This window comes from Nelumbo nucifera, chromosome 1 (assembly GCF_055504915.1).
Source record: "Nelumbo nucifera cultivar China Antique chromosome 1, China Antique-T2T, whole genome shotgun sequence".
NCBI lineage: Eukaryota > Viridiplantae > Streptophyta > Magnoliopsida > Proteales > Nelumbonaceae > Nelumbo > Nelumbo nucifera.
Genome location: NC_142649.1, coordinates 187,347,021 through 187,411,701, shown reverse-complemented (window position 1 = coordinate 187,411,701; position 64,681 = coordinate 187,347,021). Strand labels below are relative to the sequence as shown.

General features: G+C 39.2%; 5 protein-coding genes across 8 annotated transcripts in view; 3 read left to right on the top strand and 2 right to left on the bottom strand.

The window, feature by feature from the left end:
• Positions 1–891: 891 nt before the first annotated feature.
• On the bottom strand, positions 892–2,876 carry LOC104596139 (CASP-like protein 4A4). The gene is made up of 4 exons (XM_010257174.2): positions 2,788–2,876; positions 2,375–2,755; positions 1,663–1,798; positions 892–1,280 (listed from the first exon to the last, which is right to left on the bottom strand). Exons 2-4 carry the CDS (start codon positions 2,674–2,676, stop codon positions 1,095–1,097), a joined length of 624 nt encoding a protein of 207 aa, XP_010255476.1. The 5' UTR covers positions 2,677–2,755; positions 2,788–2,876; the 3' UTR covers positions 892–1,094.
• A 1,658-nt stretch (positions 2,877–4,534) lies between these two features.
• LOC148804257 (uncharacterized) lies at positions 4,535–5,170 on the top strand. Its single transcript, XM_088900341.1, has one exon. It carries the CDS (start codon positions 4,535–4,537, stop codon positions 5,168–5,170), a length of 636 nt encoding a protein of 211 aa, XP_088756467.1.
• Positions 5,171–7,779: 2,609 nt separating this feature from the next.
• LOC104596138 (uncharacterized) lies at positions 7,780–33,666 on the bottom strand. 3 transcript variants are annotated; one of them, XM_010257171.2, is made up of 9 exons: positions 33,531–33,666; positions 33,002–33,190; positions 32,690–32,744; positions 32,196–32,253; positions 31,499–31,593; positions 31,296–31,399; positions 28,462–28,590; positions 26,480–28,028; positions 7,780–8,550 (listed from the first exon to the last, which is right to left on the bottom strand). In XM_010257171.2, the coding sequence occupies exons 2-8, from the start codon at positions 33,124–33,126 to the stop codon at positions 26,486–26,488; spliced, it is 2,109 nt and encodes a 702-aa protein (XP_010255473.1). In that variant the 5' UTR covers positions 33,127–33,190; positions 33,531–33,666; the 3' UTR covers positions 7,780–8,550; positions 26,480–26,485. The 3 variants fall into 3 exon arrangements, with proteins under 3 accessions (XP_010255473.1, XP_010255474.1, XP_088751757.1); XM_010257172.3 differs by having other exon boundaries at positions 33,002–33,161; positions 33,531–33,658; XM_088895631.1 differs by lacking the exon at positions 33,531–33,666 and adding an exon at positions 33,265–33,279 and having other exon boundaries at positions 33,002–33,161.
• A 23,261-nt stretch (positions 33,667–56,927) lies between these two features.
• Positions 56,928–57,839, top strand: LOC104596137 (protein P21). The gene has a single exon (XM_010257169.3). The coding sequence runs from the start codon at positions 56,975–56,977 to the stop codon at positions 57,656–57,658; it is 684 nt and encodes a 227-aa protein (XP_010255471.1). The 5' UTR covers positions 56,928–56,974; the 3' UTR covers positions 57,659–57,839.
• Positions 57,840–64,187: 6,348 nt separating this feature from the next.
• The window catches only part of LOC104596136 (Calcium-dependent lipid-binding (CaLB domain) family protein), a 3,424-nt gene continuing 2,930 nt past the window's right edge, over positions 64,188–64,681 (top strand). Inside the window, exon 1 of one of the 2 annotated variants that reach the window (XM_019197574.2) lies at positions 64,188–64,406. In XM_019197574.2, coding sequence (XP_019053119.1) covers positions 64,340–64,406 — 67 coding nt within the window. In that variant the 5' untranslated portion in view covers positions 64,188–64,339. The remainder of the gene's footprint in view (positions 64,407–64,681) is intronic. The other variant, XM_010257168.3, reaches the window with a different exon arrangement.

Here is a 64,681-nt window from a genome sequence, read left to right as displayed (position 1 = left end):
CCCTAGTTAGAAGTACAAGTGTATGACCCACCTAGAGATGCACAAAGCAACAAAAGTGTTGGTAGATTAGTTGGGAAGAGAAAATGGTTTGGCTTGGCTTGGCTTGGCTGAGTTCGGTCAGGGCAAAACCCATTCAGCAGCCTTTACAACTTTGCATCTCCCTACTTCTGTGCTTTATTTCATGGAGAGAGATATTCCCTTCCCAAAGCAAGGTTGAAAAGGACAGTTGGAATGGTGTTGGCACGAGCTTGCCCTGATGTAGAGATAGCAATTTTCCCCATTTCCCCAATCACCATGGCGATCTATCCCGAATGGGGCAGGGATGGGGATGATTTCCCCCGTAGGGATGGGGAAATTTTCATCCCCGTTAGCAGAGACGGGGAGAGTACTCCCCGCTCGCCCCATGGGGTCCCCACTAATATATATGTATATATGTATGCATATGTTATATATGTTTTAATGTTTATATGTACACATATATCTATATATTAATATTTTTAAAAATATGGTTGAATATGTTTGCATCTTTCTAATAGAATTATAAATTTTAATTATTTTTTTTTTATTTTTTAAATAAAATAAAAAACAAAAACAAAATGATTAACATTATAAAAAATCACGGGGAATGAAGATCCCTGCAAGGATGGAGTGGGATGGGAATAACCTTATCCCATTTAGCGGGGATGGGAATTTTCACAGGGACGGGATGGGGAGAGGGCTCCCTGGGCCGTCCCCGCCCTGCCCCGTTGCCATTCCTACCCTGACGGAAGCCGAGTTTTGGGCCCACGGGTATCGTCCTCCACTAAATTTTCAAAGAGAGCCCATCCATCCAGGTCACATTCCACAACAATTTCTCTGTCCACACAGTAATTATGTAATAACAAGATGCAATTTAAACAGTTCTGATCTGCACATCAGGCTAGAGTGACCCAATAACTACCCATTAACTTGGTAGGTGCCATGGATGCTTGGTTTATCTACAAAGCGACTGTCTGTCATCAACAATTTTAACGTACACTAATATAAAAGCAATTGTGACCTTTACATTCGTGGGAATTGGGATGAGAAGCTTTAGCCAGGCTGCTTTCAGAAGTTCACCAGCTGATCCTCTTGGAGAGCTTGTAGCCGGACAAGATGCCGCAAGCTGCGAAAACAAGGAAGGCCGCGAAAGACATGCTGAAAGAAACCACTGATGCCTTCCATAGCGGTGTACTACTTTTTATGTGTTGAGTTGCAGATAGAGTCACCGACGCTGAAGATATGAGCAGGTAACACACCAACTGTTTCATATATTGTCCACAAGGAAGAGAATAAGCCTTCAAATAGAAACCAAGCAAGAAGAGATAGAACAAGCAAATACTTCATTTTTCCCTCTATGCTAGCAAATCAAATTAATGGGTTGAGATTTGAAAATGGGGATGACTTGGATATTCTCGATAAGAGGACTTGCTAGAATCCGCCATGAACCTGAACCCATCCAGTTTTGTTGTCCCCAGTTCTCAGGTCGCCCTGAGACTTACGACTTCAATCCCATTCATATATGCTTTTTCGAGATACACAAGTACAAACCATAACAACCCCAAGGGGCGGACCCTCCATCTTCAGAAGTCAGAACCAGAAATGGTCCTTATTAAATGAAATCGTATCAGAAAAGACCTTTACCTGATCGAAAATGAAGCTCATGTAGTCAGAGACCACCTCTGAGATGAGAATGCCTCTGTAGACAAAGTCACATACACCCTTAAAGAGTTGGAAGGCTGAGTAAACAGAAGCTCCGATGGTCACTACGAAGCAGTACCTGCATCAAGTTTCGCAAGGTTCTTAGAAGCAAAGATGAATTCACTTGGAAACAACAGGTCGGCCTGTCTCGGCAAACAGCCCGCATATGTCTCAATTACCATCCATCTCGCATAGTGATAGGTTGAACTAGAACAAGAGAAGAGTGAGCTCAAACGGGTTGGGGATGGAATCAGGCAATCAGGTTTTTAAGCGATACCGTATGTCTTGAATGAGCCCACCATTTGCACAGACCAGGAGGTTGACTGGCGCATCACAGCATCAACATGGAAAACAGTTGATTGGTAGGTTGGGTTTTGGACTCTTGGGTGGGTTGTTAATTGATGGAATGGGTTGAGTCAGAAATTGCCACCCCTTTATCCATGTTGATGCTGTGATGCGCCCGAGCACTCCTGATCTGTCCAACTGATGGGGCTGTATCTCCATAACTATACGTTGACTCTATGATCCTTGAAAAACAAAAGGATTTCTCATTTCTTTCACCCTTTTAGTTTGCTAATGCTTTATTGGGGATAGAATTCTATAATTTCATCTGTCAATCTGACCTATCCTTAGAACAGAAGGTAGGCATGCTCACCTTAAGGGTGGGTTGTTTAAAGGCGTTCCGTGTCTCGGAGCAGCGAGAGAGAGCGCAGATACAAAAGAGAAGAGTAGCGCGAGGGAGCGGAGGACAAGAGTTGGGACTTGGAAGGAGTGCCGGGAGCTCCACGTGGTGGAGGCAATAGAGTATTCGAATGGGGATGGCGTCTGAAACTGAGGTTGACCCGGCGACGGAAAGTAGACAGCAGGTGACACACCCGCCATTGCCGACTGCTCAACGGAGAGCCGCCGCTGCTTCTCTTGCTTTTCTTTCATGGAAACCTTATCGCCTGCACTCATCTTTTCTTTCTTCTTCCAACTACTCCTTGTTCTAATACATATAAAACCTTGTTAAAAAAGATAAGAATACATATAAAACCTTGTTAAAAAAGATAAGAATACATATAAAACCTTGTTGCAGTATTATTTATTTAGTTTTCATACTTCAAAGACGAAAGGCATCTTTCCGATATGAACTGTTTGATAGGTGTTTGTCAAATTAAAGAAAGAGGAAAAGAGAGGCAGTTGGTGGAAAGGAAGATTCAAGTCAACTGAACCAGCCAAAGGTTATCTTCGTCATAAGTTGGAATTGAATAATCCGCAGTCATCTATTAAAGACAGTTCTTTGCTTAGACTGATCGCAAAATGTAAAAATATGGATAAGAGACTTACAAAGCCTTTGTTTATTCGAAAAATTAGTTTGCGAGTGCCAAGTGGCAAATGCGACATCATGAACAAAGGAGAAAGTTGTCAAGTATGGAAGTTGCCTCGTAATTAAGATGACACTTTAGATAAACATTTTATACGGGTGTACCCTCCGTAAAATCATTTATGGGTTGTTTGGTATTGATGGCATTCGTATGATAAACATTTTATACGATTTTGTCTCGAAAAACGAGATAAGATCTTATTTAATTGTTCTGTATGATTTTTTTACACCTCAGCCCCATTAGGCACCACTGGATGCCATTAGCCTCATACAAGTCAAACAGTAAAAAATCGGTCTTAAAAATAAAAAACGTCAAAATTTGTTTTTTTTGATAAACAACCCAACCAATTAGGCATTTTTTGTTAAATGCATCTATAATGCTGAGCTTGTATCGTTTCTTCGAAAATCTACATCGATACCAAGCACCATCTTAATCATCTACACCTTGATCTGATCGACTATCTAGAATTAGTATGCACCTGTGTAACAAGTGTTCTCTTCGCCGCGCAATCAAGTGTCAACCAATGTGCCTACAACCGCCATTCCAATGTCCAAGTGTGTCATGGGTGGACTATGCATGTACTTTTGTATGGGGGGATTTGTCAATGGCATTATTGTAATATTGTAGTATGATTTTCCACCTTTTTTATGTTTCTTATTGTCACTCTCCCAAAAACTTAACGTACTCTTTGAGGGGAGGTAGGTAGTCGAGTGAGCTCATAAGCGTGTAAAGGTTAAACACGAGATCCCCTCGACACTGTACTGTGTGCTTGTGCTTGCCACTAATTATTGCAACACAAATAGCCTTTTTGTATGTGTTTGCTTTATTGCGTAGGCTTACTTGCCCCTTTCGAGTGCCGCACGGGGCCCCAACGATTATCCCCGTGATAGTTGGTATCAGAGCAAGAGCTCTTTTTAAGCCATTTGACCCACGACATGAGTGACAGCATGAAGCACAACAGGGACATCGTGAAGGAGATCGAACATGGACTCCCCACAGCCCATGAGGCCGATGATGCGCTCGCCGATGACATCGGCAAGGACAAGGAACCGAAGCCCAGCAAACGTGAGAAATCTTCCAACAAGCATGCAGCCGTTGAGTTGCGCATGCTACGTTGCGAAGCCATCGTAGGTGAGATGCGAGACTCGATAGACGAGCTGCATCAAAACATGGAAGCCATGGACAACACACTGGTCGAGATTGAAGGTCGCTTGAGTGGAGTCGTGGACGAGGTCCGAGACATAATCAATGGCACGCTCAAGCAAATTTGCAGCACTGCGCGCCAACAAGAAGCAAGCTCCTCCAACTCACAGGTCCAAGACAGGCTTGATAGTTTCCAAGCCCAACTCGATGAGATGAAGAATGAGTGGGCAACGTGGAGAAGAAACACCTCCACATCAATGGCCGTCTAGGCCCAACTAGATGAAATGAGAGCGGAGTGGGCCTCAATGAAGTCCGCCGCATGTGTCTCCTCCGACACCCAAGCTCAATTAGAGGAGCTCAAAGCAAAATGTGCAATCCTGAAGAGGGCCGTCGCTAATCCAGCCAGCACTTCCTTTACACATACTCCCTCCCACATCAAGATTAAGGAGTCAACCCCCTATTCGGGTACCCGCAATGCACGAGAGCTCGACAACTTCCTGTGGCAAATGGAACAGTACCTTGCCGCCGCCAATGTGATTGATGAAATGACTCAGGTACATACTACTACTATGTATTTGACTGATGTCGCTATGTTGTGGTGGCGCAGAAGGTTTGTTGATATAGAACGTGGTACGTGTGTTATCCGTACCTGGGCTGACTTTAAAAGAGAGCTGAAGAGACAGTTCTACCCAGAGAACGTGGAATACCTCGCTCGTCGCAAGATGAAGACTCTCAAGCACGGCGACTCCCTCCATGACTATGTCAAAGAATTTTCAGCCCTCACATTAGAAGTCACCGATATGCCAGACAATGACTTATTGTTCAACTTCATGGATGGTCTAAAGCCTTTGGCCGAGCTCGAGCTCCAACGACGCAATGTTCAGGACCTTGCCTCCGCCATGGCCGTGGCCGAACAACTTAGTGAACAGAGTGTCGAATGACAAAGGAAGCAGACCAGCTAGCCCGCGTACCACACATTCGAGTGGGGGAGATAGACAACCAAGTCCCCCAAAAGAGAAGCCACCCTTCAACCACAAACCAGTCGAGCTCCACAAGGGGAAGCAGCCACAAGGAAGTCAAAGCTACTACAACAATAGATATCAAGGGAGACCAAGCCGTCCTCCCATTTGCTACATATGTGGGGAGGAGCACTTCACCAGGAATTGCCCAAAGCGAGCAAAGTTGAATGCCCTCATTGCCAAGCTAAGTGATGATGAGCAGAGTGATGGGGAACGGAGTACCCAAGCGCCAAGAGTGGGCGCCCTCCAACTTTTCAATGCCATGATGAAGAAAGGGGCTACCTCCAAACAGCCCTCCTCATTCAAGAGAGGACTGAGGTATGTTGATGTAATCATTGGCGGGAGGCCAACCAGGGCCCTAGTTGACACAGGGGCCACTCACAACTTCATATCCATTGCAGAGGCCAAGAGACTTAACTTGGTTGTTTCCAAAGAGCCTGGCTGGCTCAAAACAGTTAACACAGGTGCCAAACCTACTGAAGGCATGGCTCGCCGAGTAAGACTACAACTCGGCACTTGGGATGGAGATATTGACCTCTCCGTCGTCCACATAGATGATTTTGATATTGTCCTTGGAATGGACTTCATGATACAAGCAAAAGCGGCACCGGCGCCTCACCTCGACACCTTGATGATCTTGGACGAGCAGTCACCTTGCATGGTCAACATGATCGCCACCGCCAGCACCAAGAAGAAGCAAGTCTCTGCCTTGCAACTCCAACACCACCTTCAACCATTGATGGCAGAGAGATCTACAACCACCACCAATGCAACCAGAAGTGATCGTAGCAACTCCATGAAGAAAGCGCCAGCGCCAGCGTCAGTGCCAATGCCGCCACAACAACAACAGCGGAAGCCACCTTTGCAGCAGAAGCCGCTCACACCCACAACTGGTGGGCCCAATAGAAGACCCAAGGCCGTGTCAAACTTTGCCCACATCTACTACCACAACCACCGGGGAGAGCGAGTGCCACCCAATCCATTTAGGGACCACATTCACATCATCCCTCAAGCTAAATTTCGTAGTAGCCCTATGAGTCACCCTTGGGGACAAATTTATGGGAACCAACACCCTAATAATCCAAAATACCATTTTGACCCAGCCTTGGCCACCAATTTTCCTACCACCATCGGGAATCATCCAAAATCCTACCTCGAAGCAGCCAGGAAGGGACTTAACTTAGGGATTAGCCATAGGTTTTCCCACCATCCGGAACATCCACTAGCCATCTACCCAACCTTCTATCTTGGCCTTGGAAGAAACCTTGTTCGTGCAGCAGTCGAAGAACCTTCCTTTACCAACAAGTTCAAGCCTCAAGCAAAAGCTAGTCTTCGAGGACAAAGACTAAATTGAGTGGGGGAGACTATAACAGGTGTTCTCTTCGCCGCACCATCAAGTGCCAACCAACATGCCTACAGCCGCCATTCCAATGTCCAAGTGTGTCATGGGTGGGTTATGCATGTACTTTTGTATGGGGGGATTTGCCAATGGCATTATTGTAATACTGTAGTATGATTCCCACCTTTTTAATGTTTCTTATTGTCACTCCCCTAAAAGCTTAACGTACTCTTTGAGGGGAGGTAGGTAGTCGAGTGAGCCAATAAGCGTGTAAAGGTTAAGCACGAGATCCCCTCGACACTGTACTATGTGCTTGTGCTTGCCACTGATTATTGCAATACAAATAACCTTTTGCTAATTCGTGTTCCATTTTATTGCCTTTTTGTGTGTATTTGCTTTGTTGCATAGGCTTACTCGCCCCTTTCGAATGCCACACGGGGCCCCAACGATTATCCCCGTGACACCTGAGTATCACTTCTTTTTTTTTTTTTTTGGTAGTAAAACTGTGCATCACTTAAGCGCCTCTAAAAAGACACCAGAAAATGCAAGGTGTTAATCTGGCCAAAAAAAACTAGGTAGTTGGTAAGGTCTCCTACCATAAAAAAAGTGGGACTCATGATGGAAAATCTGTCTTCTGGTGCGTCATTTTAGCTAGTGCATAATGTGATATAGGGTTGGAGTTAAAAGCTAAACCAAGTTCGAACTTAATTCTTTTTACTTGAGCCAAGTTCGAGCTAAACAATTACAACAAATAATATTTTTTTCAAACAAATAATATTGATGTATATAACAATAGCACAACAAACAAATAAAAGGGAAATAAAAACTATTATCCTAGATCCATTTTAGTTAAAAAAAAAAACTATTTTGTAGGGAACGAGTACTTGCCCAAAACAAATAGAAAAGAAAACCCCTGGCAAGTTGCACAAAAAATAAAAAAGCATCCCCGCAAGTATATATTAACTCAATTGTCTTCACATCTCACGTAGGGTGATGGGTCCCATCTGACAAATTGCCTACTATCTGAATTAGGTGGTTCTAGTGTTCTACTGATATTTTGCCTATGACAACTAATATGAAATTCGAGGTCACATGGAAATCAAGGCAGACCATGATAATCCCGTCTGAAGGCAGCCGTTGGAAATCCCTACTTGTCTAGTGTGTCACAGGAACACAAGTAATAATAAGGATCTTCATTCAAAAATATGGACAAAATTTTCATTGAATTTTTACTCCTTTACAGTGTACCTTCTCTTCCTTTGACCTACCTACAGAACCATACCTGGTTTCTTCACTTTACTGTTCAATCATAGAAGCCCCAGAATGGTTGGGACTCAAATATCTCTCATCCCTCTTTCCCTATTTACATCAATAGCCCTGCTGAAAAGGGAAAAAAAAAAAAAGAAAACAAAAATTTTGAAAGACCTGTAGAAACTAATTAAAAACCACAGAAACACCGTCGGCCAAAAACTAGGGAACCTTGCCGTAGAACATCCCTCACTCCAACCTGCATAACCCTCCCCCCTTCCCCAAAAAATTAAAGAAAAATAAAGAAAATGAGAAAATAAAATAAAGGAGACTGGAATCATAACTACCGACGTGCACCCAAAGAAGAAGACCCTTCTCCAGTAAAAGCCATTTCCCAATGCAAGACCAACCTATACAAGGTCTTGGGAAGTAGCCACTCTCAGACTTAAAACCGTGTTATCATGCTTGCTGACCTGAGATATCACCACACCATACGAAGCAATGGCCCCTAAAAGTGGAGTCAAGTGGTATTAGGAAAGGAAAGAAAAGTGGAGTCAAGATAACTCACTTTTCAACTTAAAAATCAGCAAATATGTAGTGGAACCAGCATGCCCGCGGTCATCCTGTAGACAGCGCTTTACTGTTTTTTCTTCATTTCAACTCCCTTCGGATGGTTATCTTCAATGTTGAAGATATCAGATCATATGTCCATAATCTGCAATTAAGAGAATGATGAATGGAGTCACAGATTTGGACTGGAAAGAGATCACAGATCATTTGGCAAAAAGCAAGTTCGTGTTTGCATCTAATACATATAGAAATCATTCAGCTGATAGTATCATTTGCTTCTGTTACAAAACATGGCAACTTCTTATACAGAAATTTTCCACTTAAGTAACATAATAGATAAAAGAGCATCTAACTCGTAGCAAAGAAAATGATTATTTGGCAAGGTTTCATGAACCCTGTGCCGGGCTCAGTTTGAGATCTTGCCCAAATTTGAAGGGTCCAGCCCAAAGCCCAAGCCTGAAGCAGTGTAAAATGTTCATGGGCTGGGCCTGAACAGGTATGTGAATGTGGTTAGTTACCACCAAATCTATGATGCCAGAAAGACATGATATCGGAAAGACTTTGGCCAATCAAAACCTCCTGTGAATTTTGATGAAAATCCACCTGATTGATTACCACTTTTATGATGCTCATTGATTGGTAACAAGTTTTTCCTGTATCATGTCTTTCCAGCATCATAGTTGAACCCATAAATGTTAAATGTTTCAACCAACATTAAAAGACTAGCTAATAAGTTGAAGCATAGAGAGTAATGGTCATACAGCATATAATCAAAATAACGCAGAGATATGTTGCTCAAGACTAATATTGTAGCAATAAAGTTAAAAATCTCCTACAAGTATTGTTATATATGTATACATATTTTTGTAGGACTGGAACATAAGTATATCGTTTTTAACACTTAATAAACCAATGTAGGTGGCTTGCCGAGGTTTTCTTTTACTTTTTTATCATTAACAAATATATGGAATTTTATTGAGATCATATACAAAAAAAAACCAATGTTTCACATTAATGAGAATGGAGGGTCATTACAAACTATCGAACAGCTATAGACTGACAAACAAGAAACAGAAAGGCAAAAAACACTTTTACACTTGATCAGGCACCTACATTCCCCTATCGTTTTCCGATCTAGGAACCCATCAAAATGAGCAATTCGAATTAGTGGTTAGACCTTTTGCCTATCTTGACAGAGATCTAAGGGGCTAGGAGCTTGTCTTTCCCATGATTAAAGAACCAGTGAACCACCCTATAATCTGTCTGCTAACAATTTTTTTTCAGATGAAAATAACCACCTCAGAATTCCCTTCCGCCTCTAATTCTGTCCAGCTTTCGAAGGCAAATTACTAGTTGCATTGCACACAATTTATCTCCCAAAGAATTTCCCACCTCAACTGGTCCTTAGTAGCTTATGACAGAAGTGGCAGTCTCCGACCAAATCCCCCAATTCCTAAGGGTCCTGGCTTTGCTAGACTGCAGCCATCAAAATTCTTCAGCCTTCCCTAATTTGGGACCTTCCTCTCATGGTTTATTTGTATATTTTCTTAAGTAACGCTAGCAGTAGACAACCACCCTCTCAAGATAGCATCCACAATGAGTAAGGGTGGCCACAAGCCAAGCTTTTCACGAGCTATTCGAGCTCAACTCATGAAAAGCTCAATTTGACTCGGTCTAAACCGAGCTTCGAGTTGAGCTCGAGCCTAATATATGGGCTCGTTTAGTAATTGAGCCAAGCTCGAGACCAATAAAGCTCGACTTGTGAGGCTGACGAGCCTAATCGATCCTTTACATACATACATACATACATACATACTGATGTGGGCGCGTTTATTGGGAAGAAGTATCGCCGCCGGCAGCAGCAGTAATTGGGTGTTCTCAGTTCTCATCTTATCTAATTCCAGCTAGATACAGTTGTTCTATCTTATCTATTCAGCATTCTTATCTTATCTGCTTTTAGTAGTAGGATTAGTAGGGAGTCTTATCTATTCAGTGTTCTTATCTTATCTGTTCAGTAGTATAGATTAGTAGGGAGTCTTCCTAAAAGTATGACTCTTATCTCTTGTAATCTCCTATTTAAGAAGCTGATAATATTTAATAAAGACATCGAAAATTTCAGTCAAGAAAGAGCAAAGGAGAGTTGGTGATCTCTTGAACAAATCACCATTAAGGCGCCAAGATAGGTTCCTCAAGAAAAGGGAGGAACAAGGGAAAACAGGAGGTTTTCCCCGTGGACAACCCGTGACGAGATCCTATTCTCGGGCCCTTAACAGCTTGGTATCAGAGCAAGGCGTTATGGGTGATCTGGAGCAGTTGACGTCCAGGGTCCACGAACTGGAGCACAGGCTCGTGGAGAACAGCACGGAGGCACGCGAAATCAAGGACGATGTACGAGAGTTACGGCGCTTGATGGAGTTATTTTTCTCTAAGGAGAGGAACCCAGAAGGGGCTGCAACCACTAACGCCGCCGACCAGACATGGCAGAGTCAAACGGCATCGGTGATCCCTTGGGGTGGCTGTACCGATGTGAGAAGTTCTTCCGCAACCAACAGACAGAGGACAGATGACAGAGACAAGATAAGCCTAGCCGCATTCCACTTGACAGAGGAGGCGCAGCTCTGGTTTTATCAATTGGAACAAGAGGAACCCAGGCACAGTTGGACCCAATTCAAATCCTACTGCCTTCTCCGGTTTGGGCCCCCATTAACAAGCAATTCCTTGGGCAAACTAATCAACCTCGAACAGACGGGAACAGTGGCTGAATATCAGCGCCAGTTTCAGATCCTCCTTGCCAGAGCATCATCAGTACGACCAGACCAGCAAGTAGACATGTTCACCACAGGGTTAGCAGAATATTTGAGGGTGGATGTGGAGATGCAAAATCCCCCCAACCTGGTTACGGCCATGAATCTAGTCCGCGCTTTCGAACGCAAGATGCAACTCAGCCGCGAAACCTTCAGTATAGGGCGGCCGCCGACATCATGGGCACCCCCGAAAACACCCGGAATGGCCCCTTCTTCTACAACCATCCGAGAACAGAAGCCTCATACGAGCGACGTCCCCAGGTCAGCATCCAGTGTAGGAAGCAGCGTGGTGGCACCCCCCATCAAATGCTTATCCAGAGCCGAGATGGTAAAACGCCGGGCAAGGGGACAGTGTTTCAACTACGACGACCTTTATTCGGCAGGGCACATGTACAAGAGACTTTTCTGCCTCCTGGTGGATGAACAAGAGGAAGACGAAGATGAACCCTCAGCGTTCGAACCCGAGATTTCCCTCCATGCAATCACCGGAATAAAAACCTCTCGAACCATGTAGTTGCAGGCACGGATAGCGGGAAAACCAGTACGGATCCTTGTTGATTCAGGAAGCACACACAATTTTGTAAGTGAGCAAGCTGCCCTTCAGTTGAAACTGCCTATGGAAATCAGACCACAACTGCAGGTAGCCGTAGCAAACGGTGAAAGGGTTCACAATCCGGGAATCTGTAAGGACGTCCAAATACAGGTCAAATCTGAATCCTTCTCTGTTGATTTGTTTATGCTATCCTTGGATGGATTTGATGTCGTCCTGGGGATAAAGTGGTTGATTACCCTAGGCCCAATCCTATGGGATTTCAGCGCCCTAACGATGACATTCCGCTTGAATGAGAAGCAAGTTACTTGGCAGGGTAATAGGGTAAAAGCAAAAAAACCACAGGTCCATGCACTCTAGGGCGAAGCGACGCACTCAGCACCTATGGAAAGGCTCCTCGCCGATTTTTCAGATGTGTTCCAAGAACCCAAGGAATTTCCTCCTTCCCAAGCTTGCGATCATGGGATCCCTTTGGTGACGGGTTCAGAACCAGCCGTCGTCCGGCCTTATCGCTACCCACATCTGCAGAAAGACGAGATAGAGAAGCAATGTGCTGAAATGATGAAACAGGGGATCATCCGCCTTAGTCGCTCTCCCTTCTCCTCGCCAGTCCTGTTGGTGGCAAAGCGGGATGGTACTTGGAGGTTTTGTGTTGACTACAGAGAGCTCAATAACCGGACTGTCAAGGATAAATTTCCTATTCCCATTGTGGACGAGTTGTTGGATGAACTTCATGGTGCCCAGTACTTCTCAAAATTAGACCTCAGGCCGGGATACTTTCAGGTCCGAATGGCTTCCGAAGACGTTGAGAAAACCGCCTTCAGAACTCATCATGGCCACTTTGAGTTTTTAGTTATGCCATTCGGTCTCACAAACGCCCCATCCACATTCCAGTCCCTGATGAATGAGGTATTTCAGCTCCACCTTCGCAAATTTGTTTTAGTGTTCTTTGACGACATTTTAGTCTACAGTAAATCTTGGATAGAACATGTGCATCATCTGCGGACTGTTTTTGAACTCTTGCGCCACCACAAGCTCTTCCTTAAACGATCCAAGTGCTCTTTTGGCGAGCGCCAGGTTCTTTACTTGGGTCACGTCATCAATGGTAAAGGAGTAACGGTGGACAGTTCCAAAATTCAGGCAATCAAGGAATGGCCCAAGCCCCAATCCGCCAAGGCTCTCCGCGGGTTCCTCGGGTTGATAGGATATTACCGCAAGTTCGTACAGAATTATGGCCTATTGGCTGCTCCATTAACCAACCTGCTAAAGAAGAATGCCTTTCATTGGGACAACGCAGCCGATGCGGCTTTTGCAAGTTTAAGGGATGCCCTCTCCTCCACCCCAGTTCTACAATTACTGGACTTTGATCTCGAGTTCACAGTCGAGTGCGATGCATCCAGAATAGGGATCGAAGCCGTATTACAGCAACAAGGGCACCCGATTGCCTTCTTCAGCCGTAAACTTGCCGACCAACATTTAAAATTACCCGCCTATGAACGCGAGTGGGTTGGGTTAGCTAGAGCAGTCCAACACTGGAGACCGTACTTATGGGGAAGATCATTCGTCGTCAAAACTGATCACTTCTCCTCAACAACATTGGGTTAGCAAGTTGCTTGGCTTTGATTCCCGGGTAGACTACAAGGCGGGATCCTTAAATCGCGCCGCGGATGCATTATCTAGACGTGACGAGGACACTATGCTCCTTTGTGGAATTTCCCATCCCCGAATCACCTTGTTAGATGACATCAAGAAGGCGATGCCACAATCACCAGAGTGGACGGCCCTTGTTCAGAAAGTTCAGTCCGGAGCCACCGTCTCCAATTGGTCCCTTCATGACGGGTTGGTGTTGTATAAAGGTCAGGTACATCTCCCAGCAGATTCCTCTTTAATTCCTTCCATCATCTCCAGCATTCATAACTCCACCCATGAAGGCATTCAGAAGACACTGCACCGCGTCCAAGCCGATTTCCATTGGCAGGGTATAAAGGCTTCTATTAGGGACTTTATCCAAAATTGCTCCACGTGTCAACAGCACAAATGGGAGAACCTGCACCCGACTGGCCTTCTTCAACCCCTTTCAATTCTAGCACAGATATGGGCTGATATCTCCATGGATTTCATAGAGGGACTACCCAAGGTTGGCGGAAAATCAGTTCTTTACGTGGTGGTGGATCGCTTCTCTAAGTACGCCCATTTCATCCCTCTGTCACATCCGTACAATGCTACTTCAGTCGCCCACGTCTTCTTTACGCAAGTTTTCCATCTACATGGGTTGCCGGAATCTATTGTCAGCGACAAGGACCCAATTTTTACTAGTGCCTTCTGGAAGGAATTGTTCCGGTTACATGGCACCACCTTAGCTTTTTCCTCCGCTTATCATCCTCAGTCAGACGAACAAACGGAGGTGGTGAACCATATGATCGAAATGTATCTCCGTTGTTTTGTTAGAGATCAACCGCGACGGTGGGTTGTGGCTTCCTTGGGTCGAGTACTGTTATAACACTGCCTATCATTCTTCCCTGGGAATGACACCCTTCCGAGTCGTCTATGGCCGTGACCCTCCTCGTTTGTTATCCTATGAACCCGGTTCTACTCGTTTGGAGGAGATTGATCATTCCCTACAAGAGTGCGATGCCCTTCTAGTAGAAGTTTCTCTTCGCTTACAGCAGGCACAACTACGCATGAAGCGTGCCTACAACCAGCATCATCGAGAACTGTCATTTGAACCTGGACAGTTTGTTTGGTTGAAGCTTCAGCCCTATCGGCAACGCTCCTTGAGTCACAGGGCTGCTCCTAAATTAGCTCCTAAATTTTATGGACCCTTCAAGGTTTTGCGGCGGATTGGTACGGTTGCATACAAGCTAGAATTGCTAGAGCGCAGTAGGATCCACGATGTTTTCCACATTTCCTTGCTGAAGCCGTTTAAGGGTATTCCTCCTGACCGAGTTCCCCCCTTACTACCCTTGAAAGAGGGCAAACTCATTCCCCAACCTCGGGCTATTGTTCGCTCCCGAAGCAACCAGGGTGTTCTCGAAGACCTGGTGGAATGGGCCAGCCTGCCATCAGCCGAAGCCACTTGGATCCCCTTGATTGAGTTCCATGACACATATCCTAGTTTCGAGCTTGAGGACAAGCTCTTAGTCCAAGAGAGGAGTAATGATGTGGACGCGTTTATTGGGAAGAAGTATCGCCACCGGCAGCAGCAGTAATTGGGTGTTCTCAGTTCTCATCTTATCTAATTCCAACTAGATACAGTTGTTCTATCTTATCTATTCAGCATTCTTATCTTATCTACTTTCAGTAGTAGGATTAGTAGGGAGTCTTATCTATTCAGTGTTCTTATCTTATATGTTCAATAGTATAGATTAGTAGGGAGTCTTCCTAAAAGTATGACTCTTATCTCTTGTAATCTCCTATTTAAGGAGCTGATAATATTCAATAAAGGCATCGAAAATTTCAGTCAAGAAAGAGCAAAGGAGAGTTGATCTCTTGAACAAATCACCGTTAAGGCGCCAAGATAGGTTCCTCAAGAAAAGGGAGGAACAAGGGAAAACAAGAGGTTTTCCCCATGGACCGACCCGTGACGAAATCCTATTCTCGGGCCCTTAACACGTACATACATACATACATACATAATAAAAAATATTATATATATATATAATTTTTTTATTTTATATATACATATAATAATAATAATAACTATTTTTTATATGTCAAATAAAATAATTTTTTATTTTTATAAAATGTTTGGCTCACAGTCGAGTTCAAACTTACAAGCTTTTGACTTGAGCCAAACTTGAGCTCAAGTCTCTAGCTCGAATCGAGCTCGAGCTGTTTGCAATCTGGAGTCACCCTCAATCAACAACAGTGCCACACCTAGCTGATTTGCAATCTGTACACCTTGAATTGCAGCCAACAACTCCGCCCTAGTGGAGTCCCCAACTCCTAAAGGACCTGAGTAGAGCAACACCACATTTCCAGCCTCATTCTTGAGAACCCCTCCCAACCCAGAAAGACTTGGATTACTTTGATTACTTCTGTCAAAATTCAGTTTCAATACACCTGTAGGAGGAGGTACCCAACTTACACTAACTCTAGGCTTTGGAGAGGTAGTGAGGTACTATTTGCCACCGCAGCCCAATTCCTCCAAAGATCACTAAAGGAGAAAAGGTAGAATAGCTCCAACGATTTTAACCACTGGACAACCCTATTCAAGATGCAATCCTTCAGCTCTTGTAGGTTTCTCTCCTTCTCTTGAAACACTTTGGCATTCCGTTCTTCCCAAACAGTCCAAATCAGTGCTACTCTTACACATCTCCACATTAACCTCCCTCTTCTTGGACGCCAAGCAAAGGTAGAAGGATTAAAAAGCAAGCTTACTTCTGTTGGCATGTTCCACATGCACCCAAACAACAAAAAGAGCTAACCCCATAACTCTGCAGTAACAGAACAGGAAATTAGTAAGTAGTAACAATCTTCATCAGGACCTACAAAGAATACACCAATTAGGTGAGATCAATGATTTAAAAGGCACACAGGTAAGGCGCATTTTAGGGTATGCGCTTTGCCTAGGTCCTAGGCACAGCCCTTTCTAAAGGTGCATGCCTAGTGTGCCTGATGTGCCTTGCGCCTCAGCCCAAGCGTGAGCCTTTTTAAATTTTATGCTTTTTTGCTTTTTTGGACCTAGTGGTTGGGTCAGGAGTAGAGCTCCCGAACCCCCAACCACTTCCTATTTGCTAATGCTGTTCATTCATTCATTCTAATAAAATATCTTCTTAAAAGGCAATTAAAGTTATAAAATCATTATTTTTTATGTGAGAATTAAGAATTTAAGACCCTAATATGGACTTGTTTGGGCTTGCCTCGAGGGGCTTGGTACAAAGGCAGCTCGTAGAATCAAGAATGCAATATGTTTTACATCACATTAGCTACTTGAAGTAATGCAATTGAGGAAAATAAGAGATTGTGGGTATTACATGCTTGAAAATGCTTTATATGTTTGATTTTATTTTTAAATTTTCATTTGAATATGCTTTACATGTTATGTTTATGTATTTTAATTTTGGCTTTTAAAACATTTATTTTGAATATTATGTTTAATATTTTTTGAATTTTGTAGCATTTTTTGGATTTTGACATTTTTTTTATTTTTAAGATTTTTTTTGTATTTTTGCACCTTTCGTTAAAAAGGTGTGTGCCTCACCTTGCGCTTCAATTGCCCCTTGCGCTTTTTTTACGCCTTGCATTTTTAAAACACTGGGTAAGATGCAAAGGAAAGGTCTTCTCTTTTTGTAGGTTGTCCAAGGTGTTTATTTTCCCATGAAACACTTCCCAACAAACGTCCTTAATCGAGAAAGACTTGTTGGAATATTTACTTTTCATTTTATGTTTTTATTCTTCTTAGTTAGGGTCTGATTAAAATAGCTTTTTTATCATTGTTTATGTACTTTGACTACAACAAGGGCATAAGGGTCTTTTCCCTTTTAATTATGGTCGCCCTATATAATAATAATATAAGTTGGCGCCACCAGATAGATTTAGAACCCTCCAAACCTTTCTCTTCTCTTCTCTCTTCTCTTCTCTCTTCTCTCTCTCTCTTCTTCTTCCTTATTTCTCCTCTTTTCTTCGGCTAATATGGTATCAGAGCAGTTCTATTGGGTCTAAGAGTAGATCGAATAAGTTCTTTCTTCTGTCTTGCTATCTTCTTCAATTGAGATCAGAGAAGTTGACCTACGACTGGTACACCGTTGTTTTACCTTCTTTTCTTTTCTCTTGGTCGTGTACCAACTAGACCTATTCATGGGCCGGGTGGCCCGACAGGCCGGCCCGGCCCAGCCCGACCCCCGGACGGGCTTGAACATGCTTATAGGCCCGCGGGCTTAAATTCGGGCCAAAAAGCCTGGCCCGCAATAAATTCGAGTCGGGCTCGGTTTTTGTCAAAATAGCCCGGCCCGAGCCCGGCCCGGCCCGACCTAATATTAAACTTAAAATTAGTTATTATGTCCATTTGAATAAATTTTTTGATTTTAGAATGTAAAATTGTGTTTTAAAATATAAAAGAAAGGGAAAAATACCATCTTGTAGGCCCATTGTTCATTTAAATAGAAAAAAAAATACTATCTGAATTATTAATTCTAATTTGAATAGGGAAAATTGTTTTTTTTTCAATTAGGTCGGGCTTCGGGCTCGGGCTCGGGTTTTGGGCTTTTTACCAGGGTCGGGCTCGGGCCCAAGTTATAGGCCCATTGGTCGGGCCGGGCTCAGGCTCAGGCCTAGTATATTTTCATTAGTGAGAAGTGAAAGCCCGGCCCGAGTCCGGCCCGGCCCGGCCCATGAACAGGTCTAGTACCAACAAAAAAACCTATGAAACAAAATTGTTGAATGTTGTCAAAGGAATTGTGAGGTTCAGGCCTTTTTTCTATGGATTGTATGATCCTGTACTTGAGAATGGGATACTTGTAAGTCACGAATGACCTATTTTTACCCTGTTTTGGTGTGACTCAACTGTTTTATGATCTCTCCTAGTAGTTGGTGTGTTTAGATGATTGGAAAATTGGTGGATTGTGACTTAGACTCAATTGTTAAACATGTGCAGTGCTGAATCAACCTAAAAAATATTTTGTTTTGGAGAATTGGAGCTGGCCTGTATTCAGATTGTGTCCAGACCGGAGTGTGCATGTGGACTGCATCTCTAGTGTGTTTTTAAGACCTTTTTGGGTGTCAAGAGAGATTGTAAGGTGTGTGTTGAAACTGAAACGTGTTTGAATCATGTCCTCGGAGAATTCTGCAACTTCTGGAATTTCAGGAGGTTAAAATGGAATGAGTGGGGGAATGGATATGAATTTCCCCATGGCTGTAATTCCCTTTGATGGACTAAACAACCTTGAATGGTCTAGGGGAATTAAACTTCTGATTACTGCTAGGGGGAAAATAGGGTATATTAATGGTAAAGTGAAGGAACCAAAGACTGGAAGTGTTGAACATGACAGGTGGGACCGAGAAAATAATATGGTTATGTCATGGCTCTTGGTTTCCATGCTGCCACAAGTAAGGAAGACGTTTATGTGGGCTAAAACAGCTTGTGAAATATGGGAACAAGCAAAATCTACCTATTCAAAGCAGAGGCACTATGCAAAGATATACCAATTACAAGTTGAATCCTCCACTTGCAAGCAGGGGGAGAGGAGTCTCTCAGTGTACTACTTAGATCTGACATCAATTTGGAAGGAACTGGATCATTATCAAAATGTGAATTGGAAGTGTGATGAAGATATAAAGGCCTAGAAATCACTTGTCTCCCAACAACGAGTATTTGCTTTTCTTTTGGGGCTGAATCCTACGTATGAATCCATGAGGATACAAATCTTAGGAAGTAAGAACTTAACTTCAGTTCAGAGAGTTCATGCCTTAGTTCAATTTGAAGAGAGTAGAAGTGTGATGAATTGTACAGAGGGGGAGCCGGTTGCACTAGCAGTCCGAGGTACAAATTCAAATGTCAGAGGCTCTTTTAAGAAGGGTAATTCACAAAAGAGAGTGGATGACAAAGACAAGCTTTGGTTTGGTGCACTCACTATTAGAAGTCTAGCACTTGATCAGGAATTGAGTAAGAAACCATCATTTGATCAGAGTAAGAAGCCAACTCAGCAAAGTCAAAAGAAATATAACTCAGCAAATGTGGCATTCAAGAGACTAGCCCCATGGTACCCCAAGAGTGACACTCTAGTTTTGACCCCAAGGAAGAGATTATCAACTCTTTTCACGACCACTTGAAATTACATGGTACGACACTTCGCCAGATGGATTTGGCCCTACTCCTACCTCCTTGGCGTCTACATCAAGTAACACTACCACTACTTTCCATGTGTCATCTCATACATTTGATTCCCTTTGGATAATTGACTCTAGAGCCTCAAACCACATGACCGGTAAGTCAACTTTATTTTAGGAATATAACCTCCTCTCTGGGAGAGATAAGGTGAGACTTTGCAACCAACATCATTAGTTTTCCAGTCGAACAAGGCAAAGGAGTACTTCCATATTTTCCAGTCGAACAAGGCAAAGGAGTACTTCCATAGTGATCTCACAGAGTTCTTTGCTTTGTGTGGATCTCTTCATTGGAGCTCTTGTGCTAGGACACCCCAGCAAAACAGTGTCTCTAAAAGGAAAAATCAGTTATCTTCTTGAAGTAACTCGTGGTTTATTACTCCATATGAATGTTCCGAAATGTTTTTGGATGGATGCTATGTGCCGCATATATCATCAACCGTATGCCATCTCGGTTACTAGAGTATAAAGCCCCACATCAACTTTTGTTTCCTACAGCTCCTCTGTCCCCTATTCCAATGCGTGTCTCTAGGTGTTGTTGCTTTGTTCATGACTTGTCACCTACTTGCGATAAGCTCGATCCTCATGCCATTCCTTGTGTTTTTCTTGGCTACCCTTTATCTCAAAAAGGTTATCATTGCTATGACCCTGCCTCACACAAGTACTATATCTCCATGGACGTATCCTTCTTTGAGAATCACCTTTTTTCTCAGTTTCTCCTTAGAGGAGAGCAGGGTTGAGGAGGAGAAACACACCGGCACTCAAACTCAATTACCTCCTCTTCTTGATCCTCCATTTCGTGTCTTTCTTCGCCGCCATAACAGCCAGCAAAATTCAAGAGCCATGGAACTTAAAACTATGCAACCAACATCATCAGACTCTCCAGAGGTAGATCCTCCTCATCAGCCAGGTACACTTGTTGCCATTGATATGCCTTAACCTCTTGATATTGATCCCCCTGTTATTAATGATCTTGATGTTCCTATTGCTAAGAGAAAGGGTGTTAGATCTTCTACTACTAATCATCCTATCTCTCACTTTGTATCCTATGATCATATTTCACCTTCATATCGTGTGTTCCTTTCCTCCATTAACAGTGTTTCTATTCCTAAGGATGTGGTAGAAGCTTTATCCAAACTTGAATGGACAAATGCAATGAAGGAAGAAATGAATGCCTTACACGAAAATGACACTTGGGAGTTGGTGGATCTTCCTGAAGGAAAGGAATAGGTGGAATGCAAGTGGGTGTTCACAGTGAAGCATAAGGCTGATGATACGGTAGAAAGGTACAAAATCAGATTGGTGGCCAAAGGGTTTACACAAGTACATGAAATAGACTATGCAAAGACCTTTGCTCCAATAGCCAAGATGAATTCTATTAGAATCCTCCTTTCACTGGCAGCTAATCTTGACTAGGAACTTTACCAGTTGGATATTAAAAATGCATTCTTGAATGGTGACCTAGAGGAGGAGGTGTACATGACTCAAACTCCAGGTTTCTGTGCCAAAGGTAGTGAGCAGAAGCTGTGCAGGTTAAAAAAATCATTATATGGGTTGAAACAATCTCCTCGGGTCTGGTTTAGTAAGTTTCACTTAGTTGTACAGCAGACGAGGTTCAAACAATGCCAGTCAGATCATACTCTGTTTTGTGAAAAAAGGTGAAGGGAAAATTGCAGCTTTAATTGTGCATGTTGATGACATAGTGATCACAGAAGACTGGAAGACTGAAATACAAAAGCTGAAGAAATTCTTAGCCACTCAATTTGAGGTGAAAGATCTAGGCCCCTTGCGTTATTTCCTTGGGATTGAAGTTGCCCGCTCTCAAAAGAGCATCTTTATTTCCCAAAGGAAGTATGTACTAGATCCATTAGAGGATGCAAGCAAGTTAGGGGTGAAGCCAATTTATTCACCCATTGAACCTAACCATCAGTTAGGAGACAGTCAAGGGGAATTTTTGAAAGATGTGAAGAAGTTCCAAAGACTTGTAGGGAGACTTGGGGGTGGCAATTTTCCCCGTCCCCGATGGGTACCCGGGCTCCCCGACCCGATGGGGTCGGGGATGGGAGGTACCTTGGCGGGGTCGGGATCGAGGATGGGGCTACCCCATGAATCGCCAATCGAGGATGGGGACGGGGACGGGGAATGCAATCCCCGCCCCGACCCGTCCTCGATTAATATATTATATATATTAATATATTATATATAATATAATATTATATATTATATAAGTATAATAATTATTAATTTATTTATAAATCAATAAAAACTAAAAGTCTAAAACATAATTCGAAGAAATCAAGAAAACTTGAAAAGTTGGAAAACCCTTAACCCTCGACTAAACTAGTTACCAGTCTTCATTCTTCTATCTTCAACAAAGAAGACTCAAGAGAGGCAACTGAACCATAAAACCAATAAACCCTAGCTTCGTCTTCGTCGTCGATTCGCCGACCGCCAACCGCCGTCGCTGACTGTTGCCACTGCCCACTCGCCCGTCGGACATCGAACAGAGAAGAAGCCAAAGAACTGAGGAAGGGACTTCGTCTTCGTCGCCGATTCACAGACCGCCGACCTTCATCATCGTCGCCGTCGTTGTCACCTTTCGGACTCTCTCTCATCAGTCATCATTGACATAAACTCTCCCAAGTCCCAATGGTCCTCTCCCTCTTAGTTTCGGGGATTCGGGTCTCCGACGGGGAATTCGTCCCCGTCGGAGTCGGGGATGGAGGGGGTATTCCTTTGCCCGTCAGGGATCGGGGACGGGGATGGGGGGTGATTTGGAGGTCGGGGTTAGGGATGGGGAATGTACTCTCCGCCCCAAACCCGCCCTATTGCCATTCCTAGGGAGACTCTTATATTTGTCTATGACTAGGCCTGATATTGCCTATGCAGTGGGTGTCCTTAGTCAATTCATGCATAATCCTACTCACTTTGAAGCTACAGCAAGGATCCTTAGATACCTCAAGAAGTTCCTAGGAGCTGGTTTGCTATTCGAGAAACATGGGCATTTGAAGGTTGAAGTATATACAGATGTTGGTTGGGCAGGGGCAGTCGATGACAGAAAGTCTACCAATGGGTATTGTACCTTCGTGAGAGGAAACTTAATCACCTGGAGAAGCAAGAAGCAAAGTGTGGTGGCTAAGTCCAGTGCTGAAGTGGAATACAGAGCTGTCTCATGAAGTTGCTGAAATCATACGAGTAAAAAACTTGTTAGGTGAATTGGGTATTGCAGTTAACAAACCTATGCCACTCTATTGTAACAATAAAGTTGCTATCAATGTTACTGCTAACCCAGCCCTCCACGATAGAACAAAACATATTGAAGTGGACAAGCATTTTATTAGAGAAAAACTTGTGAGTGGAGAAGTGTGCACTACATATGTCAGTTCAGAAGAACAACTTGTAGACATCTTCACCAAGGGCCTTCATCATGTGCGGCATAATAATTTGTGTGACAAGTTGGGCATGATTGACATCTATGTCCCAACTTGAGGGGGAGTGTTGGAATGTTTACTTTACATTTTATGTTTTTATTCTTCTTACTTAGGGTCTGTTTGGTCTGGTTAAAATAGTTTTTTTTATCATTGTTTATGTACTTTGACTACAATAGGGGCATAAGGGTCTTTTCCCTTTTAATTATGGTCACCCTATATATAATAATATAAGCTAGCGCTGCTAGATAGATTTAGAACCCTCCAAACCTTTCTCTTCTCTCTTCTCTCTTCTCTCTTCTCTCTTCTCTCTTCTCTCTTCTCTCTTCTCTCTTCTCTCTTCTCTCTCTCTTCTTCCTTATTTCTCCTCTTTTCTTCGGCTAATAAAACTATTGAGAAGGGGGCTAACAAAGGGACCTAAAAAGAAGAAGCACAGAAGGAAGACCCTTTTGGATGTGAGGACCAAATCCGTTTGTTTGGTTGAGATGAGTCCAAACAAACTTTATCAAGAGGACTCAACAATCTGGTGAGACACTCAACTTCCACATCTCTCAAACCTCTAGGCTCCGTTTGGTTTGTGGGAAGATTTGGGTGGGATGGGATGGGATGGGATGGGATGGGTTGGGATGGGAAAGTGTAAAAAATTAAGTTTCCATTGTTTGGTTTTATTGGGATGGGATGGGATGGGAAAATGTAAAAAGGGGGAGAAGTTTAGAAGGAATCCACTATTCACCTTCATCCTCTCGACCGAACAAAGTGGCGACTAGGAAGAGAAGCGGCGGATCTGAACCCATCTTCGGCTTCCCTCTCTCGTTCTCTCTCCTTGATCTTCTTCTCTCTTCTCCTTCTTCCCCACTTCCCCCATTTTCTCTCTGCACGTCCCCTCTCTAATCTCCCTCTCTCTCTCTTTCTTCTTCTTCTTCTTTTGCTTCTTTTTCTTCTTCGTTTTTCGTCTCTACTACTCTGGTTCGCTGCCCGATTCGCTTCGCCTGCGCGTCACCGCTGCCTAGTTCGCTTCACCGCTGCCTAGTTCACTTCACCGCTGCCTGGTTCGCTTCGTCGCTGCCTGGTTCACCGCAGATCTGGTGAAGACCGGAAAAAGGTGTGGGAGAAGAGAGAAGAGGAAGATGGAGGGAGATCACCGCTGCCCCTCACACTGGTTCCTTGCCAGGTGAAGAAGGCGGTGGTTCTTTCAGTTGTAACAGTGCTTTCCCAAACTTTTCCACCGGGGTCGCACAGTTTTGGTGCGACCCCAAATCCATAATTTTGGGATCTGACATCCCACACTTTTCTCATCTCATCCCTCTCTTTCCCTCAAAACAAATAAGAGAAAACGGAATATTTTCGGAATATTCCCTTTTTCTCATCCCCATCCCACAAACCAAACGGAGCCCTACGAAAACCAAAATCCCAATTTGGTGCCAAGGAATTCTTAATAGAGGAGATGAAATTAGAAACAAACTCATTTTTGTACAAAGAAACACTGAACAAGGAAAGAGGTCCTTCATAGGTAAATCACCAATCCAAGTATTCTCCCAAAAAAGAACCGAGTTTCCAGTGCACACATCATACCTGATAAGGTTGAGGAAGAGAGGAAGGATACTGTGAATAGCCTTCCATGGAGTTGCCAATGTTGGCCATTGAAATACACCAGCATCCCACCTATTTCCTACACGACCATGAATTCTTCCTATCACCTCATGCCACAACCATTTCCCCAAAAGAGCTTAGTTCTTTTGAACTACATTCTCCAAATCCGATCCCCCTCTTCTTTACTCCGACAAATCACCTCCCACTTGATTAAGTCATCTTTCTTTCCTACTTTCCCCCGGTTCCCAAGGGAAACCTCTTATCAATTTCTCTAGTTTTTTAGATTCCCTAGGAGGAATCCTAAAAACTAACAGGAAATAGGTTAGTAGGTTAGATAGTGTGGCTCTGATCAATGTTATTCACCCCCTAAGGAGATATAATTCTTTTTCCAAGAGGCCAATCTTTCCTACTCTTTCCATTGGCATGTCTATAAATAATCTTGCTTTATTCCTTCAAATATTCTTGAGTTCCTTCGCTTAAGATTTTCCCCTTAACACCAATATTCTCATTCACCGTCATAATATCTTGCTTTTGTGTTAAGGTTCCTTGGTGGTGAAAAGATAAGAAAGGAGTAAGTGGTTAACATTCTCACTGTTTTGGAGCCAAGGAAACATGCATAAAGGGATAGACTCCAATTCAGTTGTCTATGTTGGAGAATCTTACCAATGTTGATTTCCAAAGTTGCTTCCCAACAAAAATCTTTGATCTTGGGTGGTATAGGGCCACCTTGAAAAGCATCAACAAGGAAAAGAATAGGTGAATAGGAAGAAGCATATAGGAAAGCTAGTATCCCATCATTTTCAAGATATCTAAATACTCATCTGAAACCAAAATTTCAATTGATTCCGAAAGAAGAAAAATAATCCATGCTAACATTTAGCAATGGGTTTATATTTATGCATGGTCCGTGGACAAGGAGTAAACTCTAGGGAACTGGATAGACAAAGGGCTATCGGGGTTTCCTCCCAAAATCAAATGTTATGACCTGAGATATGGCATATGCAATTCTATGGAAAGAGAGGTAGATCACTACAATATCTTTCAATGGGCAAAGCATGGATGCCTTGCTTGCTGGCCAGAACCACACTCATTCAAATGGATGCCATACTTACTCCTGATGACTGAATGCCACAAAAGATTGTGTTATAAACAAGAATAAGCAGAACCACTTTCCAAGCAGAGCAGTACATTTTTATCACTCACTCTCCCCAAAACCAATCTTCCTTTCATTTATACACTCTCTTAATTTATCAACTTTACTTGCCACTGGTTCCCACAAAAAGTCTAAATCATTTTCAATCCCTTTGATTATTGTCAGTAGGACCTTGAGAACAGACCAAAAAAAAGTAAACTGTTCGATTTTCACACATGGATTTCATAAGAGTGTTGCTACCCAAAATATATGCATGTAGTATCCCTTGCCAGGCTTTTCTAGGCTATAGAATAACAAATTTCTGCATTTAAAATACGTTTGCACTTTGCAGTAGATAACAGAAAGAATATCCATGTAGTTCAGAATAATTTCCTGAAATACTACAAGATGATATCCTTTGACAGAAGCTTTGGTTCTATTTGTAATGTTTAATTAATTTCAATGCAATCATGACGTTGTGTCATTTATGTGCCAATTAATTTTGGATTCCTTACCAAGAAAATGTCAGTAATTTCATTCACAGAAAAAAAAAAAAAACGTAGAATGCAAAAGAAAGAAAAGATACCAAGCAGAGCACAGTTTTTTGCAATAATAAGAGAAGAAAAAGAAATTTCAACAGATACCATCCAAGCTAGCTGACATGGGTGACTAACTGACTGTTTGAGACAGGGTATTACCATTGCACATGTATAAAGAACAATGAGAACTTGAGAAGTAAAACTTACAAGATTTCAAGCCACAGAGTTGCAACTGCACCCAGAATCAGGTGAAATGAAGTTCCAAGAAAGACCCGAATGCTCCACTAAAGATTCAGGAGAGTTGTCAAAAGGCATCACTTTTGTATGTGAACAATGAACAGCATCAGAAGAATCACTTGCTGTAGTTGAGGGACTACATTTAGCCCTTGGATTATCCCATTCCATATCAAAGGCATGTTCAAGGCGTTTTTCCACTGATTTCAAAGCAGATGTTTCAGTTTCTGGAGAATTTCGGGGAGAGAGGAAAAGTCGTTTCACGTTTAGAAGGTCCGTACTATTGAGATCATCTTGACCACCATGGTCACAGAAAGGCATCATCCTCAGCCTGTCATTTGAACTACCATACCTTGCTTCTGGTGTACAAATGCCATCAGAATCATTTGAATTGCCAGCTTGCTTGGAAGCCTCACGCCCTCTCTTTCTTATGATAGATGGGGTATTTTGATAACTCCTTGCAGCACTCCTCAATATATGGTCTGGGCTACTACCATTTCCAGAGGTTACTTGAATGCAGCTAGGTGGAGTAGAATAACAGACTGTATTGTTTTCTTTCTGAAAATAGTTATCTGTACTAGAAAATCCACCAGTTGCCAAAGCAATATTTAAATCCTTCAGCTGGGGAGGCTCATAACACAAACGGCCATAATTTGTATCCTCAGAATGTCCTGTCCCGGAGACTTTGGGGTGCTTACCAACTACACTGTTGTCACCATTAAATTCATGTTCTGACAATCTTGAGAAGTTACTGTAACGTTGAAAGTTGAATCTTGAATCCTTACCACATGACGTATTCATGAAATGAGCATAATTCTGGGGCCTCTTTGGTGATTCTTGTGATTTTTTAATGGTTGTAGGAAGAGACCTTTCTGGAGGACTACCATTTCTTCCACTACATTCAGTCATGTCCAAGGCAACATATGGAGAAGCTGACACAATTACACGCAGTGAAGGAGGTTGAGGAGATGAAAGACTTTTACAGTCAGCAGGTACACTTGCAGATTTATTTGAATGCAATAATGCCAAAGAATCATCAAATGGAACCCCACACAATTTTCCTGATTGAACAACAATTCCATGTTGTGAATCATCTGACAGTTTAGCATTGTTGATGCACGGTTCACTGGTCAGACCGTTTTCCCCAGCATCTTTATCATCACATAGGGTCTCAATGGATGGTTTCTCCAAACCATCCACTTCTACTTTGGAAGATCTACAGTTTTCTATGTCAACAGGCCATAGTTGTAGATGTGTCTGTACTCCATTTGCATTTCCAAGAATTGAACCTCTCAAATTAGCATCAACACCATTGCCCGTGTCAACTTTCTTGTCAAAACAAACCATTGTTCTAGGACTTCTGCCTACCACTTCATCCCTTTTATGCTCCACTTTTATTTCATGATTGTAGGAATCAGAAAAAGCAATTGGAGGCAAATCCCCCAAAGACCCATGAGCTGAATATGAATCCAACTTTTTCTTTACTGAGCAGTTCCAATGATTCTTAATTGAGTTGTCCGCCCTATAATTAATTTTCACAAAAAGAGTAAAATAAGATAGAAATAATGCATCTGCTTCACTTCAATATTTTAGCTGGCTGCTTAGTTTGGAAAATTATATATTGACAAGTCAGCCAGATCCAAAGTGATCTATTTTACTATACTTAATTAGGTATTCCCTGCCTGAAGGACCATGAGAACATTAAATTCTCATAGCAGCACAGGTGAACATGCAGGGAACTGCAATGCACCATTGACATGCACCACCTGGATATTTCCCAGGCCAAAAGCTAACCTGACAGAAATACCTACACTATTCAACTCACTATTTTTAGTTTTCTACCTTGTGCCATGTTTTTCTCTTTCCCCCCAGTTGTTCAGCAGATTATGCTAAATTTCCTTATAGTACATTATCTGATATTTAAAACTGATGCAACCATAATCTTATACTGATACCTTCCAGGGAGCAATTTTGCGATTTCAGCCCATTTGTTCCCATATATTTGGTGTGCACGTATAAGAGCCAACTCCTCCTCCTTGGTCCATGCGTCCTTCTTTATAGCAGGGTTTAAATGGTTGTGCCACCTGAGAAATCAAATATTAGTTTCAGGGTTCCAGAACAACACATCTGAGATACTATATACACGGTTAACAACTTATTTATTGACTTTATCAAAGAGAAGAAAAACAAAAGCTGAAAAGAAAAGGAAACTAATGCAACAATAAAAGATCACCTATCAATCCCCGTTCCCAATATAATCTAAAAGGCTCTTCACTAATTTTGGCAAATATAAAAGCAAGAAGTTGATTGCTATGGCTAAGGCCTATATTTTTTGAAGAGTGAGAAAGCTTCAAATCTACCATTTTTTTATTTTTCCCCTAACACAATGGCTAGAGTCACTACCAATTACTTAAATGGATATACTTGCATACTTGTGGGAGAAGTGCCTCTAATTTTTAACTTTTCCCCTAACATAATGGCTAGAGTCACTATCAATTACTTAAATGGATAGACTTGCATACTTATGGGAAAAAGTGCCTCTAATTTTCTTAAAAAGCCACCTGCTCTAACTGGCCACAACTAAAATCACCAGTTTTTTTATGAGTAAAACCAACAGTTATGGAAGGAAGTAAATTCCCCAAGTAAGCATCAAAGCTAAGATTGACTTATCACATGATGCTAATCCACCCTGAGGGTAACCAGGGCAATGACTAAATGTTTGAATACAAGTCTCTTAAGAGGACAATAGCATTTATTTTGAAACCTTTAATTGAAAGAATCAAATGAGAATGCAAAATCTTTATTCTTTTTTTTTATTTTTTCAATGAAAACTTAGGAGACGATAAGGCAGACATAGTTGCAAAAGGACAGAAAAATACTGTAAGTAGTTAAGAGTTTATAAAAAATATTTTTTGCATATGGGCCATATTAGCATGTCAGCCTTAGAAAATAACATCTAGCATCAGTTTTGAGCAGCAAAAATTCAGCTAATGAGCATACATCATTTAATAACTACAAATACCAGTACATGCAATAGGTTTTATACGAAAACAGCAGTCTTTTACAACTACAAATACCAGTACATGCTGTTAAACTAAAGTGTTTGTGCAGGGTTATTTTAGTCTTTTTATCCCTTTCTTATTTATGTTTTATTATCTTTGTTCTTAAGTCATATAGTCAGGGGCATTAGTGTAATTTTGTTCTATTACAAATATAAACTAATATGGGCGGCAGTTGTGTCTCTTGATAGAGACAGTATCTGAAGCCCTATTCTCTCTTCTCTCTCTTCTCTCTACTGTACCTTCATATTCTGGGATCATACCAGGATTTCTACCTGTTTATTTCTCAAATGCAGGCCTGATCACATGGTACCAGAGCTGGTCTGATCGACTGTTCAACTGGAACTGTGAAAGGACGCCTGGAATAGCTTCGGCTGAAGACTACAGTTGATAGAAGTTGAAAGGGAGAGAAAGAAACAAAAAAGACTGATCGCCCAGAGGGATAGGAGGCTTCCATGCCTCAAGAAGCACCGTGTGTTGAGTTTTTGTTGGTGTTCTAGACTCCCTCTATTTGGCAGTTCAAAGAGGGACTGTGCGCGAATGGTGTAGATCGGCTGATTATTTTTTGTGAGTGGTGGACTCCTTTTTGTCAACGGTGGGACAAGACAACCTTGTGATCTATTTTCTGTGCTTTTCTTAATTAATATGGTGAGGTCGGTTGTTTTTTTGGAGGTTTCTAATGGTATTTTTCTCTTCTAAAAGGTTGCGGCTAGGCTGTTGGTATTCCCGAATTAATAACTGAACCGACTGAACACTTGGAAGTAAGTTACTGAAATAACTTGTATGTGATTCATGGCAGTTTCTGGCAGTGAAACCAAAACAAGTGTGATGGTACAACCAGATTTCATGGCTGTCCAGATGACTTCAGTCAAACTCAATGGTACAAATTATGTACCATGGGCAAAATCTGTTGAAGTAAATTTGACTGCTAGAGGCAAACTGAAATATATTAAAGAAAACAAACCAGACCAGGGGGCAGCAGGGTATAATGACCGGATACAAGAGAATGCACAGATAGAGGTGTAAACCGGGTCGTGCCGCCCGCAACCCGGCACGATTTTGAGCCAGCCTAACCCGATGGTCCACAGGCCGTGCCACGGCCCGGCACAATTGTATGGGCCGATGGGCCATGCGGGGCTTGGGGTTTTAGGTCAGCAGGCCGGGCCCTAGTGATCGTTAATCAATAATATACTTTTCTTGTTTTGAAGTATAGTACATAAATTTTATGAATATAGTCCTTATCATTTTACCTCATGTTTCTCTAAGAAAATGAGGTCTCATGAAGCTTAAGATTCAACCATTGAAACTTACACCTCAAGCATATAAAGGCCCTAGTGACTATATTAATTATATCCAAGTACTAATTACCTGTATTTATACAAGTTTCTCTATCAGCTTATATTGTCAAAAAAGTACCTATACAGCATACCATAAAAAAGATACTATAAAAAAGGTCAATACAAGGGATGAAGTAGTCCAACAAGATTGTCCATGCACTTCAACAATGAAATCCATTGGAATGATCGAATGATGGAAAAAAGGTGACCCCAACCCCCTTTTACTTTTTTTAGATAAATGGTCATTCCCTCCTGTTACAGCCTATTACATAATGTGTTTTCCTTTCAATAGCAAGACAAATTAACAGAATGCCATTTCCCTCTCTAATCCAAAAAAATAGTCAACTATTCACTGCATACCAGGAATTTGATGAGATAACCATTGAGACCTACCTTTCTCGACATTGTTTTCCTATGCGGCCTGGCAAGGACTTTGCAATGACAGACCACTTTTTACAACCATATTTTTCTACCAACTCAATAATACGATCATCTTCCTGGAAGCACCAAAGGGGAAACAAAATAATCATGGATGCATAATATATACACGTAGAGTTAATAATAAACAAATAAAAAGAGTGTGAACATATCCAAACCTCCTTTGTCCATGGTCCTTTAATGAGTTCAGGATTGAGAACCTTCTGCCATCGATGCAGACACTGCACATCTGACCGACCAGGGAACCATTCAGCTGCAAGAGATCAGAAAGTTCATAAAATCACAAAAACAGTAGTAACTTCTGTACCACAAAGATGGAACAGATTAAGAAAAAGCAAAGAACATAAAAAATACGGAAGAAATCAGAAGGAAAAAAACTCCATAAGTGCTTATTTCTTTTGGATCTAACTTCCTCATATAGCTTGCATTTAACAATGAAACAGGACAACCAAAAACATAATTCATGAATGATATTCTTATGCTCTAGATCACTACATCATATCCTTCATCTGCATCTAACTGCTCACATTAATATCCAATAGGAAATCAAGAAGCTACTGAATTCCCATTAAAAAGGTCCTAGAGTAAATGTAGAAGATTAATAAATATGACTGAGTATTTTGTGCCTTCAAATGCTAAAGGCAAAAGAGAAAGGTAAGATAAGAAAACAAGCCAAATTGCAGTCCAACTAATAGGTACTTAGAAGGCTAAATAAATTCAACTTTAACTTTCAAATATTAGCAGAACAATATATAAAACAATTAAACAGATTGATCTTTAGAGTCAAGTGTTGTGAAACTCCTTGCAAATTAGTGAATAAATGACAAACCAGTTAATACATAGAAGCACACTCACCTATTTTCTTCCAATTTTTTCCATTGAATTTTTTGACTGCTTTTGTTAACAGGTCATCCTGTTTCACATTATCAGATAAGAGACAAAATGAAGTAATAGATGGTTAAAAATATTAGATTCATCCACTCACAAAATAATAGATAAATATATCTGCACAAAGAGATTAGGATTAATTTAACCCATGCCACTTATTTAGAAAGATAAGGTAAAGTACATAATAGTGTTAGTTCTGCCCAACAGTTACAGAAAAGGTCCATTATCCCGTGCTGGTTCTAGTCAGCCGGGATCTTGGGAGGGTTGGACTGATTATGGACCTAACCTCTGGGCACTTTTGCACAAAGTGGCAGCTCTCAGATGAACAGTTATAGAAAAGGTCTATCAACTAATTTCCAAATTCCAATCTACATTTCAAAGAACTGAAAACTGAATCTACATGAGAGTAAGTTAATAATCAAAGGAGACTATCGACCAGGAAAGAATATTTAGATACTCACTTCCTCCTCTGTCCAACCTCCCTTTGTCGAACGTCTGGTGGGACCAGTTGTTCTCCTAGAATGGTCAAAAAAGAAAGACAATTGATGAAAAATCACACATAACACTATCAATTACATTTTAGAGTCAAAAGCCCGAAAGCAATGACACTAATAGTAATGATAATAGTAGCGGTGGTCGTTGTGGTGGTAATAAATTAATAATACTACATAAAGACATGCTATAAATGGAAAGTTTTCATCTTATATCTCATCTCACTACCACTCCAAGCTCATATACATTGAAAATTAAGTTAGAAAAATAGAAATACGTACCCTTGAACAGAGCCTAACTTGGGAACAACAGTGTCACAACTACTATCGGAAACTGAAGAAGTCGAAGCGACTGTAACATCCTTGGTAGCTTCCACATTACTCTCCTCTTTCTTAGCTTCTTCCATGCTCTCTCTTCTCCCCTTTTATATCAGCTCTCTCACTATGAGAAACGTAAGAAAAACCTTCAATCTATATAAAAAACAAACAAATATCAGAAAAAAAAGCATAATTCAAGAAGAACCATAAATCTTTATCATAAATACAATCCAATAAGATCTTGGACGATTTGATCGCCGAATCCAAGTCTCCGACCAAAACGCGGATCGGCAGCTAGATGAACATAAACCTATGCCACTAATGAAAACAAGGGAGCTTTCACAGGGCTCTAGGGTTTTATGATTTTTTGAACTTATCATTGAGTTTTTTCGTGTCCAGTAACCGCTAAATAGGAAACTAAGACCAAAACGAAAAACGGAAGAAAAAAAAAAACAGGTGAGGTGAAAAAAATCAATATTTCCAGGAAACTGACCTTAGTTAAAGAAAGCAGAGAGGGTTCTGGACGCCATGGATTAGGTCTTGCAGAGCTCGAGAGAGGGAGATTATGATCGACACGAAGTCGCGGGAAACTAAGACGTATTAAATCCCCGAAGAGTCCAAACGGAACTGCATTTGGTTCAATTTCCTCCCCTTTTAAACACCCTCAACAGCTTACGTTAGAAGGAAACAAGGGAACGGTGGTGCTAACGGTTAACAACTAACGCCGTCAAGTTTGCCGTTTAAAACCACCCATAGCATATGCAAGCTCTAAAATCTCTTTTTAAATTACTAAATTGCCCACCCGATTGGTTTTTATTCCATTTGCATCCCATGCTTTTTACTGGTTTCAGTGCCTTTGAAGTTTCAATACGGCGGTCTTGAATCTTAAGAGCACACCGAAGAAGATGATATGGTCATAAATTCGGCTCGGGTGGGACCATCATGTGGACGACTAGGAAGAGTACACATGGCCAAGCCGAAGATTACCATGTATCTCAGAAGCTTACATGTGTTCCATGAACGAGAAACACAACGCCACAACGTAGTCCAGGCACGAATATCATGCGGGAGGCTCCCAGGACATCCCAAAGGCGAGGGATTCTTCGCACTTATGCTATCAAATTCTCTTTTAGCCCGTTCGCTTTTCTTTTAAGTTATTTATCCAAGTTATTAGGCTGTGTTTGAGTTTTTTTGAAAGATTAAAATTTATATTAACAAGAAACCAGAATAACAAAGTCCTCCACCCCCGGTATCCCATCTTGATAATCATATATAACAAAAGATGATAAATAGTGAGTTTAGCCATCCGGGACACCTTATGGGCGGGGCTGTTAAAGATTCGATTTATAAAGCAGAAATTCTTGAACATTCCAGTCTTGAACATCCGAATATATACAAACTTGTTGAGCATCCGAATATATACAAACTTCTTGAACATTCCAGTCTTGAAGTTCTGAAAAAGCCTGCATAATGACAAATAGTTCAATTTGGATTACTAAAATAACCCTGTTAGTTCTACCTCCAATAATTTTTAAATAGATAAATTTTTTGAAAGGATAATGAAACCATAACTAAACAACGAACCCGATATTTTCCCTGCATCAATAAACATAATCAGATCAGTAGTATGGTTTATGGTAAGTGAAATTTTATGCTCTGAGCGCCGAATTATTGAAGGATCAGAAACATTCAAAAGTCTAAAGGACTATTGGAAAGAATTATTGATTCAGTTAATAAGAGTAAAAGGTAGGATTTGCCTATTTCTGAAACATTTATCACTTCTAGCATACCAAATATAATAACAAGTCGTGGCTATCCAACTTAACATATTCATAAAAAGAGGATTATCCGCAATTTGGTTATATAATGTTTGTATGCATGAAGTTTAAGACCCTTAAAATATATTTTGCAGATGAAGGTTCCCGGGGTTACCAAATAAAACTACTTGAGTATAATGACAATACATGAACAGATGAGTTGTAGATTTAACATTCAAGTCACAAAGAACACAAATTTTTTGATATCTTTCTTCGAAAAGAAAATCTTTTACTGGAATAAAATCATTAAGAATTCTCCAAAAGAATAACTGGAAGAGATGAGGAATAGACAACTTTCAAATTTTTGTAAGGCAAAAGCTAAGATTTGGGGATATATTTGGCATGGAAGTTTGTTACTTCTTGTATTCTTCTTTTAATGTAAACTTACCATAATTGTGATGTAACCAAATCCAAGAAATTGTATTAGTAGTAGGGAAAATGGGAGCTCCCAAAATATTTGTCACTTCATCGGGGGAAATAAGGAATCTATTACATTAATATTCCAATGGCCCAAGTGTATTAGTTGGGATATATTCAAATTTCTAAGTTGGGGAGCTAAAGGAAAGAACACCCAAGAAAACTTATTATCTGATTGAAATCTCAGACAACAAAAATATCTCCCCCTATTCTACTACTTCCTCAAGCTCTATATACTAGAAAGCGTGTTTGGTTGCAGTGCAAATTCATTTACATTAGTACAAATGCATAGGAGTGCAAATTCTTGTTTAATTTTGTTTTAGATTTTATTTTATTTTGTTTCATGTCTTAATTTACTTCATTTCTACTGCAATCAAACAAAATAAACTAAAATTTGATAGCAAAATAGGTCAAAATTTATGCTCAAATCATTTGCACTGCTATGGTTTTGCATCAATGCAAATTTATTTGCATTACAACCAAACATAGCCTAAGTTTGGAAGGAGTACAAATGCAAATTTATTTGCATTACAACCAAACATAGCCTAAGTTTGGAAGGAGTACAAATGCAAATATGTACAGTACAACTATATACAAAATAACACAAAATATAAGGCTTTGCACTCTACAAATTTGTATTTGTACTCCTTCCAAACTGAGTATTAGTAAGTTAATGACTCTTAAAAGGGGCATTTTAGTCCCATCTAAGTGTTGGTAATTTTTCCAAGGTGGAAAAGTTATTTATTCACCTAAAAAAGGGTATTAATTTTTTGGGTAATTGATATCTAGAAAAATAAATTTTTCCTGATCTCCACATAAAAATGGAAAAAAAGAACATGAATGTTTTGTCTAAGGCTCCGTTTGGTGCATCTTTTCGCACAAGTTATTGGTTATTTAGAAGCTTGACAGGCCACATTTTCGTATTTTTTTATTTGGTTGGGAGAAGATCTAGCCATTAAAAGACTCTACCCCGAAAAGATGCAGGAAGCCCGTTTAGGACTATTTTTGGGAAGCTCCAAATAGGGCTTTTTCACTTTTTTTTTTCATCTCGTCTTCATGCAGAAAGATGCACCTCCAGCCAAACAGTTTATGGGCTACTAAGATCTTTATGTAAAAGCCCATTACGTCTTTTGGCTATCAGATCTTTCAAAAGAGACTTGCTAAATGGTACCTATAATCAATTCAACCTAGTCGCCCACCTTGTCTTCTTCATTGACTTAAACGTCAAAGTCAAGGGTCAAATTTTCGATACAATACATATCACGTGTATCATATCATATCAATAGTTCCCTTAAACTCCAAATAAAGGGTATTTTGGAATTTGGCTGCTTTCCCAAGGTAGGCATGACTAAAACCAACCCCCTAAAACAAATTTGAAGAAAAAGCTAAGGGTTAAAAAATGACTTAAAATACCCTACTGTTTAAAAAATGACTTAAAATACCGCAGACATTTCTAACAGTGGACAAAACTGCTAAATCTTGATGAAAAAGATAAAATTAGCATGTTACCCTTCCATTAATTAAAGAGGTGAGGTAAAGATTATGTAACACTTGGAAAAGAGAAAAAAACACGAAAGAGAGAAAGTGAATAGAAAAGTCTCTAAGCGCATTGAAACATCATGTCTCTACAAAACCTCAACAACCCAAAAATCCAAAAATCTCAATTACGGCGACAATGAAGAGAACCTAGAAATACTAATTACGGTGGGATTCTAATAAAAAGGCATGGGCTTTGTTCTTCTGAAGCAAAGAAATTTGTGAGCTCTGCAAAGTGAGAATTTGTATAGGGACTAAGCAGGGAGGTTGAAGAGATCGGAGGATTCACTAGGGTTTCTGAGGACAATGAGGAAGGATCACAAATGGGAGTGAAGGATCTTCATAGGTCAGGAATGGTGACCTAATCCACCCAAAATCATAGTTAATCTCTTCCACCTTGTGACGAGAACAAGGGCTGTGGCTGCAAGTTCTTTCTTCAATCTCTTCTCTTCTCTTCTCTTCTCTTCTCTCTCTCTCCCCCTTCTTTTTCTTCTTCTTCCTCTCAGTTATGTCATCTCCGTTCTCCTTCCCCTTCTTCTTCCTCTCAGTTCCATCATCTCCTTTTGGATAACATTGTGGGCATTCTTGAAACAAACGATATCAAAGATCTCAAGCTTCTGGATGATTGTCTTCTAATCGAGGTTGTTGAAGTTAAAGAGAAGAAAGTAATGGCTTGCCGCTAATAGAGGTAATAGAGAAGACTATTGGTGGCTTGCTGTTGATAGAGACAATAGAGGATGTCATTAATACAACATGATCGTCTATCTTATTTTCTGATTCCACGAGGATCACCTCCGTCCCAGTTAGCAGACTTAGATCACAATAGACTAAAGCCCCCCCAAAATCACATAGGTAAGTTTTGTTTTCAACGCCCCCCTCTTCTATCACATCAACACCCTTGAATCCTCTAACCAACTATCTGTTTCTCCTCCACTTCCTTTAAACTCTCTTCGAGACATTGCCGCTCGCACCATCCAAACCCATTTATGTGCCTTTTTTTTTTGAAAAACCCCAATCTAAAGTCATCGTCGCCTTGGCTCTTGTGACAGTTGAAGTCTTTCTTTCCTCTTTCAAAAGAATAGGTCACCTGGTGTCACATGCTAGCGAATATAAACAGTGAAGGGTGATTGTGTTCATTGTCAGAAATGTTCAGAGTATTTTAATTTCTTAAACAATATGATAGATTTGTATCCATTTATTAAACCATAGCGATAGTTTTAAGTATTTAACCCAAAAACTAAAAGAATTTAAGAGGTATCAATACACCCAATATGCCTGTTCGTGTATATCAGAGATATCATTACTTTAAAGGTCAAAAGTAGAAATGAAATCCTTACCACAAACTCTTTATGCTATTCATCTAAGTGGTGGATTCCAAAAGGTTGTTTAATGAAAAGTGTTGGATCAAGAATCATTGTTGGACCCACCAATTCATAAATTCCAATTATTGGATCGAAATATCAAACACTCTCTTTCTCTTTTTTGGGACATCAATAAAACATCTTATAATTATTCACTTTTGAGATTTGAAGAGATGGGAGATGTAATGATACTATTGAATTGGTTTTGTACAATTGCCATTTGAAATCAGGATGCAGTTCAATGCTTCATTTTATTTGTAAGGTAATTAAGGGATAAGATCTATGATGTTGCCGGATGGGTGTGATGAGTTCAGATCACTTGCTAATAAAAGGGGTTTTAACACCCTTCCAACATGATTTAACACCGCAAATCTCATACATGACAGGGCCCACTTTTACAGTGGGCCCCAATCTCATGTTGAGATATATAGTGTCAGATCATGTTGGAAGGGAGTTGGAACATGTTTTGTTGGTAGGTGATTGGAGCTCGAATATGATATTGCTAATTTGGTATCAGTATAGTTTTGACCAATCAAAACCTCTCGAAGGAATTTTTGTGATTAGCTACCCATACCAATATAGTTACCACCAACGTGGTTTTTATTTTTATTATACAAACTGAATAGTGATCTAGTTGATAGGATTTCTCACTCGTTGGAGTAAAGACATGGAATCAAATCCCACTACTATCACGATTGATAAAAAGAGAAAAAAAATTGTTTTAAGTTTTTCAGTATCAAAGTAAAACCCGATAATTAAGGGTATATTTGGTATTCAAGATTAAAAAGTGTGGTGCATGCTAAGTTATTGGTCCCAACACCCGATATTGTGACATATTATTGAACACACCACACCCCTCGTGATGTTTTGTAATGCAGTGATGTATTGTGTGTTAAGACATTGGGGTTTGAAAAATAGATTTTTGATAAAAATCAATGTTTTTTTTTGGATCCAATACTAAATCAATATTTTATAATTAAAAAAGAGGTGCAGTGCATTATAGAACACGAGGAATAAGCCAACACTCCATGGCTTAAAAGAATGTATGGCCTCCCTCCATGGCGTGTTTTGTAACCGATCAAAATGAGGTTTGAACACAATACTTAATACCCCCAAAAGAAAATGAAAATTTTTAATTGAGAACAAAAACTACTTTCCATGGTGAACTTTTATGCCTGAGTATTTTGTTGCATTAATTTGAAATAAATTGAAACTAACTAAAAAGAAGTTATTCTATGTAACTAGGGACTTGTTCGTTCTACTACTTTTATGTCCAAGTGTTTTGTTGCATTAAGCTGAAATAAATTGAAACTACTAAAAGGTAAGTTATTATATGTAACTAGGGACATGTTCCTTTACTATTAGCTACTTAACTAGGAAAGTCCCAGGTGTTATTCACGTAAGCATATTTAATTATTTTTTTCTATTACCATCTGTATCCTTTGTTTTTTAAAAGCTTGTTAAATGGGTATTTTTGTCATTTTGGTAGCTTTCCTTCTTTGGCAAGAAAGTAACTTATCCATTTGAGAGATGGGTAATTCTTTCCCGAATAAGTTGCAAAAAAGTTACTATTTTCCCCATTAAAAGTTGAGTTTCTATAAGACCCACACTTAATTACCAAAAAAACAAACATTGGTCATTGATCAACTTCATCTTCTCAATTTATCAAAAAAATGAACACTCCCTAAATAACACACTAGAGTGATGGACTCAAGTTTTTGTACTTCCCTCTCACATCAATCATTTTATTGATCTTGTTATCAATGTTTGTAAAGGAGGTTTATGGGAAATTTGTTGGTGTAAGACTCTCTAAAGGGTCTGTTTGGCCCACAATCAGAATCAGAATCGGAATTGAAATCCTTTAGAATCAGAACTGGAATGGTCTATTTCTATAGTCTATTTCATTGAGACAGGAATCAGAATGGGAATTGAAATCAATTGGAATGGAAAGGGAATGGTTATTTCCTCAAACGAGAAAATGCCATTCTACCAATAATGGGGATGAGATTCAAATTCTGCCCAACCAAGTTGAAATCAGAATGGCCCATTTTGACTTGGATTCCATACCCCTATTCCTACAAATTAAATGGATCCTAAGTTTTGTAGGAATTTTTCATGGGAGGTTTCTTCTCAATCAATGATTTTCATTTCATTGAGGGGAGGGGGTTGTTGTGGTCTAGGATGGTGGGACAGGCTGTTGGAAGGGTTAAAATCCAAAATATGGATGGCCGAACTAGGTTTAATGACTGGATGAATTTCAAAAAATTTTTTAACCCAACCCGGGAATTGGTTTCCCAAAGATTTTGAAATTTGAAATTTTTGTATCGATCTTGTATTGAATAGGACAAGAGGACTAGATTTGAAACTGAAATTAAAACTAATTGCACTTGATATGAAGTCCGCAAATCGCAGCTCCAAGAATGGTAGTTTACACCCAAAATTAGTCCCAAAAATCGGCCTCCAACTAAAGATGGCACAGTGAATGAGAAGTTGATTCCACAACATTGTTTCCTGCAAAATTGTTATCCAACTACCTTGGATTGATTGGAATTTGTGAGCTTGATCTCTCCAATGTTTTTCTTGCAAAAACATAGTGGGAAAACTGATAAAAATCAGTTCTATTAATGCCTAGGTTGAACTAGGGTTTCTAGGAGAGAAGAGAGAAGATGAGAGATGAAGAGAGGAGGAATACAAGTTGTGTTCACCCTCTTCCTCTTAACCCCCTTATATGGAGCACTCTTCTAATCTAATTAGGAAATTATCCAAAACCGATTTGGATCTAGATTCTTTTAATAGATAAGCGTTATCCTCTTAAGTGGATAGGTGCTCCATACTTAGAATCATGCCCAGTTTTGACCCAAATGACAGCTTAACTAATCTTTTTAGTAATGGGCCTTTGACCAATTTTCTTTAATGGTTCATGTCCCTAAGTGTTGCAGGGCCACTTTGGGCCTGATATTGTATGGTGTGGGACCCCACAAAGGTCTCACACAAGTCCATGAGGGTTCGGCCCCACCTATGGAAGAGGTTAAACCGAATCCATTGCTCAAGGTAGTAAACTCTTGAGCCAATTAGCATGGGCTTAGTCTGTGCCCAACATTTACACCTAAATGATCATTAGATTCATCCAGCCTATGAACACCCAAGGATAATGGACTTATATGAGATAAAGCCCATAAGGTAATCGGCCCTGTAATGTTCTCTTACACTTAACATCTCGGTCCATAATCATCAGAACACTGCCTATAGGGAATGACCTCTCCCCTGATGCAAGATATAATGTTACACTCTTTGCTCGGATGGACTTCGGGATTAAAACCTTTTGCAAACATTTTTCATAAAATAGTAGTATAATAATATATAAATATATTTTGCAAACCAAATTTCAAACATAGATGAAATCCATTACCGTCAGTTTAGGTTTCCATTAGAGAGAATGCAAAAGTTTGATATTCACTTTGTTTGACAAATGGGTCGATCATATCACTATGATCACCTACTCAAGTAATTTCCCAAATTTCCCCAACATGCCTAGATATTTTGACCCGTGATGGATCTCACTGGTTAGCATATCAAATGCAACCCAATCTACTACCTAGTGCAGTATCATAATCAAGTTTGGGATTATGTGTAACTTTTTAGTTTTGTCCATCTATCTCCAAGGTCAAAGGCATAACTAGAAATTGCTCCGAGTTCAGTATTTCTTCCAAACACCTACTGCTTGTGCTTGGGGGCTAACCTTAGCAATTAAGACAAGCTGTTCCAACTATTTGGTAGCACACTAGTGTTCACTTTGTCAGGATAAACTCCCCAAATCTATCCAATGGCTAAGAACATATTAAACTAACATGAGTCTCATAAATGTCCAGTTTAAGGGGTAATTGATAGAAAATGTTCAATAGTTTTGCTGGTTTGAGTGAACATTTAACACCTACAATTCTCAATAGTTTTAAGGAGGAATTCGATAAGGTTGTTAAAGACATTCAAGATCTTGGAGCTTGGATAAACAGTCTTGCTGGTTTGAGTGAACATTTGACACGACAATGTTCAACAGTCTTGCAGTTTAATGACTGGAATGCTCTGTTAACATTGCAGAAAAAAATAGATAAATTAAATTTATTAATAAAACAAGATAATTGAAGAAGAAGAAGTAAAATACAACAAAGAAATAAAATAATATTATTGGATGACCTGTGGAGTGTATGAAGCCAAGAGGAAAGAATAATTTTAGAAGAAGTAGAAGAACCAAAAGCCATACAATTTGAGACTCATTTACTGCATTTAGATTTGATATGTGGAGAAAAAAAGAACTCCAAGACCTAAGCAAAATAGAAACCAAGAGGCTAATCAAAAGTTGTAGATAGCATAAATATCTAGGTTGCTGATAGTGGCGAGATTTAGAGACGGATTGGGGATGGACTCCATAGACATGTCGCTGAGATAGATGACCTGAAACTTCTCTTCCTTGATGAATTTCTTTGCTCCGTCGACTTCCTTAACTCCATTCTCACATAGCGTTTGTACATCATGCTTCTACTTTCTGATTTTTTATATTTACAGAAACCCAGAAATTTAAGAGATGGGATTGGCAACGGCAACGATGGTGGCTGATTTGGAAGAAGAAGAAGAAGAAGAGGACGAAGGATGGTCGACAACGGTCTTAACTCACCAGAGATGGGTTGGTCGACGGTTGTCTTACTTCATCGGAGATGGGATCGACGGAGGCAGCGACGACACCTGAGGTTGAAGGAATTGCTTACATAGCCTTCAAACTTTAATGGAGTAAGGGTTGGAATCGAATAGGGTGTTTTCTATCCCCCCTGTACTATGGGGTCTATGACAAAGACCCCTTGTACTTTGTTTTGCGATAAAGACCCCCTGTACTTCCTTCCATTCAAAAAGCTGTTACAATATTTTTTAATCTCCATATTACCTTTATAAACACTGTTGTCTTCCCCGATCTTCACATTTCTCTCTCTCTCCCCCTCTCTCTTACACTTAAGGAGATATCTTTTGCTTTTTCGATGAGGGACCGTCTACGGTGATGAAAATGAAGCAATCCGAATGGACAAGAAGGAACAAATAGTGGCTATTGCTACGTAGGGAGCTGGAGCTGGAGCTGGAGCTTTGAAAGGGCCATCAACATGTTGTCTGAACAACAGAACAATGCTTAGAGAGAAAGAAGAGATGAAGGGTTAGAAATAGTGGAAGAAGAGTAGTCCAATAAAGGAAGAATGAAAACAGAGAGTGTTGAAGTGGGGGCCATCCCCCCTTTTTTAAGATGGTTATCTGAAATTTCCCACACTTTGTTATAAGACACGTTGAAGGACTTTCTTCTTTTTGTTTTTTCCTCTGTAAAATATATAAGAATTAATAAGGAGTAGAAGATTGATAAGACACAGATTCTATAACAGTGTCACTTTTCTTCGTTTTCAATATGAGGGTTGTACTTCCCTTGCACCGTTCAAGTAGCAGTAAAAGAGGTTGAGGGAGAAGATTGCCAAGACGGAGTTCAAGGTCGAGGTTAACACCCTGGGTAAGTTTCGTCACCCCAATCTCTTGGCACTGAAAGCATATTATTTGGAACCCAAAGGAGAAAATCTTATCGTCTTTGATTTCATCATTTCATGTCTAAAGGGAGTCTTGCCACCCTCCTCCATGGTAAGGTAATTCAACTAACTGTAGATAGTTCCCTTCCCAACTGGGGGGGGGGGGGGGGAGGTTCTCTTTGTTAGACAATTTGTATGCCCTTAGCTCCAATCAGTTTTGATGTACTTTAGACATTTAGTGTAAATGAATAAAGTGCATGTTTGATTCAAGTTGTGTGGTATGTTTCTGTGTAAGACCCTTAAACTGGACATTTAATGAGACTCGTGTTAGTTTAAAATGTTCACAGCCAGTGGGTCGGTCTGGGAAGACCTATCCTGATAAGGCTGTCACTGATGTGCCGCCAAGTTGGTTGGGGAGGCTTGTCTCAGCTGCCAGGGTGAGACCCGAGGTACATGCAGTGAGGGTTCAACTTGAAACCCTGAACCAAACCAGATTTCTAGTATTGCCCTAGACCTTGGTGATGAGTGGGCAAAACTGGAAAGTTACACCTGACCCCTAGACTCGATTATGATACTGCACTAGGTGGCAGATTGGGCTATCTTTGATATGCCAGTCAGTGAGATCCTTAGAGGGGTGAAAACCTGGGTATGTTGGGATGGTTTATGAACCCATATGAGTGGGTGATCATAGTGACAGGATCAGCCCCTTTGTTGGATAAAGGTAATGATCGGGGATGCACTCTCTCTGATGGAAACCAAGACTACCGGCAGCCGATTTCAACCGTTGGAATTTTGTTTTGCAAAATATATTTATAATGATATATATATATATATAGTTTCAACTCGTTTGCAAAAAGGTTTTAATCCCCGAGGTCCATCTTAGAGGAGAGTGCAATACTGTGCCTTGCAGTCGAGGGAGAGGTCCTCTCTTGTCGGGTAGTGCTTGGATCATTATGGGCTGAGAGGTTAAGTGTAAGGCCATTTAGGATTATACCTGATGGACTAATCTTGCATCTACCCATAGTTCTTGGGTTTTTATAAGATGGCTTGGCCCAGGGACCACTTAGTGTAAGTGTTGGGCCCATAGAGTCCATGTGATGGGCTCAAGGGGTTCACTGGGTTTTTCGGTGAATTTGGCTAGGCCTTGTAATAGAGGCTGGGCCGAACCCATGTGGCTGATGTGTAGATCAATGCTTGGGTCCCACGCCATACAAAGAAGCCCAACTGGGCAGTAGTTTGGAAGCCTATTGAGCACTTGATGCATATTGGGCCTAAAGCCCATTTCGAACTGGGCTGATTTGATCAGTCACTTAAAGGGGCGGATATGAGGTTAGGTCAAGCTAAAAGGATTGGGTCTTAACCCTATCCACTCATGGAGACCAAATTCAAATTAGAATTTGAATCTGGTAACCTCCTGATAAGATCAGGAGTGGGCTGATCTAATATGCAGATAGGATTAAGAAGACTCCTTATCCAAATACAGATTTGGATTAGGATAACTCCTAATGAGATTAGGAAGTTTCTTAATCACTAAGAAAAGGAGGAGAAAACCCTAATTTCAAATTACAAGAATTCAAATCTTAAGGGTAACTCGCAGAACACACTGCAACTTGAGATAGGATCTCAGAGAAAACCCTAGAGAGAAGAAAGCTATTCGCCACCTTCTGCTCTAGCTCTCTCCTCCAGTTTCAGTCGCCATCTACTGCTAGTTCGTTTTCTCTGTAAGAGAAAGATCAAGAATGGTTCTTGATATCAATCTTTGTTGAAAGGTTGATCGTGTGTGGTGCTCATTGCTTCCATCGAGTTCTTCAGAAGGACCTGGTTCGTGGGATGAACACTACTGGTTCTGTTTCATTATCACTGTGTCATCTTCAGTGGGAGAAGTTCTTGGGAGTTTCTTTGGGCGTGAACACCGACATTGGGAGATACCATTTCTCCGGATCAGGTATATCCCTTCCCTTCTCTTTTGGTTCAGATCTGGTTCAGTTTTGGTTCAAGTCAGATCCCTGAATACTGTATTCTAAATTTAGGGAATATGATTCCAAGTTGGAAGAAATGTAAGAAATATTTGAAATACACCCACCCATTCCGCACCCTTTTTGGCGTCCATACGATGGGTATTACCATTCTTTCACTCTTTGACTCTCTACAAGAGATTACATATCGAGTCGGTGCTGATTGTTATATTATGATGTATGTTACAGTTCGAGGGCCTGGTACCCCCATCGATTGGCAGACAAAGATGAAAAGAGAGATCAGGAAAGAGAGAGAGAGAAATGTAAAGGAAGGTCAATGAAGATGAATAGTATTTATAAGGGCAGTATAGGGATTAAAAATATTGTAACGGCTTTTTTGAATGGAAGACTAATGGAAGGGAGTCTTTGTCTCACGATCATAATACACGGGGGGTCTTTGTCACAAAACAAAGTACAAGGGAGTCTTTGTCATAGACCCCATAGTACAGGGGGGTCTTTATAATTTACCCATAAATAATTAAATAAATGGACAGAATGGGTATCACATTCCTTGGGGTGGGGTCGGGAATTGCCATTCCCCCATATGGGGGAATCCCATTCCAGCAAGAATGGGAATGAGATTCCCATTCCACTCAACCATAGGATCATTCCGATTCCTATTCCAAGGTCCTATTCCCTCTAACCAAATGTACCCTAAATGTTTTCAAATCAATAGCATAGACTTGAGAATATAACTCATCTCTATTGAAAAACCCATTTTCTTTACAACCAAAGTCGTGTTAGTAACTTAGTATTAGTGAGAAGTTGGATAATCATATGGGATTTCTTCAAAATTCAGACGTGGCTGGCATTAATGGTCAAGATAAGGTTCAATAAGGCCCACTATTTGCTTTCCTTCGTTGTTTTTCTTTTTGGCTTCTTTTGGTTGGGGTTTATGTTAAGGAGGACCTGGTAATATTTTTTATGAGGTGTATTTCGATCATTGGACTAAATAGTAAGCCCAAGGGATCCTCTCCTGAGTTTTTCAATCGAGAAGGGAAATCATCCAGCTAGGCAAATTCATTAACCGCTTAGGCTCAGTTTGGAAAGAGTATAAATACAAATTTATAGAGTACAAAACCTTGTATTTTGTATATATTTGCACTGTATATACTTTTTGTATTTATACTCCTTCCAAACTGAACATTAGAACCAATTTTTTTTAATACAATCACGAGCAAACAACGGAATTAACTAGGCTATGAGCTGCCATATTAGTAGTTGTACGAGCAAATTAAAAACTACTGATGAGGAAGGGATCTTCAACCTGTAGACTCTGCATCTGGCGATTCACCAAGGAAGAGATCCGTTATTTTTCAACAGGGTATTAATCACTTGCAACACATCCTCTTCAAAAATTACATAATCCAGCTGGAGCTACTATAAACTTCAATTCAAAACTTTTAAGAGGGCCCAAGCTTCAACTTCAAGAACTGATTGGGGGGAACCTCGTTTTCTCACAAAACTAATCACCTTACTCGTATATACGAGCAAAAGAAATTAAGGGTCAATTTGATTTGTAGTCAAAATTGGAATCAAAATCCTTTGAAATCAAAATTGGATCGGTCTATTCCCATAATCTGTTTGATTCAAACAGAAATCAAAATTGGAATTGGAATAAGCTGGAATGAGATTTCATTCCCAAGGAAGAAGGAAGGGAATGACCATTCTCTCAAATGGGAAAATGTCATTCCAGCAAGAATAGGAATGGGATTTCATTTCTACCCAACCAAATAGTTGGAATTGGAATGGTCCAAATCCAGATCCCTATGCCCACAAACTAAATGGGCCCTAAGAGCCTAAATAAGGGTAAGTAGGCCATGAGAATGATGGTTTCCTTTAATTAGAAACTTCCAAACTACACATTGTCTAAGGAATAACCTTTTCTCATTCTTATGGAAACCCCATTTTTTCTTCAAAATCCAAACCATCACATCCAAACGTATTGAAGTTATTGTGTGACACTTGAGTTGTAGAAAGGTTTAGAGAAAACACAGGTATGCTATCGTTTGGAGTGTCCCAACATGCCACTACAGCCTCACATTGGTAACATCTCCATTCTCCCTCATGGTGAGATGTTCCTAATGTATGTAGGGGTGGCCACGAGCCGAGCTTTTCATGAGCTATTCGAGCTCATCTCGTGAAAAGTTCGGTTTGACTTGGTCTAAACCAAGCTTCAAGCTGAGCTCAAGCCTAATATATAGGTTCGTTTGCTAATCGAATCGAGTTCGAGCCTAATGAAGCTCGGCTTGTTAGGGTTTGTGAGCCTAATCAAGCCTAGTATAATTAATAAATAATTTTTAATTATATATATACATACATACATATACATATACATATAAATATACATATAATAAATAATTTGTATTATATATAATAATATCTTTACATATAATATTTTTATTTTTATGTATAATAGTAAATAAATTTTATAATTCTTAATTTTTTGTATGGAAAATAAAAATAAATTTTTATATGTACATTTTTATTTTTTATATGCATAATAATAAATAATTTTAATAATTCTTAATTTTTTGTATGTAAAATAAAAAAATTATTTTTATATGTAGAATTTTTTACTTTTTAGAAAAAGCTTGGCTTATAGTTGAGTTCGAGCCGAGTTGAGCTGAAGCTTACGAGCTTTTGGATCAAGTCAAGCTCGAGCTCAAGTCTCTAGCTCGAATTGAGCTCGAGCCTAATACTATTTCAGTGAGTTGAGCTCGAATAGCCAAGTAGTCGGCTTAGCTCGAGTCGAATCCACCCATAAATGTATGTACAATTACAGTGTCATGTTGGGACAATTGTTGTGACAACTTTGTTGGACCTGATCTGGACCCCTCATTTTTCACAATGTAAGTTTGTTAATTTTCTTGTTTTCCAACTGAGAAACTACTTTTGGTTATGAAAAAAACAAATCAATCATTGCAAAAATCCATTGTCTAAGGGTAATGGTTTGGCAAGGCTGCCAGTTTTCAGGTAGTCAAACGTTGGTGACCTGAGTGTAGGTCTTTCCAGTCAGCTTGGATTTCTTACCCACAAGAATTCTACCCACGTTACCCACATGACATGACAGCTATTCATAGGAAACATCTATACGTTATTATGTATGGGGATGTGTTCTTGATGCATGGTTGTAATGTTTTCTGGGTAAGGATTAAAGTATCGATATCAAGTATTGTATTGAACAATTTAAATACTGATATGGATATGCTTTGGAAACACTTGGATACACTAAGGAAACACATCCAAATTTCATAAATACATTAATAATACTAAATTTATGGTCAAATAGTCATAAAATGTATAAAAATATAAGAAATATATATATATATATATATATATATATATATATATATATATATATATATATATATATATATAATGGTGTACATAAAAAATATTATAATTAATATAGAAGAATGCATAAATATCATTCAATGCATTAATTAAGAGTCCAAGATGGACCTATTATGTTTATCCTAATTATTATATCAATTATTTTCTATTTTATTATTTTTACTTTTTAACATTAACAAAAAAGTTAACCAAATATTAAATTCTCAAATGTAACTTAAATTATCATTTAATAATTTATAAAAATAAATAATTTTAACTTAAAATATATCAAATGTGTTAAAATTTCTAAGATATGTGTCATATGCAAATTCATAATTTTTAATTATTAAAATAATTATTTCATTATTAAAATTTTTGAAATTAAAAATCATTGCTTTAGTAGATTTGATATATTCAATTTAATTTTATATTCTTGAACATATTGTAAATAAATTTTTTTTTTTATTTTTTTGTAAATAATAAATATATTGTCATTTAATGTAAATTAAAATATTAATTAATAATTATAAAAATATACAAATTTTTTAAGATATATATCATGCATAAATTTATAAATTTTAGGTAGTAAAGTAATTATTCTATTATTAATATTTTATTTATATAAATTTCTTGAGATTAAAATCATTTATTGATATTATTTATTTTAATTTTTAATTTGATTTCTCAAACATAAATATTGGCTATTTGTTTGGATGGGCATAAAAGTTAATAAAAAATATTTTATTTCATGAAATATCATAAGACGTGAGATGTCTTAATGGTTTGAAGGCATGTTAGGAATTTCAGTGTCACCTGTGAGGTGCTCTGTGTTTAAATCATGTCATTAGCATCATCTTTGTTTTTTCTAATAGAAGATGTTGTGTATTGATCCGTATCGGTATATACTGTGATACAACTTTATTCGTAACGTATCCTGTATCACCCTACACCGATACGATACGTCCCAACATATCTATATTTAAATTCTTGTTGATAGGTGTGGATAGAGAGTTATAAATAGGAAATCCAGAGTCCTTTCCAATTGTTACACGGCCTGCATAAACTATGTATTCTAGTATTGGCTCAGACCCGGTTTGGCAAAAGATCCCATGCTTCCTGATCCAATGTCTTTTGATAAAAAAATAATTATCGTTAATTATGTGATACTTTACTCATGGGACGATTTAGAGAAGAGTTAAATTTGGAAAATCATAAATAGATTTAAGCTTGGAAATCAGGTAAATGCCATAAATTCAATAAATTCATCATGAGCGGTTAGTGACGTCATGGTAGAACCCATTGATTTGGGGTTTTGAACACACATGTTAAACAACTGAAGGATCTTCAGCTTCCTCTGATTCCACTACTTTAGGATGCAGTAGGGCATTTTTCATGGCATCACCCTTCTGCCTCGTGGAGCTATTATTTTCATAGGGAGACTCCCTACCCTGTCGATCACGCTCGATGCCTCCAAGGGCAGTCCTCTCCCTCATTTCCTGGACGCAAGGTGCCCGAGGGGAACTCTCAAATTTACTATCGGTACTCCCACTGCTAGATGAGGTAGAAGAAGGATTACTGTTGTCACTCAAGTTAGGGAGTTCGTAACACTTAGGTCCGGAGTTTGAATACGACATGGTTCGAAGGCAAAAGTCTTTTACCTAGTGTCTGAGTAAGAAGAAGAGAAGATTAAGGAATCAACTAGATTGGTGGTTGAGGCCTTTGGGATCACAAGCGGTATCTCAAGCGAATGGTGGGAACTGCCTCAACCAGTGACCATATTTAAAGAAAAATGTACGACTCATGTCGCTTTGATCCAATGACCGCGGAGTTGTCGACCTGACAGCCTGAATCAATGCATGACTCCGGGTCAGGAACAACCCAAACCAGGCATCCTAGCGTGTCGTTTCACGCACGGCCACAACCGGTCAACACCGATGCTCGTCCTGCACATGGATCCACGACGACACCCATATGGAGCATGGCCAATGAATGCGGATGCCTTACACCTGTGCTAGACATAGTACCGCGTTCTCTGCCCACCATGATCCTCCAAAGAGGTGAGAAGTAAACAAAGAAACAGTTGCCGCATGGTCATTGAGAAGAGCTCTCAGCAGCCAAGGCCGATGCCTCCGAGCCACTACATGACTCTCTCTTCCACCAAAGCCAAGGCCTCTGCCCAAAACACCATCCAATGCCTCCATGAAGCTATGTAATACTCTCTTCAGCCGAGGCCAAGGTCTCCACTCGGCGCACCGCTCGACTTCGGCCACTACGGCCTCGAGAGTGGAAGGCAAGAGATGTAGGCGCACATGGCAGGCCCCAGATTGTGTCATATGGCATCGACTGGATGGAATCTTGGCTGTCCATCTCTAACTACCTCCAACTACTCCATGGCAAGGTCAACTATAAAAGGGGGTACCCAACTCAAGGTAAATCCATCTTGCTCACTCTTACACTCTTGCATTCAGTATCTCGAGAGACATCTTTTGAGTTCTTAAGGACTAAGCTCTAAGCCATCGTCTCAAGCCTGGTCCGACCCCTCTTTAGCACCTGACTAATTTGACCGTCAAAATCTTCTCCACTGAGATAACACCTAGGGCTTTTGACTCACAAGTTGGACCCTTCGACCTTGAACACCAGTGAAGTTACCTTATTGCCCTCGATCTCATCTTTGGCAAAAACAAGATCTAAGCTTGGAAATTAGGTAAATGTCATAAATTCAATAAATTCATCATGAGTGGCTAGTGACGTCATGGTAGAACCCATTGATTTGGGGTTTTGAACACACATGTTAAACAAGAGGTCACCGTAGTATAATAAATTCAATTATATTATATTATTTTATTTCAATTGTATTGTGATTTTTTTAATTTTATTTTATTATTTTATATATAAACAATTGTATACATCAACATTTATATAAAATAAAATTTTAAGATTTTTTTTTTTAATTTTTCGTCTATCTTATTAATTTATTTTAAAATTTTCATTTATTTTTCATTTTTTTCTAAAATATACCTCCTGACCCGACCAAGTTCAACCCACAACACCCTCTACTGTAGTATATTTTATATTAACCAAATTCTTTATATAACTTGAACACCAAGCTTGGGTGGGTAGCTTGAGTGGGTAAATATGGGGCCCTTAAATTTTGGTTGATAGAGAAGCATGTGTAATCAATCAACTGGCATCACAAAAGTGGTAGTCACATTTTTATCAAAATTCATGGAGGGTTTTGATTGATCAAATCCTTCCCGGTATCTTATCTTTTCGTGAAAAAATAACTCTGCTCAATTGAAATGTGAAATCTCCTTTGCTTCAATTTCCCCTAACACAGTTCATATATCTTACAGATCCCAAGTAGTAAAAATTAAAATTAAAAAATATAAAATTTTATTATGATATCAAAAAATAGAATTAAAAGAAAAACTTATAAACAATCAACCAATGGAAGAGATCAATTAGATAATATTTATCAAAATTTACGAGATATTTTGCTTCTGATATCAAATCTTTCCGATATCATAATTTTTTTTTATATTTCAAAAATATAATAGAATTATCAACAAGTTAATTTGGTTAGGACAATCGGTGGATGTATGAAAAAGGGATAGGCCGTCATAGAGCAGCTACATATGAGAAAGTTCGAAGCGGTTACGTAACAATTTCACAAGATAAGAGATATGTGTAAGATGTTTCCTCCTCATTTTGGGGCGACCGGGCTGGACGTTTCTCACCTTCTTTAGGTCATCCGCAAGTTGTTTTTTTGGGTAAAATATGAAAACCTTTCCTGAAATTTTTAACCATCATAAAAATCTTCCCTTAAGTTTTATTTTATTAAAAGCCTCCTTAAACTTTTGAAAAACTCTATATATACCTCCCTTTTGTCATTGAGCCAAACGAAAACATTCAACTAATGCATTAATTTTTTTAAAATGACCATCCTACCCTTTCATTCTCATAGGACATGAAAACGTCATTCTTGCTAATTGAATGATTCTTGAGCTCTATTAGTGGAGGTGAAGAGACCGTAAGTAGTGGAGGTGAGAGAAACGGTATGGTGACCGAGTCCAGAGCTCGTGAGATGGGAGAAGTCATCGCCGTGATCAGGCAAAGTGGAAGAGACACGACCCATATAGGAAGGACGACGGGAAAACAGAGCAATAAGCACCAAAGCAGTAGTAGACAGAAACGAGTAAACTCGACCAAACCCTTGAAATTTAAAAATTTCAAATTTAAAATCTAAAATAAGGTGGTTAATTCCCTCTGCTAGTCTGCTTCACAGGTTCACAGGATTGGGACGTTAGAATTTATATTTGTTCAGGCTTTATTTACACTACAGTTTGTTTAGTATCGCTTCTTCTCCTTCATTAGCACTAGCAGACTTTTAGCACTCAGCTCAGGGACAGGGCCACGCACAGGATAGCAAGCGAGCAATCAACGAGTAAGATAGAAAGAGTAGCCTACAAGGGAGAGGGAGAGGGAGCGGGAAATTTTTTGAAATTGGAGGCGGTTACATTATCACCTTGTAGATCAGGTTTCACGTTATCAAGATGAAACCAGAGACATAAAATTTAAGGGGTGAAAGAATCTGTAGTGGCTGAATGCCACCTCTCTTCTTGACTTGATGGAATTTTAGGGGTAGGAGATTGAAAAAGAAAAATGATGGTAAATGGGTTATTTCAAGTTAAAATCAGGATTATTTTAATAAAATTATATGTGAAAGAAAGAATTTACAGCACATTAATAGAGCTCGAGAATCCTTTTAAAAGGGTAGGATGGTCATTTTGGAAAAATTAATGCATCAGTTAAACGTTTTCCGTCTGGCTCAGTGACAGAAGGGAGGTATGTGTAGAGTTTTCTTAAAGTCCAAGGGAAGTTTTTGTTAAAATAAAACTTGAGGGGGGTTTTATGATTATAAAAAACTTCATTGGAGGATTTTGTATTTTACTTTTTTTTTTGGTATTTAGGTCAAATCAAGATTAAGCTTTTCTTTGACAGGCAACTCAAGTTTAAGTTAAGCGTCTCTTACAATTTTCAGTTGTTTGTTAATTATGACTCGAGTGTGGAAAATAATTGTTGGTGGCAACTTGTAAATTGGCAATTAGGTTACTATCTCATCGGCAGACAATAGAAGATCAATGTTGGTTTCCGGTACAAGGCTATTCATGCTTGGCCAACTGCCCCACTCTTTCTTTAAGGCTTGTTTTGGATCTACGGTGTTTATTAACTGAGAAGGTAACGTTTGTAGCATGGTTTTTAAAATGGACCCGGTGACCGAACCAATCAGAGGTCCGGTTATCGGGTCGAACGGTCCCACCATTTGAATCGAACACTTGGCCCATTCTGATAGAAAAATAAAAAACGGTCAAAATCGTTCTAACGGTTTGAATAATTAACCGTTCGGTTCAGCGATTCGCTGATCAAAATCAACGGTTTTGAGGGAAATCCGATTTTTGGAGAAGTGACCGATTCCCGATTTTTCCAATCCGACCATCCGGTCCGGTCCAGTTTTGAAAACCATAATTTGTACAATTTTGTCCTGAAAATCGAGAGATAAAAGCTTTCTTACAATTCAGCACTACAACATGCAATTAGGCCTTACATGGCTAGGTGCCATATCATATGCACCAAACAGTGAAAAAGACGTGCATGAATTAAAAAAAAAAACGGAAAAGGAGAATTTCACTGTAGACCTATAAACATTAAAATGTCAAAAAACCCCCTTCTATACATCAATGTCTATCGATTAATTGACATCAAATCTGAATTGACACTCATCATAAATGTATTTTGGGCCTAAAAATTCTGATCCTGGGCTGAACCGTCATTCTCCCTTAAAAAAATTAATTTTTACATTTTTTAATAAATAATTCTTACATAATTATTACAATTCATTTGTTTTACGTATGTGATGTTAATATGAGATATGTCACATTAATAATATAGGATGCTACTGTGTGTTATATGTGTTTGAATTCCCTCCCTTTAATAACTATCTATTGATGAGACTTGACTATAAAAATAGTGTAGATCAGACAAAAACCTCACAAATTGAGATGCTTATTTTAAAGAAAGAAGATCTCTTGCATTACTGAGTATAACCGTATAAATTAAATAAGCGTTCAATACCATATATTCCAACCCACCCCAAGGCCGTACGACTGTTCAATACACCCTAAAAATTTTTAGCCTTACAGACAGTTGGGATAAGTGTAAACTAAGAATTCATGTCAATACAGGGGTGAATATTGATATTTTAGGGTGATGTATTTGTCATTTTGAATTTGTATAAGGTTGTATAGTAGAATTCAAAATTCTACATTGTGGTATAGTATAGTTTTCCATAAAAAAATGATTAATAATGCAGAGGCTGTTGCTTGGAATTCTTCTGGATGGACTTGAACACAATATTTTCTGGCCATGCGAAGACTTAAGAGATAGAAGAAGATTTTCTTAAAAGACTAGCCCACAACAGTGAAGCACAGCACGGACAAATTCAAGGAAATGTTGCGATGATTCTTTGAATAAGCACATTCATTTTAGAGTTGTCGACTACACGGAAGGATCTACGGTTGGTCCGGCAGAGTTGGCAATTGAGTGACTGTAACCAATAGTAGTAGGGCTGCAGTTTAGGCTGGGTTATTCCAAACCTAGTTGGAAAAATTAGGATTGGGTTGAAGTTAGGATTATAGTTAAAGGTTTGAAAGATATGAAACTGATTCAACTTTGAAATTGGGTTAGGGTTGAGGCTTTGACCAATTTGAGCCAATCCGAGTCTGATTTTAACTTCATATTTGTATGTATAAAAATCATAGAAATATGCATTCATGCATGTATATGTATATTCACTATTGATACATGTGGCATAAAAATGTATATATTTATGCATTTATGTATTTTTTTGCAAGTCTTTTTGTATTTATATATATATATATATATATATATATATATATTTATCTATGCATACATGTATGCATATGTATGCATGTATATTGTATGTGAAGAATTTTTAGGCTAAAATCAAATTATTTTTTAAAACATAGTAACTATGAGAAATAAATACAACTTGATAAAAGAAAGTAGAGAAGTCAGACCAGTCTAAACCCGACATGAACCCAACCTAATCCTAGCCCAGCCCAAAATTTTAAGATTAGGTAATTAGGGTTAGAATTAGGGTTTCAACAACCTGGATTGTTGGATTAGGGTTGATTTCAATCCAACCTAACCTGCCCGAAATTTTAAGATTGAATTCGGCCGGTTAGAGTTGGGGGTTAAACAACTTGGGTTGGATTAGGTTTGAGCTCAATCAAACCTAACCCAGCCCTACTTGCACCTTTAAATACATGATGAAATTACAGCCATCTTATTTGTACCCATGAACAATAGGATGGGCCCGGGCCTGGACCCAGGCACACAGTGCTCCTCTTGGATGATGCAAATAGAATTGAATGACTAATAATGAGCTTTTCCCATAGATATTATATGCAAATATTGTACATAATGAAGGTTTTGGCATACTAGCTTGTAAACAGATGAAAAATGTATTAATTAATATATGCATATTTATAAATAAAATAGTTACATAAAATTTTATCAAGTATTAGCCATTTTGCTAGTGAGATCGTTCAGTAAAGAAAACTGATTTAGACCTAAAAATAGCACGTTCATGTTTCAACGATCATCATTAATTGTAGGTCGTGTAGAGAGGAAGTTTCCAACTGGACCCACCCATCAGAAACCTTACTTTCTTTGTGACGCATTGACTCCAGGTCCAGTCAAGAAAATGTGCATAATTTTTAACGCTAGTGAATAGTGATCACACCTCCTCTATAAAAAAAGAAAAGCCTAACCGCCTAAGCTCATGGTAGAAAGCACTCATTATTCTCTTTAATTAGTTGCCAATATGACGACCTCATCATCCCCGGCTAAACTCGCCCTAGTCTTCCTCCTCATTTCCACTCTTCTCTTCACCTTCACCCAGGCAGCCACATTTGAGATCCGAAACCAGTGCCCTTACACTGTCTGGGCAGCCGCTTCCCCGGGCGGTGGCCAACGACTCGAACAGGGGCAATCGTGGACTATCAACGTGCCGGCAGGCACAACGATGGCCCGAATTTGGGGCCGTACCAACTGCAACTTCGATGCCAACGGCCGGGGACAGTGTCAAACCGGTGACTGTGGTGGGCTCCTGCAATGCCAAGGCTATGGTTCCCCACCCAACACCTTAGCTGAATACGCGTTGAATCAGTTCAATAACATGGACTTTTTCGACATCTCAGTCATCGATGGGTTTAACATCCCCATGGATTTCAGCCCCACCACCGGCAACTGCCGGGGCATCAGATGCGCAGCTGATATCATCGGACAGTGCCCAGCTGAACTCAAGACCCCCGGAGGCTGTAACAACCCATGCACTGTGTATAAGACTGACCAGTACTGTTGCAACTCTGGCAGCTGTGGACCCACACCCTTGTCCCAGTTCTTCAAGCAAAGGTGCCCAGATGCTTACAGTTACCCCAAGGATGATGCCACCAGCACATTCACCTGTCCTGGTGGTACTAACTATCGGGTTGTGTTCTGCCCATGAGATGAGATTATACAAGACGGAGATTCTCTACAATAACATCTCTGAATCTGACTTTGGCTATGGTTGTTGTAGCTTTTCACAGACTGGTATTGCAAAATAAAGTGTGCCTTGATATATAGCACTGCACCTGTTTTTTGTGTTGAGTTGCTGTTAATTAATAATTATGGTGTTACGCATATAATATTCAAAGTTACCTTATTCTATATATACTTGGTTTAGTCGATCTAAAATAAATAAGCTTAATAGTTTGGTTTGAAAGTTGGAGATTGGCTAGAATTGGGGTTAGATCCAACTTACTGGGTACCCGGCCCAAGCTAAGCTTATCAGCAATCCTAGTATTCACTCTATTAAATATCATCGAAAAATACTTTTTAGAACTCTGGATCTGCTGGAAACAAAATGTGTATAACAGTTGCTGATCGATCCTCCATATTGAGTATATATAGACATATATCATCGGCAAATAACGTATTCATCAGTTTCCAGCAGATGTTTTTTTGAAGGGGAGGGGGGGGGGTGTAAATTAAGAAGTATCATCAGATCGGGAGTCCATTTTATCGGATTACTGTCAGTTTTGAAGTTCAATATAGGTTGTAAAAAGGCTATAAATATTCATGTGAAGTGTGATCAAGTATTCCTGGGTTGAAATTCAAGTCTCTAGTACTCTACCCACACCCTATATATCCACGAGACGACACTACCGCTTATAATGCCGGTGGAAAGGTAGCTTACCGACAATGACAAAGGTCATTCTATAGATGAGCAGGAATCGCTTGAATTATGAACACACCCTATATATCCACGACAAAAAGACGAGTCTGGATTTCCTGCAGAATGCTTCCTGAAGACTTTTCTGTACATCTAATAAAAAATTGTCATGTAAACACTTAAAATTTCACATGTGTGAGTTAGAATAACAGACGTTTCAAACGTCTTCCCAATTTTTAGTATATTAAAATTTTAAAACAAATAAAAAATACGGTTAAATTTCTTTTTCCTATTTCATTGAAAGATAAAATAAGAAATCTAAACAATCGAGAATAAGACTTCCTCCTTGATTTCCGATTCCAGGAATTAAACGCTAAAAGGCTGAGACAATTCTCCGACTGATAAACCAACTGGAATCAACAATCAAACAATAGAGAATTAAGAGTTCCACAATCAAACAATGGAGAATTAAGAGTTCCACCTTGACTTCCGATTTCCAGGAATTAAACACGTGAACACTGAGACGATTCTCGGACTGATAAATGCGTTCTTCTTCAACACCCCTCTTCAGAGGCTTTATTTCTCTTTTCTCCTTCCGTTGCATTTTATACAGAGCATCGTTGACTGGTTTCTGTTTTAACTCCATAAGGATTTCTTCTTGGTTATCTTTCATGGGAAGGAATAGCAGGAATATAAGAGTCGGATCTTTCTCGGAGCTCAACGATCGGTGGTTTTACTTTCAACAGAAATAGAAAAAACAGAGGTAAGTCATCAAGCATCTTTTCTTTGACATATTTGCAAAAATATATTTCAGATTATTTTCTGTAATCTTAACTTTCGATGGTTGATCGCGGTTAAGATTAGTTTTACTTGTTGTTTCTATGAACTTATACTAGAAATTGGGAAGACGTCTGAAACGTCTGTTACTCTAACCCATACATGTGAAATTTTAACACACTACCTGGCATTCTTTGATTGGATTTACAAAAAGGTCTTCGGTATGCATTGTGCAGGAAATACGGACTCAAGAAAGAGAGACACTACCGATTATAATCCTCGTGGAAAGGTAGATGACAGGTCATTCTATAGATGAGCAGGAATCGCTTGAATTATGAACACAGCTGGCCAGGGTGGCTCTCGTTAATTCATTGTTGTAGCTCGACAAGAGCCGAGTCTCCGCAGTCCGCATGTCTTTGATACTTGGGCCCGCCAATGACGATAGTTTTGTAGATTTAGGCCGACGGTGAAGGCGATGTTTGGCTCGGTGATCAGGATCTCATTTTTTAATTTTTGTTTATATTTATTCAGAATGAGCAAGAATGAATAATATTAGTGTGTTTGGGTACAAAATTTTTTTCATCAGCCTCATTCTTTTCAAAATGATAAATTAGCCCATAGCACAAAAATTGGGATAGTCTGTAGCATGAAAAATAATCATGTCCCATCTTGTCCATTTTCATTCTTTAAAGAAATTCTATGCAAGTGGTTAGAAACCAACAGCATAAAAACACTTTTATGAAAACATTTTCTCGAAAGCACTTTTATAGAAGTAATTTTATAAAAATTACTTTTACGAAAGCAAAATACTTTTATGAGAGCACTTTTATAAAAGTACCTTTTACATGAAAATACTTTTATAAAAGTAATTTTATGAAAAGTACTTTTACAAACATTTTTATAGTACTTTTACAAAAGCACTTATACAAAGGTACTTTTAAAAAACACTTTTACAAAAGTACATTTATAAAATATTTTTACAAAAACTTTTACGAAAGTACTTTTACAAAAATTCTTTTACGAAAGTACTTTTATAAAAGTATTTTTAGAAAAGTACTTTTATGAAAACACTTTTACAAAGGAACTTTTACCGAAGTACTTTTACAAAAGTGCTTTTATTCATCACTTTGGATTGAATTGGACCCAATCTGGTCCATTCGCATTTTAATTGGACTGGATTGGATTGTAGTAGGTGTGTTTGTAGTTTTTTTATATATTTTTTGGATTTTTCATGTTATTTTGGTGATTGATTCAATTTGTATTGGATTGGACCCAATTTGGTTTATTTGCATTTTATTTGGACTAGATTGGACTTGGTTTCCATGGATTTGTTTAATGTATTTGTAAATGGACCAATATTGGAACGGACAGGATAAGACCAAATCTAGTTCAATTGACAGCCCTATCGGTTAACATCTATGCTGATGTAAGTCACTTGTTAGTTTGAAAAGAATTCATTTTTCAGGAAAAAAGCGTTATGGTTCATAGCAATATTTTCTCATTTTACCCATTCTTGTCCATTTTAGAATTTCATCTTGGGCAAGAATGATTCATAGTTTTTAAAACCGACTCGGTGACCGAACCAGTAAGGGGTCCGGTTACTCGGTCGACGGTCAGCCCATTCTGACAAAAAAATAAAAAATTTAAAAAATGGTCAAAACCGTTCAAATGGTTAACCGGCGGTTCAACGATTTGCTAACCAAAATCAATGGTTTTGGACAAAAAAGCGGTTTTGGGAAAAAACGGAACCGATCAGGTGACTGGTTCCCAGTTTTTCCGGTCCAACCATCCAATCCGGTCCGATTTTAAAAACCATAAAAATGAGAAGAATGAGAGTTAAACCAAAAATGGCCCAAACCACTAGCAAAGTTTTTTTTTTTCTTTTTTTTTTAAGAATGAAAATGAATAAGATAGGGCATGATTATTTTTAATGCCGTAAGCTACTTCAATTTTTATACAATAAACTGATTTTTCATTCTAAAAAACATGAGGCGCATGACAACAATTTAATAACCAAACACTCCAGAGGATTCCGCTGACCAGCAATCCCCGTCTGGGTTAAGATGTGATTTTCTCAATGGGTTTATTATACTTTTACGATCTTTGGCTACCGGATTGTCTTAGTCCTGACTAGGGCTATCAATAGATTCTTTAAAATGGGATAACCGATTCTGAATCCGATTATGTTCAATTTGGATGATAAAATTTTCATTAGATTAATAATTGAATCGATGCATATTTAATCACATCCAATCCTATTAAAATCCAATAAAATTATTATTTTATGTATAAAGATAATATAATTATCCATGTATATCAATATTATATAATTATATAACATTTATAATTAATAAATATTATAATTCTTTTAATTATTTTAAACGCAATAATATGATTGTAGATTAAATCTAAATTTGATCCAAAATTTGACAATAATTGAATGGGACGTGAATCTAGAGGTTTTGGATGTCCATGCGGATACAAATAGATCTAATCCGAATCCAATTCGTTTACAATTACCCTAAGCCTAATCCAGTTTATAAAAGAGATAAGGAGGAAAATCCTACGACAATGTTGCATGTGACCCCAATGAAAAACGAGTACATCAACACTTTTAAAATAAAAAATCTATTCATGTTATGCCTTGAATTAGTATTTTAAACGCACCATTGGTCTAGATGATTGAATTGTTTCTAGTTTACCCCATTTGACCTGGTTACCGGGTCACAATTTAACCACTATATATATATATATATATATATATATATATATATATGCAAATTTTTAGAGTCCTTTGCACTCATTGGGTGATCTTCATGTCAATTTTGGGTAATTTTTTGAAATCTACGTGTTCTTAAGCAACAAAGCCTTGCCCTTCTATTGTTACCAATATACCCATTTTAATTCCAAATTTTAATATTTTTATAAATAAAAAAAATAAATGAATAACATAAGTTAAACATAAAATATATACATATATAGATATAATTGTAAATTATTTTATTGATATAATACTTAGACACAAAATATGCTATGGTCAAACCAGTGACCAACAACCTATTGGCAAAAAAAGTTCAGCCTCTTCGTCAGATTTTAAAACATTGCCTTGAATTTAATGCAATTTCACTTCAAGTCTTTCTTTCATAACTTGTCCAACAACTAGTATAATCATAGAACAACCGGCTCAGGCTATCAACGGTGGATCTGGGTCGGAACTAGTTGGAATTAAGGCTGCAATTTGGGTCGGGTTGGCCCGAACTGAACCCGAAAAAGTTGGGATGGGTTGGGTCGGGTTGATGTTCGGGTTGAAATTCATGAACCCAACTTTACTTTGGGTTGGGTTAGGGTTGACCCCTTAGCCAACCAGACCCAATCCGAACCCAAGTCTATAGTACGTATAATATATAAATATATGTTATATGTAATATAATATATATTGATTTGTTTAGATGCATGATATTTGTATAGCCCCTACCACATAGTATCATGTATTTTTTTTTAAGATAATCACTTCATTTAATCCTAATCAGAAAGACTAAAACCTTAATAACATTATTTTATGTTTTTTTTGAAAAATTTATTCTTCATCTCCTCTATGTTGTTTGTCACCTAAGAAAGATCTATTGTAAGTCATAACTCATAATAAACTATAGTCATTTTAACATTTGTTTTTCTGAATTTTGTACCAAAAGAACAAAAAAAAAAAAAAAGCGTCAACAAACAAATACTAATGAAATATAGAATTAATATATGTAGTGAAAGTTGGGTTAAGATCTAAAATCGAGAAATTCTATGAGGTTTTAAGGAATGGGAAGAAGGTTGGGTTGGGCCCAACCCAACCCAAAATTGACTTCGGGTTGGGTTGGGTTGAAGGAATTTAGTTAGGGTTAGGGTTGGGTTGGTCGGGTTGGGTTAGGGTTAGGGTTGGGCTAGGGTTGGCCTCAACTCGACCTAACCCGGCCCGACTTGCAGCTCTAGTTGGAATCAGAACTAATCTAACATGAAATGTTGAGGATTCGGACTCGAAATTGGGCCCGATAGGGTCTATAATTTTTGGACCCAAAACCAAACCAATCAGTTCCCATGACAATCAGGTTTGACCGAAATGACCCGATTATAATAAATAAAAAATAAATATTTATGTTTATATATCGAGTCGGGTTTGAATCGGTTTGGAACTAGGTGGAACTGATTCTAAACCGATAATAATCAAGACCTTATATCAGGACCCAAAACCGATCCCGTCAATTCCAATTCTCGAAACTAGAACTAGCCCAATCAATTCAAGTCCATTGGGTCTGTCGGGTCGGACCCAACCCTTTGACAGCCCTACAATCGACACAAATTTGGATTTCATAGTGCTCACAACCCTTGCAACCATGCGTTATACTTGAATTTTTTTCTTCATGGAGAGATGTTTATAATGCATGGCTATAAGACAGATTTTGTGAGACACAACCTAGGGATGCAAATGGATTTAATACAAATTGAATATATGTTTCGATCAGATCTCATAAATGTCAATTCGAACAAAAATCGATTAAAGGAGTTGGGCATCTGAATTTGATCTGGTTGGATTTAATTTCTGAAAATTTTAATAAATAATAAAAAAAAAACAAAACAGTATATATCTAGAAAAATAAAAAACACAAGTAATTTTTTCAACTATTTTCATCGTATATATTAATATAACTTGACGAAATTCTTCATCATCAGAATATAATGTGCGGAGGGAAATTAAACCATTGGGCCCTACTTTTTATACCGGAAACTCAATCAACACCATTTATCAGAAAGATGCACCCGTTTTCTTCGATGTGAAGGAGTCAATGGCATGAGGGGGACGAACGTGCACCGACCATCAAGTTGACTGGTACGTAAAAAGGTTGACTTGGACGAAACCTCAGGCGACAACGAGACCCTATCCCATTCCCGACCCGTAGCCTGCGGTTTCGGGCGCGATCAGCCGGTAAGGTTGGGATTTGTGAACCATTCGGACCGGCTGAACTGCATTCTATAAATATACCTACCTCCTCAGGCTCAGCCCTCTCCCGGTCTCCCCAGTCCCAACGTACGAACGCACTATTTCAATAAAAATTCTTTTATTTCGTTCCATCTCGTATTTTCTCTCTCTCTCTCTCTCTCTCTCTCTCTTCATTCTCGCTGTTCTGCTTTCCGTTTCATTTCTATCCAAAGATGCCTCAAGGAACGCTTGAAGTTCTTCTTGTCAGTGCCAAGGGTCTCGAAAACTCTGATTATCTCTGTAAGCTTTTCAGAAAGCCTTATAATTCTTTTTCAATTGATTTCCGAGTGAGTTCTAATCTGATCTCGGTTCATATGCAGTAATGTTGTTCTCCACGGTTTTAATTTCTAAATTGACATGTTATATTGGTTGACAATCTGCTTGAATTTCTATGGATTTTATTTCTGTTCGCTGACGCCCACGTTTTGTCGTTCACATACTTAGTAGTTAGTAGTTTACTGCGATTATCTTGTCGACATTTGATTTCATTTTCTATGTGCTCGATGCATGTAAAA

What these genes read in the sequence shown, in the direction of transcription:
- LOC104596138 (XM_010257171.2), bottom strand. Translation starts at nt 33,126, where the DNA reads ATGGAAGAAGCTAAGAAAGAGGAGAGTAATGTGGAAGCTACCAAGGAT. An exon ending in AAAAAATTGGAAGAAAATAG is followed by an intron (nt 31,594 to 32,195) that starts GTGAGTGTGCTT and finishes GATCTCTTGCAG; the next exon opens with CTGAATGGTTCCCTGGTCGG. An exon ending in GCAAAATTGCTCCCTGGAAG is followed by an intron (nt 28,029 to 28,461) that starts GTATCAGTATAA and finishes AATTAATTATAG; the next exon opens with GGCGGACAACTCAATTAAGA.
- LOC104596137 (XM_010257169.3), top strand. Translation starts at nt 56,975, where the DNA reads ATGACGACCTCATCATCCCCGGCTAAACTCGCCCTAGTCTTCCTCCTC.
- LOC104596139 (XM_010257174.2), bottom strand. Translation starts at nt 2,676, where the DNA reads ATGAGTGCAGGCGATAAGGTTTCCATGAAAGAAAAGCAAGAGAAGCAG. An exon ending in TTAAACAACCCACCCTTAAG is followed by an intron (nt 1,799 to 2,374) that starts GTGAGCATGCCT and finishes AACTTGATGCAG; the next exon opens with GTACTGCTTCGTAGTGACCA. An exon ending in TGAGCTTCATTTTCGATCAG is followed by an intron (nt 1,281 to 1,662) that starts GTAAAGGTCTTT and finishes TATATGAAACAG; the next exon opens with TTGGTGTGTTACCTGCTCAT.
- LOC148804257 (XM_088900341.1), top strand. Translation starts at nt 4,535, where the DNA reads ATGAAGTCCGCCGCATGTGTCTCCTCCGACACCCAAGCTCAATTAGAG.